The sequence below is a fragment of the Oxyura jamaicensis genome, chromosome 20 (assembly GCF_011077185.1).
Source record: "Oxyura jamaicensis isolate SHBP4307 breed ruddy duck chromosome 20, BPBGC_Ojam_1.0, whole genome shotgun sequence".
In the NCBI taxonomy this organism is placed as follows: Eukaryota; Metazoa; Chordata; class Aves; order Anseriformes; family Anatidae; genus Oxyura; species Oxyura jamaicensis.
In genome coordinates, this window is record NC_048912.1 from 2,726,568 (window position 1) to 2,798,656 (window position 72,089).

Here is a 72,089-nt window from a genome sequence, read left to right on the forward strand (position 1 = left end):
ATGCGACTAAAAACAAACTTCCTAGGTTCTTAAAACCAATCTGCTCTTATGCAGATCTTTAGACCTGAAATCCCCTTGTTTATTTTGATCAGACACCACACCACGTGAGGGAACCAGGGAACTCCATGTTTCTTCCCCCTGGGAAGCCACTCAAGAATCCTGTTGCTGTTCTGGTTAAAAAATTTCATTTAATCTCCAGCCTGAATTTATTTATAGCTAATTAATACCCATTTGTTCTTGTGCCAAAATATTCCTTTATCTTTAATAAGTAGTCTGTCTAGCTCTGAGAAAGCTATATACTTGGATTGCTACAGAACCTAGGAATTTCCTCTTCCACAAGCTGTAGGAAAAAGTGTTAACACAAGAACATGCTGTAATACCCCAAATTTTTCAGGAGCCCATCCAGGTATGTGTAAAAATCTATGTACTAATTTCAAAACCATTTCCAATACCATTTTTCCCAGCTAGAAGTCTTTTCCCATCTTTTAAAAACAAAGGAGAGACAGCAAGCTGAAATTTGACCTTTTCCTGAGAACTGTTTTCCAAATAGTATAAGTTGTAACGTCTCATCCTCTCCAAAACCCACCAGACACCAAGAAGCATCTCATCTACAAATGTAAGGATTAATACCCTGCACATTTTTTTGAACAACCACCACTTTGGAACCCAGGTTTTGTTTCTTTTCAGACACAGGTTTCCTTTTGCACATGAACCATTTATACATTTGCAAAACCAAGTGAGTGAAAGTTAGAAAATGTCAGAACAAAAGCAAACCATAAAACCTTATACATCTGCATTATGATTCACCCTTTAAGTATAGGCTCATGTCTTATTTTCCACCAGATTCTACCTCAGGATGGACAGTGCTCACTTAATAGGCAGATATTCTGTATCTTGTTACAATGTCATTATACAGCATGTGGCTTGAGGCCTTATTTACCACATAGTATTCAAAACCTACTTGGAAGACACAGTTGCTAATTTTCTCATGAGTTCTTCTAGAGCTCTTATCAGTATGGCATATGAGTGCTTCAGAAATGTTAATTTCTTTTAACAACATCCCATAAGACGAGAAGATATTATTATTCCCGTTTAACAGATGGGAAACAAACACAAAGAGATTCAGGTCAAAACATTCTGCTAGCATTGAGTACCCAAACTGAGATGTCTGAAAACTGATTTCTCAGAATGCTCAACGTACAGCATCATATGCCAGGAGAAATACTACTAGCAATGTACTCTGCACATGGAAACACAGAAAAGAAAGGAAATTAACAGCCAATTGTGAAGTTTAGTTTAAATTGTCTTCTCTCACACTGGAGAAGCGTTTTACACTCTTCAGATGCCTTGCCCATGAAACTATCAATTTTTTAATTCTTTGCCTTTTGCTGCACATCTCCCAGCTCTTGTACCAAAACCAGACAGAGTCCATCAGACACCAACTTCTCCCTGTACCCAGCTGTCACTCATCTCCTGCTCAGCTTCACCTTCTACACGGAATGAGACCGGGGTCCTGCACTAAATAGAGCACCTGCTCAAAGACTATACAAAACGTGTACAAGGGAAGCCAAATAAACATTACACATGAAAGCCTACTTTCATAATTTCCTGACATCCTTTTCTAAATAATAAGTTATTCAAGAACACTATCTCCATTATATACACATATATATTAAAATGCATATACACATACCATATATAGTTATATATACATATGTATGATATAAACATTATTAAATATATGTAATAATATAAATTTAGATATACTCTAGATCCTTATTCATATTGTCTGAAATGTTCCAAAAACTGAAAAAGGGTTGGGAAATAAAATATGTAACATGGCATATAATAATATACCCAAAAACTAAATGTAAGTTTTCAAGATGAAATTAGAGGTGATCACAATCTGCCCACAGGTTTCAGTTTAGCCTTTTGCCTGTGTCTTTCTGTTTCAGGGAATCAGGATATATGTACTCAGCTGAATCAGGTCCACAGTAATTTTGTAAAGTTCAGTGCTGAAGGAATACATAGAGGCAGAACTCCGAATTTCCAGTGTGTAGGAAATTCAGTTATTTCATAATTTCATTCTGTTCTGAATTGGGAGAACACCTATTCCTCTCTTGCCTCAAACTTTCAAATTTCCTTTGAAATTGTATTTGTGTGAGGTTTAAATTATTCTAAATAAATCAACTAGAGCTAATGCCAACATGGAAAATTTCAGTCTGAGTGTTTATAGTCTGACAGAGTTACAAGGAAGTAAAAAAGCCTGGAAAGTTTCAAGCAACCTTAGATATAGGTACAGCCACATCACCAGCCACTTATAAAATATTACTGTAGTGGAATATATATATGTATTAATGTAATGTATATATAATTATGTATTAACAAACCAAGCAAATACGTACTGTGTTTTATTTCAATACGGTGACTCCAAATAGCCTTCAGCAGAAGGTTTCCCTTTTCCCACTTTTACTGTCTCCCATTTGCACGTAGCAGAGTGAGGAGGGGAACCCTGTTCTACTATCCACATCCCTGCCATGTTTCATATATTTATGAAAAGAGACGCAAAACCCTTTGACCTAAAGGAAACAAGACTAACCTGTGAAACAAGAAGTACCAATTTGGAGTTTTCTGTTCAGATGCAGTGACTGCAGCATGCAGAGTGGTGCCAAACCAGCATCCAGCTGCTCCCAGCGCTGGTAACAGCACTTGTGGGCAGACAGAGCACTTTCAAGAGGTGAAACCAGAGTTGGGCTAACCAGGCATTTATCTGTGATGGAAAGCCAGACAGTATGGCTGTTTCAGTGGTTGATATATATATATATTTTTTAATATATATATATATTTTTTATTTTCATAAAGGGGATGAGCAGAGTGCAAAGCGTAACTTGACTCAGATGCCTTTGCAGGATACTTTGGGGCTTGCTGTGAACCTGCGATTCTCTTGTTCACAAAGAATCAGACACAAGAACTGGATGAGAACTGTTTGATCAAAAAAAAATATATTAAAAACATCAGGATCTTCTATTTTGAAGGGAGATGAGAAATGAATTGAACGTTCAGCTGAGAATGGCTCTTTCCATAACACTTGAGCAGTGAAAACCGCTCAGCCCCAACATCGCTGCCAGCAGCCAGAGAGGAATTCCCCTGTCATGAGGGCCATGACTCACGCCTGCCCCTGCTGCTTCTCTCCCTCAGATGTAGGGGCCATACTTGTGGTCTGGGATGTGTCAGGAGAAAGGAGCTGGCAGAGCCAGGCTCTGTTGCACAAGCCCTTGGTTGCTGCCCAGAGGCACGCTCCTGCTGGGGCAGGCAGCCATGCAGGTGGCACCAGCTTGAAGGTCGTTTTGCACAGAATCCCTTCTCTCCCTTCATTTCTCTTTTCCTTACTCTCCTGCCCCTAGCGAATAACCAGAGTAACTCTGTCAGCTCCCAGGCAGTCCTAAGACCTCCTGTTACAAAAGTATATGGGGTTTTAGCATCGGTTTCATCAGTGTAAAACGAGGCTCCGCACGCAGCAGTGCTAAAACCGGTATTGAGGGCTCTCATCAGCTGTACTCAATAAATTAGTGATAGAGCTGCTGCCACAGCAGTGTGAGCAGTTTGCAACATTTGTATTTGCACTCTGAGTATTTATTGCTATGTTTTTCACAGGCCCTTTTAATGCCTCCAGGAGTAATTTATGGGGACAGAATAGCATGAAAGGAGCAGATCCCACTTATTTAAATCTCTGGATGATGAAAATCACATGAGAAGAGCAGATCTCACATTGCTTCCTCTCCCTAAATGGATTTCTGAGGCAGTAAAAGCAAAGGAAAAGCAAACATAAACACTGTACAAACACCAAGATATGTATGTTTGTTTGGGCTTACCCAAACACTGCACAAAGATATTCAGGTTTATTCAGGTTTGGACACTGTTTTGCTAACACATTCCATAAAAACCTTGCAGGTTTTAGTAATTGTTAACATAACTAACTAGATACGCATCATAAAATTTCTTTTAATTAATTTTTACTACAGTAGAGGATTACTTTATAAAAACATAGTTCTTAGTATTAATCTTGGTACTTTTCAGATTGATGAGTAATGCGTGTGACTGCGGTGGCTTTTTTTTTTTTTGGCAGCTCTTACTGCTCCTGCTCCAGAGCATGAAGCAGACTCATCTTGGACCCAGGATGGTCCAAGTTTCCAGCAGCTGACATACTGGCTATTTATTTTATAAAATAAGCAAAATAGTGAATTATGACTAATGAACTTTTTGATCCAAAGAACACTCAACTGTGCAGTCTCATTCAGAATCATGCCCTTTTGGTGCTATATGCTGCCTGCAATACCAGTAGCCCGGGACATTTCACCAAATTTCCCTTCTAGTGCTGGGCAGTGTAGTTTTGGAGGTATCTATCATAAGCAAAAGCTTTACGTTCCTCAAAGTGCAATGTGACATTTAAGTAGAATTTGTCTTTATAATGCAAATTAAAGAGGTTTCTTTGCCTTCTCTTTTCCCATTAATTAATACTCTGACTTCTCAATTTCCAGATAAAGTCATAGACCGTAAGATATAATGTTTGTCTACTTCAGCTCTACTATATTTCATACTTTGCCTCATGAGACCCAATTTATTACAGTGATGGATGTAACGTAAGAGTATATTTTAAACAACCATGAGTGTACCTGCTTGGCTGCTCATTTTTCACAAAAGCATTCCAGGAAACATTTAAAGTCAGAAGACTGCCCCAGAATTTGTTTGAATAATCCAGGCTTCATGACTCTGCAAGACAGGATAGAAAGTTAACTTGAGAGGTTTCCTGTGCTTCCAGTCCCATCAAACCACCATCAAGGCAGCCTGATGCTTTAACACAGTTTTCACGCAGTGTTGTGAAGTGAGAGGTAGCTCAAACGATCTCTCTTCAAGTCTCTGTCAAGCTTTCCATCCAGCAAACATCCTGCACACATACTTAGCTTCCTTTACTGTTACCTCAATGTAATTGGAGGAAATCGTCTGCAGCATATGAAGCTGCAAACCTGTGCAAGTCTTTGCAAAATCAGAGCCACTACAGACCTGAGCTTTGGAAAGCTGTGAGATTATTCATAATTTCACCAGCTTGATTCAGCAAAAGGAATGTGGAACCATTTTGAGTCACATTTCAAGCTGCTCACAGTTTTTGGGAAAAGTTGTGTCCTCTGAACAAAATGTAGCTTTCACTCAGTTTCTCTATCCTGTGTTTAGGGAGAATTAAACCTTCCTGAAACTTGCTGGAAAAGGAGGGACAGGGAGATAGAAAAGGACAATTCATCTCTAAATTACATTGCTCTTCAGAGTAAACCACAGAGAGCTGTAATGGGACAAGTAATTTTTTTACATGGCATAATTAATTAGAACCCATAAAACCCAATTAAACAGCACTTTTGAGACTATCAAGTAGTGCACGTTTGAAACAGCAAATATGACAGCATAAGTACAATTTTATAGCTGGGCACACTCCTCAGGATTATTTTCAGTGCTCTGCTAAAATGGGAAATGGCACCAGTTTGGCCCCTGCTAATAAATTGCTTGCAAACAGGTTATATTAATAAACTTTATGGGGGTAGGATGGAAGCCAGATGGGGCAGGGAGGGGAGCATGGAGGTGGCATAATATATTGGCCTGGAAAACATAATCCAGGCCAAAGCAGACATTTAATCTCTGTGTACATCTGAGAAGGCTCGAAATATAAAAGGAGAGGTGGTGGGCCAACAGGGGAATCCCCCGAGAGACCACAGAGGATATTTCCAAGGCAAAAACTGAAGTAATACCCAACCAGGTAAGCACTTGGCTTTCTATATGGAAGGAAACAAATGAAAGAGCCATGCTCAAACAGATTTAGCAGCCTATAGCAAGGCAGGGGCCTTGCCCCCTTTGCCTGTAAATGACAAATGGTGCTGGGGTGCCACCTCAGCCCTGCCTCTCACGTTGGTAATACTCGGTCCTTTCTCACTGCCCTAGCAGGGAGTTATTGTGTGTGCATGCACACGATGGGCTCTATGCATGTGTACAAGCTTGATATACAATCTAGCGCGAGTAAAAGCTCACTTTGCCCTTGTTTATTTACATGAGGCCCCACTTATGTTTAACTTGGCAGCCAAGAGGTCTGAGGCTTGTGCCAAGCACTAATTCCTTGACTGCCCTGACAGGCCCTGGCGTGCACACCTGAAAGTCATTAGCGCTCGGACCCATTTTGTTCTCACATTTCGAGGCAGTGACCCGCAGCCACGTACAGCTTCAGCAGACACTTTATCATCTCCCCTGTCATCAGCTTTGCGCTCGGCGGCCTGGGTACTGCCACACCACGACAAGCAATGAACTAACGGGAGAAGAAATCTATCTGAGAGGACCGAGGCCTGTGCGGAATCGCAACTTCCCTCTTGTGCATGGAAAGCAAGCGATGCTCAGCGCAGGCCTTCTTTCTTCTGAAGTTACAAGTTTGTTTGTTTGGGGCATGTTTTATCCTTCAGAAAATAGCAACGCAATGTGGTAAGTAAACAACCTGCGAGAGCTGAGCTTTGGTGGCAGAATCAGACAGATTAAATTCTAGCAGCCCTGTTCAGCTGTACAATGCTCTTCACGCAAGCTGTTCCCCAAAAGGGCACCTTTATCTTATCAGTCACTCAGAAAATTCCTCCAAAGTCACTTACCAACACAGGAAGAATATTTAATCTAGAAAATGCAGAAAAATATACTTTCAAATGAGATAGGGAAACAGAAGCAAAGTGAACAGCTGGTCTGGATAGGAAGCATTGCAGTGCAGATGCACACCACCGATGGGAAGAATAAAGCAGACACGTAAGAGGAGAGAGGAGATGGAGCTTTCTGCAGAAAAGCTGTTGCACTGTGTGTTATGCTCTCTGAAAGTTTGCAGGGTGACATCACATTGTTATCCATGGAGATGCTATTCATCTAGTTTTTGAGAGTCCATTTACAAAATAACAGGATTTTATAACTGTTTGCATTTCGTAAGTCATAGGCCATTTCACCTGCTTTTAGACCTTTAGGCTTCCTCCCATACATGTTATTTTAAGCTCCCAGTCTCCTTAACAGCTCCAAACACTGCCGTTTTAGTTTGCTAGAGACAATTTTATCCCTTCTGTTCTCTCCATGTTTAATATTCTGTATTTAAAATTGATAAGGACTGAGACTCTGACAAGCTAAGAGTCAGTCCTAAACCACAAGCAGGTTTTGGACTATGTTCTCACGACCTTAAAAAGGAAGGAATGGGAAGCTTAAGCCCCGGAGAGCTCCAGATTTCCACGGGGGGGAAACAGAATTACTTTTTTTTTCTATGGCAATCTCAAGGCTATGCACTTTGAAGTTATCACTTACTATATATTTATTTAAAAACAAAACAAAAGGTCTGAACAACAATAAAAAAGAACATTTTTGGATTTGTCTCGAGGGTTTTTTATGGCTCTTCTGAGCCTCACATTGTTGGATATGTGGTTAACGTAGCACAAGACCTTACAGAAAGAAACAAACATGAAACTAATAAAATGTTTATAAATGCTTTTGGACAGTACAAAAGCAGCATTTTCTCTGAAATATATTAAGTGCATGCTGATATTGACATTTTTTTTCAGAAGTGTATATGGTTTACATGTGACTTCTCTACAAGCTTTGTACTTCAGGTCCCTCACTATTGGGATTTTGAACGTTCTTCATTCTTGTAGCACCCCTGTAAGATTAGCCATGGCAATACTTCCCATTTGAAAGATCAGGCACTGGTACACAAGACTTTAATGGCCAGAAATGCAAATAGATCTTAAAATGTAAAAGCTGAGATGATTTAATATAAAGTATGTGAGGTCTTTGCTCCAAGAGCCCATATAAAGGGTTTTCTCCCAAGAGATTTTCTCACTGAGGAAAAGAAAAGAGTATTCTGCATTGAGCAAGACATACTGAGATGGAAGACCTTCCTCTCCAGCTGTAGCAACATATGTGGTAAGAATAATCTGGCTGTGCATTGTGGAACTGGGCCTTTAGTACAGATTTATGCAGATACACATAAGGTCATCACACAGTGGGAAAAGGGCGGAAAATTTACTTTAACCTTAAATTCTGGTTTGGATGTTTCATGTAGAGAGCACATTTTAAGGAGATTGGAAGCTGGGACTGGTGGTTTAGTTGGTTAGGGGGTAGAGGCAAGAAGAATATCAGCAACCATCTCAAGGATAACAAATGCAGTTTGTATAGACATGTGTCATTCCTGTACTGCAGCCAAGTGAAACTACAAACACTTATTAAAAGTATAAGGAGGCTTTAATTTACATTCCTGTTAAGGCATCTTTATGTTGCCAGAATATTGCAAGTGGGCTTAGCATAAACGAGAACCTGGCCTTAATATTCTCAGACAGAAAACTGAAATACACAAACATACTGACTTAGATTCTTTTTCTCTCTTCTGCTAATGCAATTTACATATGTGGATCAAAACTAGGAGAAAGAATATGATTCCTCATACACCTCCATTGCAAAATGGCATGAATGAGCACAAATGATCAGAAGACTCATTTCATGTGTCAGCGAAACCAGCCCTGTACAGCATCACATCACCTAACAGCACAGCACCCTGCAGCTAGAGACACCTCCCAGACCACTGTGCCCCTGCCATCACAGCAATCACAACGCTAAACTCCGAAGTTCAGCTCCATCATATGCCTCACCACGAGACATCCAAAAAACTCCACTACCTTATAGCAAACCTCATACTTTTAGCACAAAAGACCAAAAGCCTTGTGTACCACACCAGTGCCTTAGTAGAGAACTCTGTACTTTGCTAGACAGAAGAAAAACAGTAACACAAATTACAGCGATCCTAGAAAACGTGACCAGGGGCAACACATATCAGCCAGGAGCTTGAGAAGTTTCTCGCTACCACCAGAAGCATCTGTGCACCCTGCCCAATAGCCCATTTCTAGCTGTGGCCAGTTCCTGATGCTTCAGAGGAAAATGGAAGAACAAACAAACCCAGAGGCCAAGTTATGCATGAAAGGAAGGAAAAAAAAAAATCTTTTATGGCCCTGAAGAAGCCCTGGAGCAAAGAGATGAGACGCGGGTTTCAGAGCATGCTGTGAGGAGAGCATTCCATCAAAAATAAAACATCATCATATAAAAGACACATGAGAGAGAAGGTAACTAAATACACTTAAACAAAATGGGTAAAATTCTAAGGCCTCTGGAATCGATAACAGATCTTAGGAACTTTATTTGGGCCAAGACTTCAAAGTCAACATATCTAAGTAGTTTCCTACATTTTCTTCTAAATAAGAGAGCTGTAGTTCTTGGAATGTCTTCTTGGAACATGTTAATTTTGATAGGAAAATGAAAGGTGCTAATCTGTCCCTGTCCCTGTGTAATATTAAACAGTTAAATGTAGTCTGAGTTTGGAAACAGTATATGGCAGACATCCTTGAAAATTCATTCAAAATATATTGAAAGAACAATCTTTTCCAAATCTGTCAACAGGATCCTAGCCACTGTTCCTGGCAAGACAGCTAGCTTAATTTGGTAAAATAATCACTTTTGCTCTCACAAACATTTTAAAAGAAATGAGGTCACAGTAAGAAAAACAGGGACATGAAGATGACCCTTGATAGATCCTCAGCAGCAAGCTGCCGTGTTACAGTAGGCTATTTCCAAGGGACTGCACAGGTTTTAAAAGTGCAAGTAAAGCTGTGGGGTGGGAGGGAGCTTAGTCTCCAAGCAAGGGCTGAGGCACTGCAAATTCGATTCACCGCGTGGTTTTGCTGTGAATGCTTTTCCAGGTCTCACACCATTACATAGGATGTAACATCATAATGATGTCAACTCTTGGACCAGGGAGCAAGCTGATTTAAGTTTTACGAGGGGAAGGATGAATACTTTCAAAGGAATGGTGAGTCGAATAATGCAGAACTGGTAGGATCACAGTTCAGGGAACTCACAGTTACACTTTGAACTATTTTTAGCAAGGTACTGTGAGTTCAAGGATAGAAAGGGCCTATACAGCTCAAATGAAGCACAGCCTCTCCAAGCATTGACAGTTTTCTATCAATTTTGCAGAGAGGGAATCAAAAACCTCTCTTGCCTTTCACTGAAGGTGACTGCTGTAGCAAGGCTGCTGCTTGCAAAAGACCAAGTGTGTGTATGAGTGTCTGCATGTGTGCAAGAAGCCTTCCTCCCCTGTGCTCTGCGTAGGGATGAAGGACAAACACTGGCCTTATTCTTGAAGTAGCACAAGCACCACTCTGCTTCCTATAGGATGCAACAGGCCACAGCGTGGGGGCAACGGGGCTGCAGCAGGATACAGACTTGCTCCAGCCCTGGCCTCTTCTCCTGGTCCTGTCCACAGCTCCTCACCACATGCCATTGCGCTCCTGAGGGTGCTGTGACTTTGTTCTGCCAAGGAGGTCCTTCACCACCTTGACTTTAGCCCCAACACTTTTAACCTCTATGGGAAAAAACAAAAACAAAGACACCAGAACTTCAGATATTTAAAAATAAACAAACATCAACAAAAAATGCACAAGCAGGTACATTTTCCATCCAGGGTTCAAAGGTGCTGCTGTTCCTGCAGTCAGAGCACGTTAATAAGGATCTCCCCCACCTCAACTTTGGAGTCAGTGCAGATGCTTGTTTCTGCCAGCTCTTGTTAGATTTTTTTTCCCCCTTCTTTAAATGCATACTTAAGAGTATTGCAGATCACCAGGAACACAGAAGGAATGGGTTGCTTTATAAGCTTTACTACAATTATGGATAATGTTGGAAACACATACTGTACATTTCCTGTATGGTGGGACCACTACAAGCGGAGAAAATCCACATTGAAGGGGATTTCTATGCAAGTTACGCAGCAGATGAAGATTGTATTACAAGCTTGGATTACTGATTTAAGCCTCTTCTCTTCTCCCCACCCATTTCTCTGATAGCTTTTAAACTTAAATAGCCATATAAGTTCAAATGTTCTTTTATAGGGTGAAATAAACAGCTTTTATGGTTCAGAAACTGCAAGCTTAGAGATCAACACTTCACCACTAATTCATGCAGGTTCAAGCTAAAGAAATGGCTCATTTTCCACTCTCCAGTTGAGTTATTTTTTTCAAAAAAATTCTAGATGCTCTTTAAATTAGATGTTATGAAAATTGTGGATGCAGACAATGCTTTCTCTTGACGCAGTGCATCCAGCGTGCCGCTTTCCAGGTCCCAGCTCCCATGAAATCAGGGGGAAATTACTGCTGAAAACCTCAGAAAACTTGGAAGTTGGTACAAAACATTACAACACATTATTCATATTATTGACATGCCTTTTTAAATACTTTTTTAATGCAGGAAAGCTTTAATGTACCTCTAAAAAAGTCTTATGAGTGCAAGTGTAATTTATATTGGTTTAGGCTTCTTTTAAACTGGCAAAGTAGTGGAAAGAGCATTTAGCTCAGCCTGTTGGGCACGATCCTTTCCAGGGGGGTTGCAAGAAACCCCAGTTCCAGCTGTCACAAGGACCCTGAAGAGGAGCAGTACTGCCAACTACCTTATGACGACAGATTTCCATCAGAATAAAGCATCCATACACTTCACAGTCACCCCGGCATTTCAGTGAGCTGGGGTAAAAACCACGGGCCAGGGATGTGAATTCCCTTCATACAGAAGTAATAAGAGGGTATAAAACCCAAGGAAGATGCAGCTTGAAAGGGTTGTTACAATCTGAATGCACAGAAAGCTATTTTCAAACCCAGGTAGAGCAAGAGCTGTATTCTGCTGGGCAGTGGAGATTCTCTGCCCCAGATGCTCTAGTCAAAAATAGTCGTGCCCTAATATTTTTATCCTAAAATCTACAGCATGTATTTTATTTATCCATCTATCTGGCTGTTTATTCCATCCTCACCACTATGCCTTCTGAGCATCTGATACATCTAGTAAAAGGAGTTTTTTTTGTTTGTTTTTTGTTTTTGTTTTTTTCCCCCCGCCCACGTATTAGACACATTTACCAGCATTTAAGTGGTTAAAGCAGCAGCTTTTTTTCCAAGCAGAGATAATCCTGTTCCTGAGGACACCAGTAATGGTGGTATATGACAACATAATCAGCAGCACAAGGATATAAACAACTCCCAATTATCCCAAACCAAAATTTTTGAACATCTTGTTACATTTTTTCCTTAGGCCTTAAAATTACTGAGTTGTTATGGTTGGATGCTTTGTGGTGAATAAATCTAGAATAATTCCCTGGAAAGACTGAATTGCCGCCGAAGCGCTGTTAGTGCAAAAGACCACAGTACCAAGTTTGCCCTGGCTTTCCCATCCAAGGCGAAAAACCATACAATGTTCTCATCATGTGGGGACAGGAAAGAAATGGGGAGGTGATTTGATTTCGAGGAAGTGGGAAGCAGTTGCACACCCTGCATGGAAAACGGGCAGCTGGAGAGCACCATCAGAGCAGCACACAACACTGGGGTTTCTCCCACCCTTCTTCATGTCAAAATGCTAAATCCTGCAGGCCTCCAGGTACATAACAAACAAACAGCCATGGAAGAAACCCACTGCATATGAAAACCATCTGCATGAAGTTTGAGAGGAGCGGTAGATGTCGTTTCCCACACAACAGGCACCGAGGTACTAATCAAGGCTGAGATAGGAACACAAGATCTTGTGCTAGAAGCAGAGATGGGACAGGACACAGTATTCGTATTTGAAGCCAGATCAAAGTAACCATGTTTAGAGCCAAATCCAGGCACAGGCATTGAATATACCTCCCAAAACATGGATGGTTTTGGATCTAGTTAGGGTTCTGTCATCCATCTAATCTTGAAATGGGTGGATCAAAGACGCTCAGACTGAGACTGAGCGAAGTGCTAACAGATAGCTTTGAATAGAAACGATTCAGTACGGTGCTTCAAGCAAGGAATAAATCTGTTGGTGGACAAGTTGTGAACCGAAAGAGAAGTGAAACTGGCCAAGGAAATTACTACCTACCTATCGATTGCTTTGGTATGTTACCTCGCAAGGTTGGCTTTATTTATAAAAGCAGGGAAAAAGAGGCACAATGTGGTTGAAGAATTGGCCCAGAAAGTTGGTAGCAGTGCCAGAAGAGCCTGAAAATTAAGAAGGATGTCCAGTGGTTTGAATGCTGGCTTGGAAATCAGAAGCAATCATATGTTTGGTACTCCATCCCAGATTTCGTGTATGAACTTGGCCAAATCATTTAGTGTTTTGGTGTCGTCTCAGCTTCCAACTTGTCAAACAGAAGTAATAAACCTTGTTAAAAATAAAAATAAATCATTGGGGGTGGAGAGGTGGACCAAAAAACCTCTTTCACTGTTTGCAGCCTCATGACTTGTAAGTGGCCTGATACACTGATCAAATAAAGGAGATCAGATGGCCTCCTGAATTATTCAGAACAGAAACACTACTATAGGAAAGTACTGTTCACAAAACACTTAAAGCTATAGGGGCAAGCCTGCTGATAGATTTTCTGACATTTCTGTTCTTTAAGCAAGCCATAGGAAATAACACAGGCATGAAAAACATTGCTCTGTTCAGGCTGACACTGGTATTTGTTCTGTAGATGGCACAGATGCTAACCTTCTTCTCTTCATTGTTTATGCCAACATAAAGTGGTAATAACTGCAGGCCACCAAGGAATTACTGCTGGCATATACTTGTGTGAGATCTGGCCACACCAAACATATCATTTACTTCAGCATATGCATTTTCTTGGTCACCATTTTTCAGGCTCCCGTAGTCAACTGCAGTAATACTTTTAGCCAATATCAACTTTTGACCTGATGTCTATGCAGATCTGAAAGGAATTTCCCCTTCCATACACATGATCTTCCATCAGGCACAGCCAGTTCCACGATTCCTGGAAGAATTAAGAGGTACAGATTTCCTGTAACTCTGGATCCTTGCAGATGATGTTGTGGTCTCCAGGTAGGGTATAAGAAGAGAATTCTTTCACACCTAGTGCAGCCTGGTCATTCAGGGATGGACCCAGTGAATAAAGGCAGATTCCTGAATTATTCAAATTTAAAACCTCTGGTGGTGTTCACCGATCTGCACCAGGTGACCAAATGCTATGCAAAATTTGGAGTGGAAAAATATGCAGTCAGCCTTGCAAAAAGAATTACACTTCAGACAGGTTGTTGTATTCTGGAGAAAACAAAGGATAAGAATCTAAGATCTTATCTACAATCCTTTCAGGTTTACCAGTCATGGAGAACTACAACACTTCTGCAACTGTTATATATTCATTTCATCAACAGTGATAATTACAGAGGGCCAAGCATTTCTACCACTGTGTCATCCTAACTCTGCTCATAGCACCTGCTGGTGAAAGATTTTTCTTGAGGCATTGCGGTCTTTAATAGAACAGTAGTCATGAACAACTGTTCTAGTACAAAAAGGAAGCAACCATTTAAATACCAACACAGTTAGGTGTTGAATTTCCATTGAAAGCCAATTGAATGCAGTTACCAAAGATCAAGCTTTATAAAGATATTTAGGTAATAAAAGCAGCAAAAATAATGAAACCAAACAGTAAAATCAGAAGAGCAAAGAACAATTCACCATCAGAGACACACCCTACATGCTCCTTCAATACCCCACTGCTCTGCTTGGAGATGATATAGCTGTTGCATTCTTGCTTGAGATGCTAAGACAAAATGTGGAAAACAAGGGTTATGTCCCAAAACTCTCTCATTTGTGGGTTTAGAATTTTCTCCTTATGTTACAGGAATGCAGCTCCCCTTTAGACACATGAACTCTTTCCCCCAAGGAGCCCCACCAGAGAGTGCCCTCACAAGCTGTAGGAGAACACAGAAGGGCCTTACGTTTCTTATGCTGAAGCTGAGAGTCCTCCATGGTATAAGGCAAAAAACCCCTCCTCTTCCTCTAGTTAGCTTTCCTCCTGACTCAGCATTACCTTTGGGCTTCCCAGGTGCTCAGGTCGGGTGATTTCTCAGAGCAGTTATGTCTGCTATGGACACAATCAGCCTCTGAGATCTGCTGCATTAGAGCATGCACATCCTTTGACGTGCTACTTCTGAGTTCCCACATAGTGTGCGAATGGGAATGGAATGCCTTTGGGAATACCGCCAAAGACCTTTTGTACTTAAGTCTTTGGGAGAGATACTGCTCCTAGAGTCCACCTGGGAGCTTTGGATTAAAGCAACTCCTCCTAGCTTCCTCAGAGCACACTTTGGGTCTCCTTGAAATTGGTGCATATAGTCTGGGAGAACACCTTTGGGTATAAAATGCTATTTCCAGCCTCCCGCAGGAAGGTCACTTGGCGAAAGCATGCGATGCCATGCGTATATCGAGTTGGGTGCAGACGTGGTGCTTCCCTTTTCCAAGAAACGTCCCGTGGACACCACTAAAAGCACAGTAACAGTCTCAAGTGTTGCTAATCTCTTTAGCCACAGTCACATAAAAGATCCATCAGAGAACAGCCTCACAAATTACATGCATCTTTATGCAAAAGCAAGCAAAACCAAAGTTAGCTGTTTTTCCCCTCTAGTGTAGATATTACTGTGCAGATTACACATTTTATTAATTCTAGACCAGTGAACTTTCCTCCTAGCTTAGAACAAAGTGTCACATTATTAGTCAGGTTTTCCAGCATCTTTTGATAAAAATGGTGTTTTTATTGCCACATAAAAAATACAAGGCGAGTTAAATGTTCAGTATTTTCTTATAAAATATTTAGGTTTATAAACTGTTGCAAACAGGCTAGTGTTTATATAATATTCACAGACATCTGTAATGCCTCTCATGAAAGCTAATGTATAAGCTCTTAGCTACTGCAAAAGGGTTCCAAAGATGCTCTGCCCATCTTAAAGTGCAATTCTAAATAGTACAAAGAGCAACTTTGGTAACAGATTGTTTTGAGATTAATGTTTATTCCTCTCACAGCTGTCTAGGTTGAAATTTGCGTATTTTATGAGTGAAGGCCCCGGAGCCTTTAAAATTTAAAAACCTAACTAGGACACCCTTACTCAACAAAACATAAACACATGCCTGATTTCAGGTACATGTTTACATCCTTTAAGTCCCAAGGCTCAAATCATATATCCACATAATTTCTTTTAAAAGACAGAAAAGTAGTCAAGAATACAGGCATTTTTGAGGCAGAAGACTGTAGCTCACAAAGGTAAGAAGCTCTAATGACTTGTTTTCCAGGTATTGCCCAAGCATCTACTACTACTAATAAACAACTGTTGTTTCAGTTTCTGATTTCTTTTGTTTGTTTTTATAACAGGGAAGATGTCATGTAGAGATTTTACCTTTTTTTTTTTTTTTTCTTTCTCACTGTTTTCCTTGATATAAAATGAACTAAAATAAAAGCTGCTCACACAACTACACAATTGACCCCAAATCCAATAAAACCCAAAGCAGAGGTATGATTCTGCTTCTCCTATCACTGGTAGGCTACAGGATGTCATATTTGCACCTTGCGTCATTTAATGTCAAACAACAGGTAGAATTGACAATTTTTATCATTGAGTGTGTTGTTTGAAACAGCACAGTGTCAGAGAGACTCTGCTTGGATTTCTCCTTCAGCTAATTTAGAGGCAGAACAACTGATGCAAGAAGATTGTAAGTCTCAACCACACAAACTCAATGCCAACAGCTGAACAGCACAATCTAAAGAGAGTTATGGCATTCCCCTCAAACCTATTTCCACCACGCATCAAGTGTAAACATCGATCAAGTGTGGTTCTGAATCAAAAGGCTTACAATGAGGGTCTCAGATTACCTTCATCTGGCTCCATTCAACGTCTTCAGAACAGCCCTGCCAATCAATGGCTTTATGGCTTCTGCAGATGGAGCATTTGCAGCATTTCGTATTTTAAGAGACTAAGTGGTTGGTGAAGCATACCAAACCATCAGCCCCACAGAACGACAAGCTTTCAGCTTCCTCACACACATCTAACAGCCTTGAAAACAGCAAGGCAAGATGCCACAGCAGTGCATCCCTACTATTAAGGGGTGATTTCTTTCTCTACCTCTATCTTTCCATATCTATCTTTTTTAAGTTTCAGCACGCAATAGGCAATGGTCTTATCTTGATCTCAGATCGGGGCAGACACCACACTGCAGTTGTATATACATGGATTGGAGCAAGTGAGGGCAGCCACATGCTGGATGGCAATTCCAGACCTAAGCAAGCTGCAGCCTGGGGACCCTCAAGTAGGAATGCAGCAGATGAACTGTAAGCAGGCACAAGAACCTGAAATGGGGACAGAGAAGTGCAACTCAATAAATAAATAGCTCTGAAATCCTAACCATGAGATCTCAGAGAAGTTCCAGGCTTAGATGCAAGGATGTGACCTTCAGCATACATGTCAAGCTACTATGTCTCAGACTGGTGTACCAGCCTTAATGATGGTTATATTGGCATTTTTTAACCATAATCTGTACACAAAGGTGCATACTAACCATATCTTTCCTCATCCTCACCCTGGAAGTGCTGGATCTTTGACCATTCAAATGTAATCACAGACTAATATGGTGGGAATCAGTAATGTGCTATGAAGATGTTTTAAAACTCAACTCTCCCAGCCAAAAGACTGAGTAAGCTGATACCCGATGTGGCACCAGACTATTCTTCTGGGCAGCCATAACCCTAAATAAAAACACGTGAAAACACAGGGGCAAGGGCAGATGTAGGATTCTTTGGGGTTTGGCCCCCCCCCCCCCCCCCATGCACACAGATGGTTCCAATCTGAGAGCTTTCTCTATTTATTTATGGTGACTGATACGTACTTTGTACTTGATTTTAAGGCAAGTTACGAGGAGGAGTAGCTTAACGTGCTGTTTCCCATGAAACATATGGCAGAACTGGTATTCGTCACCGTGGAGCACACGTAACACGGCATTTGCCTTATGCTAGGGGAAAACCTGCACTCAACACAAAATGAAGTCAGGACAGACTTATAAAAAAGGAACTAGATGATCTTGTATCACACTTTCTTACTTACACAGTTCACAAATGCAATTCTAGATTCACAGCAGTAGCCTTTCTTTCAAGGGTGTGAGGAAGTATTTGGCACCTTCTGTTGTCTACATCACAATCTTACAGATAATCTGGGAATTTTCTGGTTTAACCATGTCACTTATGATAGCCAAAAGCGTACGGACTGAACTGATCTCAGTGTTCTTCCCCAGCGTTTCTTTCCTGCAAAGAAAATCAGGTTCTTGCTTTGTTCCCCGTGTGCAATTTCTAGGACCTGTGGTCATGGAAATGAAGTTCCATAGTACTAAAAAGCCTACAGGAATCCCAAACCAGGAGATATTATCCTGAGGAAAGCTTTTCAAGAGGCCTGAATTTTTATTTTGTGTTGTTGTTGTTCGTTTTGTTTTTTATGTAGTTTCAACCCTTGTGTTAAAGAGGATGCAAACTCTTTTTTCCCATCACTGAACACGATCTGTCACCTTATAGGTCTGTGCCACCTTACAGGTCTGTGTCCTCATGAAAACTCATTCTCTATAGCAAATGCAGAAACCTGTGCCTGAATTTTTAACTAGATTTGCAGAATGAGGGACAAAACAAGCCCAGATGATCATGTTTCTAACTAAACTCCCCAAAGGGGTATTTCCTTCAAATATCCACCCGTTCTTGAGCTCCTTCTCCACCCACATCTAATTGGCCTTTTTCACAGATTTGCAAGCCAGGACTGATGAAAATGACCACACCCTTCTGATACTTTCATATTTTAATCTACAGGAAATTCATCTCTGGTATGCAGACCCAGAGGGTAGAAAGACGCCTGCTGTTTTGGTAGATAAATGGCATCTGGTACATAGAGCAACACAGGGCCACAGAAGTACGTGCACAGGCAAACAGCTATTCTCAAAGGTCCTCTGCATAATACTAACGGCACTGAATATGACCTGCAAAAAAATCTTTGCATAGTAAGTTAACTGTCCTCAAAGCATGCATTTAGAGAAAAAAGGAAAATCAAACAAACAAAAATTATATTTTCAGGAAAAACAACAACAAAAAAGACTAAAGAATTTATATTTTCTGGACAAGAGCAGTCTAATAAATACATTTATGCTTTGAAATAATTTTAAATAATTATAGGCTGGGAAACACCTTGAAATATTCACCTCCCTGCTCTCTTTAATTTCATGAGGGACACCAGGTAACAGTGCCAGTAACGGACTGTTGTGGTAACTCATCACGGCCACTACAACCCAGCTCTAATCAGACACAGTATCAAAGATTTGCCGGTGCAATCATTTTAAGATTGATATTATTAAAAAGAAAAAGACAAAAAAGGGGGGGGGGGGGGGGAGAAGGGGAAGGCAAGAGATTTAGGAGGACTTTTGTTTATTTGATTAACTCCTTGACACCTGCGTTAATTCTTTCCTCTTTTACATGTAGCCATTTTTCACTCATCTCTCCTACTTTCTCTGCTTACTTTGCTTAACAATGCATGTCTTGCCAACACATGAAAACTATTCCTATGGTATCAATCACGCACACTCTAGAAAGGCAGGCTTACCCTAAAAAGCACTCGGAGTCAGAAAAAGATGCACGACAAGTGGATCCAACAAATGAATAGGAGGCATCACAGTGAGACAATTGTGATGAATATACATAAGCTGGCGAGAAGAAACATCATTTCACTGAAAAATGCAATTTTACTGAAGCCAAAATCCATTCTTAGAGAAAAATCAGTCTTCAAAGGGCTTATCCAAGGTTGGATCAGTTCTGACCAAAGACAGCAACATCCCAGATATTTTGACTGACCCTCCCTGCGTTTTGTAAAGCCAAGTTTTGAATGTAAGAATTGCCATTATCTGACCATCTCACAGCCCAGCGGTACTAAGAGCCTCCTTCAGGAAAGGGAACGTTCACAAAGCCTGTTAGCCCAAACCCCCTCCTGCTTTTGCTAGAAGCCACAGTGCAATGCTATGCAGAAACACCCAAGCTAATGCTGAATGAGCTGGCTCGAGTACCGAGAGCAGTGCTGACATGACGCCCCATGGCAGGGGGCTTGGAATTTGATGATCTGTAAGGTTTCTTTCAAGCCAAATCATTCTATGATTTTCTGATAACCTGGCAAATTGCCCAAGTTAACCAGGAAAGATCCACACCATAGAACTGCAGATACTACGCTGGGAGCAGCTGGCTCAGGTACCTCTATGCAGTACTCCCCAGACTCCTGTAGACACCATATATCTGTCTGCCTTACCCTGAACAAAGACATAAAAGATCACCCGAACATGCACATTTCTGACATGGTGGACTCATCAGACAAGTCAGAACCCAGCCCTCACTGTTTTGAGCTGGTCACCCAAACACTGCCGGTAAATCTCATCAGCTGTGATCTACAGGATGAAAAACATCCAGCAAACTACAGCAGTTTTGTTTTGAGGTTTTTATTGTGGGCTGTTGCTTTTTTTTTTTTCCCTTTGTTTTTCTTTTTCCTTTATTTTTTATTTTTGTTTTCTTGCTAGGGAATTACTAATTGTTCCAAACTGCCGTTAATTGGCTTGCAGTTCCACTTACCCTGTCAAACTGCTGGTCAGCTGGCGAGCACGCTGTGCTTTCCCAATAGATTTATTTCACAGCTGGAATCTGCAGTCTGGAAGGTCCTGCCCATTTCCAGATCTGCAGTCCTTCCAGGCAGAAGGGAAGGGAGGAAGAAACAGATGCTTTTCCATGGAGATGTAACAGTGTTAGCAGGTTCTCAGCATGTCAATAACAATCTAATCAGGCTGCATTATATTGAGGGGAAAATGAGATTTCTGACTTTGCCAGAACACTTCACACATCCGCATGTTCTTACAGACACATACAACGCACTTCAGTTTCCAGATGCAGATAAGGATAACCACACAGCGGGGAAAACAATCCAAGAACTAGTCTAGCCAATTCCTAGCTGGACCTCAGCCTCTTTCCATCTCCTCTCCTTGCTCTGGAATAACGATTGCTGCCTGTAACTTTAATGAAATTTCATAGACAACTCCTGTGAGTTTATGGTGCAGACGGTGCCCTGCTGCTCTGAGGATACGAAGGAAGGATGACTCAACAAGCTGTCTCACCTTGCCTCTTCTCAGCCTTGGTCTAATCACAGGGAAACCTGCAAATCTAGCAGTGCGCAGGGATCAAGAACTGGTCCTTGGAGAGACCTGATGGCACTGCAGAAGAAAGGGTAGCTGCAGGAACCTTTCCTCCCCACGTGGCCAGCCAACTCTCAGAAATGTCACACAGCTCACCCAAAATCTAATGAACCAGGCTTTTCTTCTGCTTGGTGTAATTCCTGCCAGAGCTCCCTCCTCACGCAGGGCTGGTTAAAGTAGACCTCACACCTCGACCGTAAAACGAGGGAGCATCATCCCCAGGTGACAAAACTTAAACTAACCACTGGCCTGTGAATTGGTGAGCAACGAGCCACCCCCGCAGCAGGGCTGCAGTCTGGCTCCGTGTTCTGCAGACTCTGAGACAAGGATTCAAGCCCAGTAGCGATCTGACCTTAGTGGAAAAAAAAAAGACAAAAAAAAAAAAAAAAGAATGATAAAATAACACAACAGAATTCTGATTCCAGATTCATTGCTTGGAGGAAGGAGAAGGATATTTTATTTCTTTCCTGGCTGATTACCTAACGAAAAAAAAATAAATAAAAAAAATACTAGCTCCAGTGAATGAAAAAGAACCTTTGAGTCCAAACGCCTCAGAGTCAGGTCATCCAAATTCCCGGTTGCCTTGATCTCTTTTCCAGCCAATGAGCTTCTCTTAAACTCTGAGTGATGGTGTCATATATTTTAAAATGTGTTTATTCTGACAATTTGCTATGCTTTTATGTAAGAGGACAGGCAAGCAACCCATCCCCAAAACCTCAAGGAAACAGCATAAGTCCTGGCTGCTAGACTGGTTGGCTCCCTGTGGACTGTTGATTCTTGGACAAGCTGTTATTCCATCCTTAAAATATGTACTTACCCTGAAAAAGAAAATGCACACACAAACATACAACTAGGTATTAAGAGCTTTGGTAGATCTGTGACTCTGATCTTGTGACTAAGGTGTCAGCTGCTTCTGCAGAAACAGACATGGTAGTGGAAAAAAATAAAATTCAATAAAGTACAAGAGTGAGCACTGAACTGCCCACAGCTGGACTGAGCTGAACTTCCACTGCTGAGCTGCTAACGCTACGTTTTCCCCATTGCTCCCGTGTCATTGAGGTTATGGAAACCAGAGAGGCAAACAAATGGGAATTTCTAAACACATCAAGGGCTAAAGGAAGCGAAAAAGGGTGTGGGGGAGAATACTTGGAGAATATCCGTTCTGTGGATAATGGTGTGTTTCTCAGGGTACCCAAGAGAAGGGGAGATATGCCTATACAAGAGAGGTCATCTGGTATCAGATCACATCACCCCTTTCCTCTTTCCCTTGGCTGCCTTTTCACATTCCCTTTTGAGCACATTTCCCTTTGGTTGTGGGAAACACATAATCCACCAGCACTCTCAAAAAAAATATGTCGCAGTGGCTCTGCCTGAAATAGAAACCAGATTTCTGCCTCCAAGCCCCCTGCTCTACCACCTACAAATCAGACCTAGCCTTAATCTGAGTAGAAAAGCCAGGCAAAAGCCTACTGTACACCAACAGAGCACGTGCATTACATCAAACACCATGGCAGGGCTGCTTGGTCCTCCTCACTCCCTTTCCCTGAGGAATTCACTCCTGGTTTTAACCCAAATGCCTGCATGGCCGCTGTGGAAATGCACTCCCAGCTCCGCATATGCATCTACGTGCTCAGGGGTCAGCAGCCCTGAAAGCGATGCCCAGACAGCAACATGATGAATGGAGCACTGGGACTAGATTAAAATAGACTTTCAAATGCAGTTCAATTTAAATAAATCCCCCTATTTTTGTTGCCATTGACTGGCTAAAACTACATTTAGTCTCTGCCATTTGTCTTCTATGTACAATGTACTTGTGGTTAGCAGAGAGAGCCTTTACAAGTAACAACAGAGGCCCACCAGCTCACCACCTCCTCGGCCCCACACCGCATGCTGTCTCATTCTCGTGGGCTGCCCCAGTGAAGGTCCCAGACCACAAGCCCTGGGGATGCCCTCCTACAGCCCCACACTGCACAGCCTCCCCTCGCAGCCCCTTGCCTCTTCCTCCCCGGGTGCCGGGACCCAGCCCCACATGGCTGTGGAGCTCACCCCACAGCTGCGGCCTCCACACCTGGGCCAGGCCCCGCGTCCCCACCCTACCACAGCTCGATGCCCAGCTGACAGACCAGGGCAGAGAGGGAGCTGAAGGCTGCCCACGGGAAGAGACAGAACACACATCGTGTGGCATGGGAATCCGTGCGCATCAGCAGGGCCATGGGAAGCACGAGCCAGGTTCAGGCACAGCCGAGCTGCCGGAGGACCCCTCGACCATGCTCACACCTCGTACAGGCCACAGTTCCCTTGGACCCACTGGCAGGACCCCACCGACCTTCTGCGTGAGGTGCCCCGTAACAGCCCGCTAATAGCCGGGTGGGAAAGAGCAGTAAGCTCATGCCCAGTGTTTTCGGACGGCATTGACTCTAGAGGGCAGCCAGGCCATGCCAGAAATGATTGGGCATCACCAAGTAGCCTCTGGTCAACATTTTTGGCTGCACAACATTTTTAGCTGTTTGGCACAGCAATTTAACATCAAACTCTCCGTTACCATAATCACACCAATGGGAAGCACCACCATCACTACCACAGATGTCCAGAAGCAGAGGAATGCATTTAAGAAACACGACGTTCCCATATGTGGCGCTGCCGTAGATGAACACACTTTTCCAACCACTATGACTGGAATTGTCCCTGGATTATCGCCAGTCCACAGAGTGCCCTGCAATAACACCCCAGGTTCCTGTTGTTCACCTGGGACAATGTACAAACGCATCAGCGATACAGCCCCGTGGCTGGTGCCTGTATGTCTCAGGGGTCCTCTACGCACACTTTAGATGGGCAGGCAGCTCCTTTCCTCCACACAAGAGAATACACAACACCCATCTGTACTGCCAATGAAATTTACTTCTCAGGTAGCTGCAGCCCCATAGGGCCGACCTGCGGGGACTGCAGGTAACCCTGAGTTTCTGATGTTCTCAGGAATGTAATCACTGAACAGTTATAGCTATTGTAAAGTGCAAAAAGGCACTGATGTCAACATGTAAAACCTTTGCCTGCTATCAGATAAAAGAACAATAAATTGGCCACAAGAAGAAACTGCTAGCAAAGAGAAACCCCAGAAACCCAGCCCCTGCTTAACATCACTCAAGGGGACTGCCTGCTTCATCGTGAGTCTAAGAAGACAAGAAAATCATTTACTTGCAAAAACTGGAAAACAGTAGTCAAACATTTTTTTGTTTGTTTTTGTTTTGTTTTTTCCTCTTTTTATTTTGTTCATTTACTTGGACCTCTGTAATAGTTCCATGTCTAGTTGAATAAAGACCAGTCCTCTGCCCCAGCCCACCAGTACTGTTTGCTGTATGGATTCCCTGTAGGCCATTTCATATTAAAGAACACACAGATGTAGCATTAGATATCTAGTTTTGGTAACTCCGAAAAATAAGTGAATTCTCTAGTCTCGGGATCCCGGGTGCACGCAAAATCCCAGCTGTGCAGTCAGCTCCTGGGTGCCTGGAGACAAAGCGGGGAGATGCATGGCCACCGTGGGACAGCAGTGCCAGACATTCTTCTGCAGCTGGAGGTCAGCGACACACGCCGTTGGCTCCCCTCACTTCTAGCGCTAGTACCTGTCTTCACACCACTTCACTTACCAAGCCACAGCTGCTGGTTAAAATCACATTTTGCCTACTTTCTTTCTTTTTGCTTGGTGTAAATCATTATGGGCTCACTGTGCAGCCAAATGGCCCTATAAATCCCAGGGGTGGCACACTGCCGGCAGGATGTCCTCACTTAGAGCTGTACATGATCATAGGCTACACACCAGCTTCCTTGCCAAAATTTTCCTGCCAAATCTTCTACCTGAGGCAGTCCTGCATTTCCCACCCACATGATTTTCCCTGACCCTCTCCAGATGGGACAGATGCAGACAGCGCTGGAAGGGCTCAGCAGTCTGGCTGCTGGCTGCAGGCTGGGAACATAACCTTGAGGGTGCTGGACCAGGACTGCACAGATCCCTTTCATCTCCCCTTCAACCTGGTGGAAAGCTGAAGTTCTCAAAAGCCATACTCTTTAACCCCTGTGAAGAAGGAGTACAGTCAGGGATTTTTGTGCGCACATGATCTTAGCACTGCAATAGGAGGTGGAGGAACTTGTTTGAACTGATCAACGAAGTGTGGCTCAGGGGAGCACGTCAGAAAATGTCAAAGATCAATGCTGAAGAAGATGGTTCTGTTTTTCAACAAGCTCCACTGCTAAAAACACCAGGGAGCAGGGGATAGGAGGGAGGGAAAGGGTGTACGGTGACACCGAGGGAGAGAAAGCCTTAGCCAGCATCATGAGCATCCTGAGTCACTCTGCTGGGGAGGTAGGGGTGCTTTGCCAAGGAAAGGATGACAAAGCCAGTCAGATGCCTGGAGAAGCTCCATAGCATTACAAAAAAAAATAAAAAGTGTTGGTGGGCTGGGTTACTTTTTTGGCAACGAAGGGTTAGTACAAAACCTAGCCACAACTAGAGCACAAAACATCACTGCTATGAGCCCCACCGCTGCTCCCATTCATGTGTACAAGGAAAGAGGGTCCATGAACGTGTTCCCTGCCCAGCAGCTGGGCTAGCTGCAGTCCCGGGCTTGTGTGCAGAGCAGCTCGCCATGAACTGGTGCTGAGCTGCCGGCAGTGACACCTGTGCATACGGCAGAGTGCTCCCTCCGCACTGCCATGGCCACGGCTGGCAGCCAGGGCGGCCACCGGCTGCCAAGAGCGAGCTGAGTCTCGCCCGCGTGCCAGCCAGGCCTCGCAGGGGATGGGAAATGCAGAAGCTGTGATCTTCTCCAAGGGGAACATTTGTGGATGAGAGCGAGTCCTGTTTTGCTGACTCATAGATGTGACTGTCATAAAGCAGTAGTGAATTTGTTGAACTCTGATTTTGCTTTGCCCAGATCTCCAAAGCTACTTTCTGCAGCTACAATCCATGTTATTAACCCTTCCTAAAAATTCATTTCTATAAAACCTTCCACATTTGACTGACCTTTTAATTAGAGATGGAAAAATGAAAATCTGATTTTTTTCATATATAACAAAAGCACCACATTACACACCAAGGCCTTTGAAAACATGTCTTAGCTTACTAGCAAATAGCCTTTTTTTTTTAAGACAAGCTAAAGAGTGGATACAAAAAGAAGAGGAAAATAACTTGTTTCCATCATCATCGGAGCAATACAGAGAACTACATTTCACAGCACTCTGAGAACTGGGGTTCTCAGAAGTGTTGAGACAAACAACAGGAAGAAACCATATTTCAATTTCATCTCACAAATATTTTTCTTGCAACACATTGCTTCAGCACTGAGGGGTCTGAGGACCTAGGCACAACAATGTTTTCAGGCAGAAATAAGATCTTTCATTACACCAACTGCAATAGCTGGAAAAATTAGATAAGTTTCTGGGCACTTCCTAACCAGTCTCAGACAGTCACCAAGACAAGTCTATTAAATCCTTTGAGTTGGAGGAGTCCATGGGCTCTGCTTGGTTTCCTTTCAGCACGTTGTTTCCAAAAACTTAAGCACTTTTTGCAGTTCACTTGAAGGAACAGCAAGGATTAGGTCTCTCCGGTTTCAGAGAAGTGCCCACCCCTCTCTTAAACTAGCCAGAAGCTCTCAGAAGCACTCCCTTTGCTTTAGTAGCTTGTTTTTTCCCCAGGCTCCTTTCTTTCATGAAATGGCCCAGAAGAGTGACTTACAGAGACAAAAAACACAAATAAAAAATGTTAAATCCTCCTTTTATGATGCATCAAATCTATTCTCCTTAGTCCCTTCTTGAGCCAAACTCTCACCAAAAGCCCCATCAGACGAACTCTGACTGCCCCCCGTGCACTGGCTCTGGGGGAGTGAAGGAGCCCCCGCGGCATTTCACAGGGCAGCGACAGAGCCAGCAGCTCAGTGCCAACTCCACAGACCTGATAGAGAGACAGGCACCAGGTACTATCTATTTGGTGAACTCAGCAGATGTGAATGGAAATCACAGATTAAAAAAGAAAGAAAGAAAAAAGAACATTGGAGAACGCAGAGCCCTCTCTGTGATCTTTATCAGTTCCGTGGTGCGTGGGACTTCTGCACACAGACACTGCAGTCGTGGCTGAGGAACAATGGCACGTGATGATGATCTTGTTTTACCTTTGAAAATAGAAGTAATGTTTATGAAAGAAGTGACAAGGTTGTTCTGGATATTCTAATTGAAAATTGCTGTCATTTTTCTAGCTCTTCTGTATATACGGCTTTGATGAATCCAATTCAATGATAAGTAGCGTCACGGTTGAGAATGGGTTTGGGGTTATTGATGTAAGCTGAAGACAGTCAGCAAAAAATCAGCGAGGGGCTGTGAGGGAGGGACCATGTCTATCTCAGTTCAGGAACATCTCACACGAGTTTGGTATCATCAGAAGCAACCAGCGTGTTCAGAGCCACTAAGCCGTGCCCACAGTCCAGCAGCCGCAGAGCCCTTTCACTGACCAACAGCAGACCTCCACAATGGGCATGGACTCAGATGCTTTATCAATACACAGTGCAGAAAGCCCAGAAGTTAACTGAACCTAGACTGTCTTCTTGGAAGAGGAATGGCAAAATCAGCCAGCCAGGATTTGACTCAGTAGCTGGGACTGATAACTGAACTGCAAGCAACCCCAAAGGCTGCTTTAAAAAGAGAAACAAAATCACAAGATTTGTCAGCAGATTTTCATTACAAGGAAGCTGAGGTCAACCATATTTCTAAATTAATTTTCTAGTACATGTTGGTTAAACTTTAGGTAATTGTCCTTCCTCCCTCCCCCCCTCCTTTTTAATAAGTACAATTTACTAGAGTTGCATAAAAATGAGTAATACGTTAGTTTCACTTAGACCCGATATGAAATGAGTCATTTATTTCCAGCACATGACCAGGCTATTATGTCTTTCCCAAATACACTGGAGAAATATACGTTTTTGCCAATACACAGACACTGCAAACCACCTGAGCCGTTACATGACAGCCAGTTCACCTCCTGAGAAGGTCCATTTGGAGCCCCCGTCTCCCTGCCAAGCCCTGGGAAAGGGGATTGTGCTTTGTTCTCACCCAGACAACCCCTGCCCGCCTGCCTCTGGATGGCAAGAAAAAGAAAAGGCTTTTGACAATGGGAATTAAGAGGGAATAAACCTGGTACCATCATGTGTAGATCCGAGGCTCCATAGTCTGCTCACAAGATGCTCCCTCCCCATCAGGCTCCATATAACCAGTATTTATTATAAAACCAGTATTTATTCTTGCACTGTTCCAGGCTTTTCTGCCCCACTTAACTCTGAAGCCCTCAACATTTCAAACTTTAGGAAGGTGAGATGTCCTCACTAGGACTATGGACTGCCATGTTTGTGTAAATAACATGATTGCTAGTCTCTATTCCCCAGGCTCAGCTCTGCCCTTTGGTTTTATCCCTAATGTCTGAACTAGTAAAGACTGCAGGCCACAGTGCCCTGATCTCATAAATTAGACTCAATTTAAGAAAAGCTGAGCAACTAAACCAAGGAAGTATTCTCTCCTCAAACAGAGAGACTAATACTTAAAACAAAAAATTCAGCAGATTTTTTTTTTTTTAAGAACAATTCATTAAATATAAGGCAATTACAGATTAATTCAGAACTATTTCTCTCTCTCCTGGGTGAGACACCAATGAAGCAGACATTGGGTATTTTGCATCAAAGGGGTTGCTTTGCCATCTGCAATGTTCAGAGAAGCTCAGCAGGGTTTGGGAGCTACCACCCTCTCGGGAGCACAGCACCCATTTGTGTCTGTACCCCAAATCCCTGCCTTGCACACCGTCAAGGTGGGACGGATCAGTGCTGTCTCACACAGTGGTGGCAGCAATGTTTCTGCATAATCTCTATCAGGTTACACTGAAATTAGGGTGGATTCCTTGAACTTTGTTTTTCTTTGCTAAATTCACCTCTGACCAGTCCCTCTGGAATTACTTGGCAAAGTCCTAACTGTACCTAAGTAGAAATCAGAGGTAGGATTAATGGCAAAATACAAACCAGTCATTAACCTATTTACGTTAACATGGCCTGACAGGAACAGGTTATTGCATCCAGAAACTGACCTGAGGGAGATGCTCCCGTACTCCTTTCTTGTCCTTTACATCTTTGCTGGCCTACTTCGCATCTCAATTCACGGAGCTTGTTTCACACACCCAGGTGAACGTTTCTCATTGTCACTCTTCCTGCCTGCTCCAGTCACTGTCAGCAAACTTGCCCTGGAAAACACCCCTGCTATGGTCTAGCCTAGCCTTGCCCTTCAGTGCCATCCAGAAACCAGCCCTGAACTTGCCAGCATCTTTTTTTCTGTTCAAGGAAATCTCTTTCCTAAACCAACTGATACAGCAGAAAGGGATAAAATACATTTCATGCTCCCAAGCCTGGACTCAAGGTCAGGAATGGGCACAGGCGATGTTTCCTTCACGTTACAGAATTAGTTTGTTCACTGGCATCCTATGACTGCATTTGCCATACTTCTAAACGCATGTGCCACTTCCAGCGCTCTCAAAGCTGGAACTGTTGCATTAATTCAAGCATTTTCTGTGCAGGAACATCCACCTGGAGGTGAACATCCAGCGGCACTGACAGTCATCAAGCAGTGTTCACTGCCTGTGTGCATACACCCTACTTTGTCCCACTGAGGGACAAAAGTGCCTTACTGCGAACAGAGATTTTAACTCCTTCCTCCTTGATCTTAGTTTTAAGAAGATAGAAAACAACCAAAAAAAAAAAACCAAAAAAACATCACCATCAACAACAAAACCCAAACCCTTCCTGTCACTTTGTGTCAGAGGCGGGCAGAAGGGGATCTCTTTTCACTTTTTTGGTTTGTTCTACAATTTAGGAAGAAAACATTGATTTACACAGGACAGTGTTATTCCCTGGATTTACACAAACATGACCAAGACCACAGCGCTGGTCAAAACTCAGAAGAGCTGCTCTCCTTCCTTCACACGTGTGAAACATCTCCACGACACTTCTGAATTCAACTCCCACCCACTTAGCTCCATCCATGCAGCTACAAATAGGTGATCTGAAGCTCCTTGGGTCACAAGCACAGGGACTTTTTTTGTGTTGTTCAAAGTATGAGTAGGAATACTGAAAACCCATTTTTCCTTTGTCTTTAGACATGGACTGTGTATCAGCCTCTTTCTCACTTGCAGTCTGAGCCAACTTTTAATCCATTGCCTTCCAGTTCCCCAGCCCTCAGGGTACACTGAGGTCACGTTTCGTACATTTTCTTCGTAATCACAAAACTTACTGAGAAGTGTGGGGGGATTTATTTTAAGATCTTCCATAACTCAAGAGCTGGAGCTGTAAGAAAGGACTATGCATTGTGGCACTGATGATCAAACCATGAGTTGGCAAGACTGGGCTTTCGTTCAACTGAACCACAAACTCACTTGAAACAGTGACTTGCTTTTCTCCTTTTGTTTCAGATCAGCCCAGCATCTTTTCTGACATAAAATGATCCAGATCATTTCTGCTCTGAATCATCAGCAAAGGAGGGAAAGGAAGAAAAGTGAAGATATCTCTCTCCACATCTTCATCCCACAGCATATTCCAGAGGGCACAACTTGACCATAACTTCTCTCACTTTCCCATGACCTCTTGCAAAACAATCCCTCCTCATGCCTAAATTACAAAGCAAAGCAGTTCCTTTCACACTTAAAGTGCATGCTGCCTGCGATGGCAAGATAAAAATCATCCAACAACACACAGAATTTCAGCTTATCAGGAGAAAAATGATGCTTCATACACAAATGGCAAGGACCATGCAGTGAGTGCAACCCGCCCAAGGTTATGGGAGATCCACGTTAAGAACTCACAGCTCACCCCCGCACTTCTTCAGCACACGAGCAGGGCAAACAGACCATTGCCCTAAAACTGGGGATACTGAGGCTCCACCACAGCCAAACCATACAACAGCACTCATCCAGGGGAGCTGTCTTCCCCTTCCCAAACCCCAGGAAGGGGTGGAAGGGCATGGCTACAGCTATCCGCAGACCAGTATCCAGATGATGCATCCACATCAGAAAGCCTAACATGTGTCCTGAAGCAGTGTGACTATGCTATTAGTTCAGGCTTGAGGCTGCTTCTTAGTGAAGCCTGTACAGAAGAGACCCTACCTGTTCGGGACCATCCTTCCACCTGTTTTCAGCGCCATGGACATGGCACATGGAGGTAGGAGCTACAGCAGCCATGACCATACCCTCCTACCCTCAGCCCCAGGACACGCAGGCACAGGATCATTTCCCAGCCATGTTCCCCTTCATCACCCACCTTTCCCTCCAAAGGCTCCCATCCATTTCATTGCACGGCAAAGCACCGGGGAAGCACCAAGCTGCAGATCACGAGCAGCATTTCAGGTTCCTTTATCCAACAACAGCAACACCTGAGCCCAATCCGGTGCAGGTTTAGGCTCCCTTTGGTTGCAGTGCACACAAGGACAAAGTACATCTTGATCTTCTACCAAAGACCCCTGCTAGCCCTCAGACTGGTGCGGATTACAGCTACAGAGGGAATAAGTTACATTTCTTTTCATTAGACAACATTTAAGGATTCCTGTGTTTGACTACAGAAAACACAAACGATGTGGTTGTTTTAACTGATTGCCCTGGCAGTAATTTAAAAAGAAATAAAACAGAGCCAGGAAAACCCAGGTTTATGGAGCTGCAGCCTAATAGCATGAAGAAGAAAACCTGCCTGTGCACACAGGCTTTGCCAGCCCCCACATTTGTCATCTGTACTGGTTTTACATCCAGGGGTCCTTCTCCAAAATCCCTCCAGGTAAGCTGGAGCATAACCACAGCCCTGTCTGGTGCAAGGCAGATGGCACTAGGGCAGCCAAAGCCGCAGGCCTGCCCTGCTTTGCTCTGAGTGACAAACATTAAGGCCACTGGGCAGAAGAAACACCTCCTCAGGAAACCCCAGATGCATTTCCACACAGCAAATTATACAGGTATAAAGACTTGGCAAAGGCATGAGGCCAGCTCTGTTGCTGTTACCTTCCCCGCAGCCTTAATCCATTCATTTTCATCACGAGCCGCTTTACTGCGTAATCATGCCTCCACAAAAGTGCATCGCCTTCTCCTGATAAGATCGCCCTTGGGAAGCCAAAACACTTCAAATGCAATAGTTGGCATTAAACAAGGAGAGTTATTGTAATGCTTCTTGCCCCTACTTAAGCTTGATTTGGGTGTAGATGGGAAGCACAAACTGGACAGACAACTGCTGAACTGAACGCAGGCCTCTTGTCCGAGGCAGAAGAGGTGGAGGGAAACAGGCTGAGGGGGGGTGTTCCTTAGCCAGCCTTTGCTAATCTAAGTGAGCCATCCCCATCAATATCACTTTGCTTTGGCAGCTTTTCAATAAAAAAATAAAAACAAAATCATACCTCCCTCGTGCAACATGCCACAATTGCCAGGTGTATCAGATACCACAGAGGAAATCCAGAGGGGTCGCGGTACTGTGAAATGCTGCATCGCCTTTAATGCTTTGAAGAAAAACCCATGCAGTTGGGAGTGAGGAGGGGAAGATGCTCCCCTCTGACCTGCGGAGCACTTCTCTGCCACTCATTCTGCCACCCCCAGCTGCTAAATCCTCTGTCACCAGCACAAGGTGAGTGCAGAGCAAAGCACACTGCTAACACATGAAAGGAAACCACTTTGGTTTGTTGCCTCCTCACAAGCCCGCTCTGCCCACCCCCTTCCTTCCCTTCCTCTCTGACACGTTTAAAGCATCTGAATGCCAAGGTATGGAGATATCATGGAGCCTGCTTCCCTTCCCCATCCTGTTCAGATGGCTCTTGTCAGCAGTGCCCTCTGGGCCCCCTGTTTTCCACCAGGGCTTCCCTCCCTCTCCTCCCCTCCTGCTCTGGAGCCACCGCTCTGGAGCTCGCATTATTTCCCTTCTTGGAGCCTACAGTCTGGAGCCAGCAAGGTTTGTCTGCTTCCCTGGGTTCAGCTAATAAATTGGGATCAGGGGGTCACACAGCAGGGGACTTGGAAGCCTGAGAGCCTCTGACACCATTTTTATTAGTTTTTACTATACATACCATTTCAGGAGCCGGGATGCCATCCCAGTGGGGCCCTACCCATTGCTTAGTAACTAAGATTTTGTAATCTAAGTTTTGACAAGGTCATTTTTTACCTTGGGAGAGGGTGGGGGAGGGAGAACCCCCACGTACATTAATTACACAAACACTGTGGGGACAATGCAAATAGGAACCCATTTCCCCTTTGCATCAGGGCCAAAGAAAGAAAAATCTTTTTTACTATAGGGCTATTTCCTAACAGGCTGGGATATTTAAGACAAATGGATACAGTCCCATCCCGTGCTTGCAGTTTGGACGTGTGCATTTCAGTCCTTCACCTGCCCATCCCTAATGAAACATGCTAGCAACAAAAGCCACCAAACCTGGGGGCAGCCACAGAGCCCTCATACCTAGGTTATGGGAAATGCCCACCAGCCTCTGCTGGTAGCATAGGGGTGATCCTGATCAACCCAAAGTTAAGAAACAAAACATCCACCAGCATCACAGAGCTGATTAACCCTGTGTTTAGGTAATCATTGCTGACACACACGGCAAAAATCACCTTTTGGCAAGCTCTTGTGACAGTGGACAGAGGTGTGAAAAGCCCAAACATTTCTGGCCCTTCAGGTCAACCAGAGACACTACTTGTTTCCTGATAATAATGTTTCTTAGGCTAATAAGCAGGACATTTAGAAAGCACTGGAAATGAGAAAACACTAACAAGTCAGCACCAGGACAATCTCACAGGAGCAGGTACAGATTGAACCACACACACCAAGAGACTCATTGCCCACAGGCTAGGCCTTGCTGTTGCTTTAGGGAATTGGTGCTGGTCTGGGGAAGCGAACTGCCCAGCTGTCCCAGCTGAAGCAAGGTGAAAGTCATTTGGACCCAAAATCACAGGAGACCGTACAGAGAAGGAGCCAGTCTGCCAAGCTGGACCTTCCTTCTTGCAGTTTCTTCTGCTGTGTTCAACTGCAGATTTGCTGCACCCAATAACGCTAGGCTTTTTTTCCCCCCATTTCTTTTCTCCCCCTCACCAACCCCCATCTGCTGCTCAGCTCTGACAAATTCATTCTAGAAGAAGCAAAAAGGTCCTTTGGTCACTGCTACCTTTGCCTTCCAGCCTCTCCCCTGATCTGGAGCTCTGTGAGGTGTATGCCTCTGATGTGGTTAAAGTAAGACTGAGACTGAGTAATGCTTTGAGGTCCTTTGGTATGCATTTCGCTGGCTGTCACCTCATCGGGCTTCAGCATATGCTTTGAGGTTAAGTCCCAGTGTTTGTGTTTGGGGCCTTTGTTGTGGTTGCTTGATTTGTTCATGATGGCCTTGGCTCTGCCACCCCACAAGCAAATGCAAAATTCACAAAGTGGTGACTCAGTCATTTCATCCACTGGCAGCAGCAGCTGGCAGAGGCTCAAAACAGATCAGAGAACAGGGCAACAAGTGTCTCCAAGATGGATTTCAGACAAACAAGGAAAAATGAAAAACCTGAAAAAGCCTGGAGAGAAAAAGCCTGAAGTTAAGTAGAGAGAGACAGAAAAACGTCTGGAATGTCAAGTGTAGACTGAAGAGATCAAAAGGAAACCGGCTCTGTGATAGACAAGGAACTGTACTATGGCTCTGAACAGCAGCACTTGAATATAATGACAACTTATGGGCTGCCCCCATGGCAGGGGGGTTGGAATTAGATGATCTTTAAGGTCCCTTCCAACCCAAACCATTCTAGTATTCTATGAGCCTACTGGCCCATACAGCTTTTTCCATTGGTTAAAGTCAACTTGCATGTCAAAAGAAGTTGCTTTTTGCTGCCAGCACTGTAAGCTCAAAGCAGAACCTACAGATCAAGCTGTTTCCTTCCTGCTTCAGGCATCAGCCCAAAAAATAAAATGACCCTGGAGGTCTTGAAAGCTGGCTTGCTCTTTTGGCTGTTAGGGTACGAAGCACGATACCAAAGCTTGTGCTTGCTTTTCTAAAATTGCATGGTCTTTTCTAAAATTGCATGGTCTTTGTGGGCTTTCAAATAGCAAAAATATGTCCCCAAACACAAAGGGGGAACTTCATCCTGACTTGTTTTTACATCATGGCAACACCTTTGTCCCAAGAGGTGAAAAGAGAAGAAGTGATCCTTACAATGTATCATCTCCTATCTCCACCACATAGTACAAAAGGCACTTACTGGACATGCAGAACTGTGAATAATATCAATGAGGAATTGCAGTACTGGGCCACTCATTTGAACTGAAGCTGTGAATTTTCCAATAAAAGGACATTACAAATTATGCCCCACATAGTAAGTACACTTCTACATTAACCATGTTTCAGGCTGAACACAGGAGAACGTACCACATATGGAGTTATATGATGAGGTACTCTGTAGTAAAATATCAAGTTCTCAGAGGGAGGAAAGATGGTCTTGTGGTTAAGCACAGCACTACAGTCACAATGCTTGGGCCCTGCCCTTGGCATGACCCATGGTCATCCTGTGAAACCTCAACCAGTCTTGCCTGAGCTGTGTTGTACTTGTGAAATCACTACAGCATGTAGTGGTGGTTTGTTTTTGTTTTTAAACACAGGGCAGAGCAATTTACATTCAGAGAGCTTCATAACTCATTTCTTTCTGTTTGATCTCCAGCCCCAACTTTTCCAGCAAAATAGCAATTAGAGTATAAGTGCTGAGCAGGCTCTTTGTTGCTGTCCATGCCCTATCAGACTCAGAAAATGATTGTGACTCAGTCACCTAAGCTGCATTCTGTTTATTCATGTGTAAACTGGGAATCATTATAATTGCTTTCTAAGCATTAATTGATTATTCCTTATAGCACTACTCTAGAGTTCCTAGAACAGAGAGAAAGAAAACCAACAAGAGGAGCAGACATCAACAAAACTGCAAATTGCTAATAATTTGCTGTTTACTTCTTTTCTTCTTCTGAGCACTGAGTTGCAGGAAGTATTTTTCTTCTAATGCTCTGACTTCACCATTGTGTGCCTTCTGGACCTCTGTGCATCTCCCTACCTGCTAGAGAGAGGCTCAAAAGCAACTGTGACCAGGAATCTACTTTGTATGAAGAGAAATGCATCCCCTTCCTTCCTGGGGCCGAACTTGAGTGCAGTATGGATGGATCAGCACTCAATATCGAACAGCATCAGAGCAGTAGCAGATGTGTTACATGGGCAAATTCACTCCGCACCTCTGCTCACTTCCAAGAATGAAACGACCAAAATAAAACACAAGTCAGATTACAAAACTCAGGACTGATTTGCACTCAGAAAGAAAACAGAAAAAAAAATACAGTCCAAAGAAAGTCGACCTCTGGAAAAGTTTATACGGTAAGAAGCAAATATATACTTTAGCTGGGTAATGCAAACAGTCTTCTTTTCTCTAATGGAGAACATGCTCAGCACGTAAGTACTGCTTTAAAGAGCCACAGATTTAGGTTTGATTTTTATGGTATTAGGCTAAACTGATATTACTATTATAGCTATTTAATCACAGATCAATTAGTCATATGATAGCAACTGGTATCACAGAAGACCAGCTGGAAATACAGTCTGCACATCTAAAAAATCAGTTTCCTCTCATTTCAGGTAACAGCATGGGAACAGACTGAAAGGACACAAAGAACATTCAGACACAGGACTAGCTGGCAAAGATTCAAGCAGATATTCTCAGCTCTTCATAAGACACTCCCAAAGTGTCCCACCTGGAACCCAGAAGTTTCTAATAGCAAAGGGGAAAGTTATTTGGGAAAAATACACAAGTGAAAAATCAGACACTTTTGTCAGCAGGCAGCTCGCTGAGCAGTCATTTCTGTCCTCAGAGAATGTTTTAATGGAAAATCTGACTGATCTGTCAGAGTCTGTTCCAAAGCAGTGATACTGAGTCATAAAGCAAAGCTGTAGCTACCATACAGCCTGATCCAGTACCCCTGAAGTCAATAGGAAGGCTCTGGAACAGGCCCATACAAACTACATAAAGTTTGCAGCATGGCTGTTATTAGCTCAGACCCACTGGAGGAGCTGGCAATGAAAGGCTGCTGCTGCTTTCATGAAGACTCTTCTCTCGCTGCTATCCATGTCATTTCTGTCCAAGGATGTTCTGCAAATTGAGACAGGCATCAAACTGAGAAGTGTTCTTTGGACTTTGTTGTTGGAAAAGAGGGGGAAAAGTTTCACAGCTGTAGGTTGAGCATAAGAAATGTAGCAGGTGACAGAAAGAGGGTCACCACACTGTGAGAGTGTCTCTATTTGACAGTGTATGGGCTTGGCTTTCTGTTATTTTGTGTGAATTTAGTGCTGGTAAAACAGAAAAAAAAAAAAAAAGCTAGTCTATTTAAATCCTGGGATGAGGAGTTGCAGCCAACACTTAATAGGAAAAAATATTCTCCCTCAGTTGAAGAAGGGAACAAAATATATATAAAGGGTAAGCAGTGATAGAAATCAGACATAGAAGTATAAATCAGGATGCAAGAAATAAGAATCTCCAGAAAGTCCACTGAACAAGGCTAATTGATTTCATGATGCAAAGCATATTCCTTGATACCAGCTATTTCTTTCAATATGGGGTAGAGACCGAAACGATGGCACAGCACAGTAATATGCCGATACAGAAGGCCAGGGAAGAGACAGAATTGTATGTTATAGGACAAAATAAAAGCCACAAGGGAGCCCATGACCTCTATCTCTCAGCTTAGATGCAAGACAGGAATAGCACGGGTGGGGGTAGCTTCTCATGCTGCAGCACTCGTTTCCCACCTGGAAGGACCCCAGAGAGGCGAGGAGAGCCCCCAGCCATCATCTACCAACAGCAGCAGCAAACCTGGCCCTTGATGGATTTCCACTGGAGGCTGTGGTCAAGAAGGCACTGAATGCAAAGAGAGGATGGGAATAAATTATTTAATTAACTATACTATAACATACTATACCAATGCCAAAAGCCTGGGTAATAAACAAGAGGAAATAGAATTAGTCATTTATAAGCACTCGTTTGACCTAGCTGCTATTACTGATCCTCACAGAATGATGTGCATGACTGGATGTTTAAATCAATGGCTGTAATCTACTTAGATGGGGCCCAGGACTGGGAAGAAAACGAGGAGTGGAAAAGATGGTATTACCTATAACCAAGTCACCAATTCAGAAAAAAAAAAAAAACTATCCTGAATGCTTCCTACCTGATGAGCCTGACAAAGCAACGAGAGCACTTACTAGCTGACATCCCCCCCTACAATCACCCAGAAAGGAAGGTGACGTATAAAAAGTAGTTGTTTATTAGGGGTAGGATGAAAAGGTAATCTACTAGCCACAAGGTCTCCCATCCGAGAGATCAATGCTAGCAGTTTCATTCTGCTAGTAACTAACTAATGCTTCCCGGCGACCCTCTTAGCACTGCTGAATACCCTCCTTGTAACCGCCGGGGTGGGGAGGAGGCAGCAGCCTCGGGAAGTTACTCCTGACAAAGAGAGGAACTGACCATGCCATAAACTTAGTGGTAGCATAAGTACTGTTAATTATGAGTCAGTCACAATTGCTATAGGCAGTCTAAACTCATGGCGATGTGTACTTGGGGCCTGGAAAAGTTTTCAGCTTTGTGAATCTGTTACCGGCAATTAAGAGAACAGAAAAGTCTCACTGACCAAACGGGGCTGGGCATGGTTGATGGACAGCTTAGCAAAAGGCCCAGATACTACAGTCCAAGGGCCAACAGAAGAGAGGATACTGGTCAAATAATTAATCCACAGAAACCTAGTAAAATAGGAATTGTATAGCCATTAGGATGATGCATAAAATAGAGTAAATAAAAAGTTTCCATGGAATCTGTGCTTAGAACTAACATAGAGATGCAAATACATGAGGACTAAGTATTTCAGGACAACACACCTGAGTAATTCCCATTTTTTTGCTATCCTATCTTGCTCATCTCCAAAATACACTCTGAACGTAGGGCTCTAACAAGCTATAGAGCCAATATCATTTCTATTCGAAGATCTTCCAGAAAGCAAAAGGCTTTTTGTAATGATGCTTAGAGTGCTCTTTACTGAAAATTTTGGAGAGCAAGAAGTGGTAATCATCACTCACTGCCTTCTAACATGCATGGCATGCAACGACCTTGACCTTATTTTTAACCTCTTACATGCCATGTCTTGATGGGACCAGCCCTGCAGGGTTACGCTAGTTAAAGCTTCAGTGATTATTTCTAAGTGACAGATGGAGTGTCAAAGCAAACAGCATCTGTCCAAAGGGCCCCAGTAGGTAATGCTTCACAGAGTATCTCCTGAACATCTGCAGTAATTAAATGCTTAAGCTGAACAAAATTTAATTTTGCAGGCTGTGTTGAATCAGATATAGTTCACTGCACAGAAGCCCTTGATCTGCTCTGCGCTCCTAGAAAATAGTGTTGCTTCTCCCTAAGCCCTCTTCACCCTGAACTTCAGAACTGTGGCAGCTTGTTTGTTCAAAAAATAGGCACTTAGTGGCTAAGTACCCAATTTGGCATCTAATGAAGTTGTTTCCCATGTCTGAAAGGAGGCTGCAGTCGGAGTTTAAAAAGGATGCATCTTTCCTCATTTCTTTTACTGAAGGGAGAGGTTATTTTACTGCAATCGCAGTCTTTTCAGTGTCTTTTGGTGTCTTTTTTTCCTTTTTTTTTTTTTTTTTTTTTTCAGAACTGATCAATGATATCTTAATAAACACGGTATCCCACATAAGCTGAACGATATCAAGAGATGTCACTCAGGAAATGGGGAAGAGCATGAGGATAGTGAGAACTGGGAAAGGCCAGAAACTAACCAAAGTTGGAGATGTTTGAATGTGATGGTCAGCAATCTTAAAGATCCCAGCACATGGATTAAATACACTCCATTCCCTCCCACAGAAGGGAGGCAAAGCTCAGCTCTTCAGCAAGACAAGCTCAGTAACCCCATAAGAGAAAACTTACAGATTTCCAATTTCTTAAAACACTTTGCTGATTCTCCTCCTCCTTCAATGTCAGTACCAGAGATGTAGTAGAGACCATTTTATATGGTGGTATTTACACACCTGGGGTGGGATCCACATTTACTCCCTGCTACTTGCGGCATTCCATGCAGCTTGAACTGACACGCACTGTAGTTCACTTGACATTCTCCTTTTAGAAGTACAAGAGAAGTCTCATTTGGGAGAAAGGTGAAAAAAAATGTTAGCAATTTGAAGAAGAATCAGCAAGCAGTACAAGCTGAAAAAGTCGCCATAGTGTTAAGCCAAGCAGTGAGGAGGCAGACAGGTCTGCAGAGAGGAGATACCACTTCTTAAAACAGATGATGACTGTCAGACTGATATATCAAGCCTCACTGGACCTGATTCTAACCACAGTTTCCTGGCTACAGAAAAAAAAAAACACTGATACGTTCTTCCCAAGACAGCAAGGGACAAGGAAACTAAAACCCTTTCTGCTGCACGTCAGGAAAACGTTATTACAGAGGGACAATTTTCTCAGCATCCCGAATATCAGGTAACCCTGATTGTTCCAAACAGGGAACAGGTCATAAGATAAATGTTCAGCCTTCGGCACTTATTACTCTGAGTACGAGGTTCTCATCTGGAGGTTACCTTATAATATTGGATTATGGTAATATATTACATTGCTGATAGTTTTTTTCACAGGTTTCCACATCCATTGCTTAACTCTCCATAGTTTATATTATTTTCTTATATCTGTCTAATCTATCATAGTTCTCAAGCAGCTATCACTTTGGGATCCTTTTTCTACAAGCAGCAATATATTCCTTACCCATTGGACAGTTTCCCCAGTTACCTGCCAGCACTGCCTCTTTCCCTCTTTCTGTTGGGGATCCCCAAAGAAGATGTGCTGTAGTCTTTAATCCTTTGTCAAAAGCTGAGCCTGTTGGTCTAGAAATGGCACAGATTGGGAAATCTGTTTGTGTTCCCTCTTACTCAATGGCTTTTCCAGCTACAGAACAAAAGTCTGCAGGTCACACCAAAAGAGAGTATTTCGTTATTTTTTAGTTGACAAAGTTGAGGGTGAGTAGGAGAAGAGCTGAAACAATGGAAATGCTGATCTCATTCTAATTCATGAGTTACATTTAGCTCTCTGTTGATGTTTGTTCTTTGCTCACTAAACCTAAACTGTTTGCACATCTAGTAGGGCATGTTCAGAGCCATAAATGTCAGCATAACTGGAGAATGGGCACAACACTGCAAAACACCCAGCAAGTGTGTTCTCCTACGTCTGAGCTCTGACTTACTGGGACCACAATGTCATGGCCAGCTCAATTTGCCTTACCTCTCCCATTCAGAAGTTTTTGATTCCGGACAATTTTTTTCTAACTCTGAACTTAAAAAAAAAAAAAAAAAAGAAAGAAAGAAAGAAGATAGATATCTGTACGTGACAAACCCTGCATCCACTATTATGGGAGGCCTCAACACTCTGATCAAAGTAAATCCTGCTTCAAATACAGCTTTGGACAGCCAGAAAAAGCTCAGGAGAGAAGGAAAGGAAAAAAAAAGGGGGGGGGGGAGGGGAGGAAAGGAAAAGGCTGTGAGATGGAAGGGAAACTCACTACATGTCTGATATGCACATGGGGGATGGGAAAACAAGATGAAATAAAGGCCATGTCAAATGACTCTGCTTTCCCCTCTATTTCGTTTGGAGAGATTAGGTTACTACAGTTCAACAGGACTCGGTTTGCTTATTGCTTTGGGCATTAAGAACTTAATGCAAAAGTAATGAAGTTAAACCTGTGGCATAGATAATGGTCATTAGCAGCCTTCTTTCCCTGTCATAAACCTGACCCTTGTTAACTCCCATTTTATCTTTCCATGCAGATGATTTTGAGTGGGGTAGGCAGTATTCCCTGTTCTGGCCAATTTGGGGAAAAAAGTCAGCTAGTGAGTATGCACGGCTGTTTTCCAAACTGAAACACCTTACCCCCGCTTTACAGTTCAGGCTGCCTTTAGGAGCTAAAGGGAAAAAAATGCAGGGAGGAAAGAGAAGAATTGGATCTCTTGACAGAAAAAAACTAACTTTCAGCAGGGACAAGAGCTCCAGGTCAGTTAGGGCTGAAATTTCGTAAGAGGAGGATGTAAAGGAAGAGGTTAGGATTAAAAAAATATTAAAAAATACCAAGAAACAAAGCATATTTACTGCTTAACCCCTTTCATCTCTGTCCTCCACCTCACAGATAACAGAGCTCTTTTCCCACTCATTAATTAGGCTCTTTTAGAGTTTATTGACCAAGGGCAAAACTGCTTCTGCAAACAGATACTTGATAGCTCTTTGTGGCATTTCTGTGCTGCTGCTCTGACAGGGAAACATACCATCCAGCTCTATTAAGCAACATCTCCCTTGGATTCGAGATGTTTGAACAGACAAATACAACCACATACCCTATTCTTAAGCAGTTATCTGAAATTCAGATTTTATTTCACCAAGAATGCAAAAGGAGCACAAAGTAGCCAAGATTAACCCATTTTTCATGACTGTATGGGGAAAACTGTGTCTCACGATCATCCATGCTTGAAAAGACGTTCTAGCTCATTGGCTTTTTGAAGCAAGATGATAATTACTAACTTCCTGATCTGTCTGCATTAAAAAAAAAAAAAAAAAAAAAAAAAAAAAGGAACTGTTTGTTGTTGTTGTTTTTCCCCTGGGAATTATATGTTGCCATGGAGAAACATAATTTAAGGTTACAGACTGAGGTGACTCTGCCCTTACCTATCTACAAATGGAGAAGGGATAGCAACTCTGGCCTTAAAGATAAATTAATCAATTTGGATGTTTCATTGACAAGTGGATCCAAACACACAAAAAAGACAGTAATAGAGCCCTCAAGCCAATTGCAAAATTGCACTACCTTCAAAGGAAGGATGATCTGTCCCTCAAAGTGAAAATTCTTCTTTATAATATCAGTCATCACAAGAGTTACACCTATATTTGAGTAACAGGGAGTGGATTAGTCATTACTTGATGAGCAAACAAAAAATGAAGTTTTGGGTTATAGTCCCAGAGAATTATCTGTTTTCCTGTAAATTCACTAAAAGGGAGGAAAACCACAAACTAAAATCTCAGCTTGGGGTAATTTTGTATTTCGTGCAGAAAAGGGGTCTGTATAGGACATTGCTGAATAGACAGATAAACCAGGCAAATTTTAAGGTGTAGATGCCAATATGACTGCTTGAATCATCTCCCAATCTCCTGTTCAGCTTCTCATCTACTTTATTTACACAGACATATGTGATTTTGTTGCCAGCTGGTGATTTGGCAATAAAATGAAATCTGAGCCTAATGTGCCTAGAAGATTTGTTTGGAAAAAAATAAACCCAAGATAAAAAAAACCAAACTAAGTAGTACTTGTTTATAGAAACATTACGGTACCTTTGATCCTTTCTTCTGTTCTGCTTCAATATGCTTGAGTTAAAAGAAAATACGCTGTAAATTTCAGAGAGCAGCATGGGGGCTCCTATGTTTGTGTTGCAAAGACAGACTGAAGCCTTTAATCAAGACAAACTCCTGTAGGGCAAATTTCCCAATCCAGCATTAGTGTGGTGGTGTTGCTAGGTGGATCCCCATCCAACCAATCCACAGTTCCTGTAACTTGTCTGACCCATTTCTGCGGCAGGGCAGCCCTGTAAAACCATTTGGGCACAGGAGAAGGGGGGGAGACAAGAAGGTGAAACACAGCTGGTAGCAACAGGAACGAAGACATGAACTAATAAATACATAAGAACACCAAAAAATAATGCAGGATGCTCCTTAAGTAGGGCTGAGACAAACTAGACGTACATAAAGGCATCACCAAAGCAGAGATATAAATATTATGGTAACTATAGCATCCATATGAAGAATGCTTCACATACCCAGGACCCTGAATAAAAACACTTACAGTACGTCCCTTGACCTTTTCTATAAATACACGTCAGACAAACACGTACATGCTTCTCTTTAAAATCTGATATTTATTATATCTCACATCAAAGCCTAACTGCACATGGACAGATTCTCATAGAGTCTGAGCATGCAGTAAGCACAGGGCAGGGGGGAAAGGCATTAAAGCTGCCTGTCTCATACAAGTCTCAGTCAGGTAATGACACCTAAAAGTAGCGGATACTTTTGTATATGAAATTGCTGGCATAATTACATTTAAAAATCAGACATGCAAATGCATCCCTAAGGTCTTTGAGGACACCTTCTTCAAAACCAAGAATTTTCCATTAGGAGTCAAAGTTAATCTGCTTATAGGAGGAACAAAGTATTTTCAAATGCTTGTCCAAAGTACGTAAAGTGCGTAGTACTGTGCTATGCTACTTAACTGATGTACGTTGGGAAATACAATACAGTATTGAAAGAAGAATATATTGAAAAATTACAGAGTATTCCCTTCTAAAAACCCTGTTTTTAAGCAGTGTAATTTACTCCTTTCAGACCAAAATCTTGCCTTTTTTTTTTTTTTTTTTTTTTTTTTTTTTAAGAATAGCTATGAATATATTCAGTCAATTCTGAATTCATTGTGATGAGATAAATACTTGCAATTAAAAACTCTCAGCAACAAACCAGCGAAAACTCCAGAATGGCCAAGGGAAAGCATCATCTGCCTCTTCAACAATCCAGTCCTGTGTATCACTGACAGAAACTCTTTTTTAAAACAGAACTCAGAAATCATTACCAGGCCCCTGAGTTACGAAAAATAAACAGCTGTACTCCAACACAGTACCCAGTATACCCAAGAGCCACGAAAGAAAGTTATACTATGGCAGCTACTGCAGCAGGAAAGGGTTTAATTTAGCCTCCTCCTCACACTGCCACGCTGGAGATGGAGGGGAGGCTCTGGCAGCATGTCAGGAAGTCCCAGGTTGGCCACCTTATGTGGCTATGGGGACATTTCTGAAGTCTTTTCCATGGTTCCACGCTTCCACTAGGCTAAGCCTTTGGATGCAGATGGTCCCCCGTGGCCTGATTTACTTTCTCTTAGTTAAGGGACCACAGTGCGAAAGTGGTTAATTGCTGCCAGTGTAGAGGGAGCAGGGATTTGGGCCTTCTCCAGCTTTCTAACGACAAGTGGAAGCCATATGCAATTTCCTACAGCCATCCAAAGAGAGCAGGAGCTGAAAGATAACTTCCCCACCCATGTGGAGGAGTTTAAAGCCTGCTGAGAACTTCCTTCAGCCAAATGTTAAGGCTTTCTGTGCTGCAGTGATTTCTGCAGCCCTCTATATCTTTGAAACACGAGCAAGTTATTGTTGGCATACAAAGAAGCTGGCAAAGGATCACGCAGTGATTCAGCATATTAAGAAGCTAGATAGCATAATGAATCATTGTGCAAAAGGGTTGCGCAACACCGACTGAAACAGTCCATATAAAAGCACCGTTGTGTTGGAATGGAAATGGCTTCTTCATGGAAGATACCCATCTGCCAAAAAAAATGTTGTATAACTAATGTTTTATGAGCAGAAGATCCAGAGGCAGATAGAGGCACTGATGCTAGGACCGCGCCTGCTGTGACACAGACATTAACATATGAGAAGATACTTCGCTTTCGCTTTGCCAGGATGATTTGTTTACAATTGTAACATCTGGTACAGAAGGTTTTGAAAGAGATTCATGAAATGGAACGAGGGGAAAAGAGGTCCTGCATCTGATTTAAACTGCACTGTGAATTGGAGAAAATCCACTGGAGTCAATGGAGATAACCTGGCACGAAACCATTCTCAATGCATGGAGAATCAGAGCCAAAGAGTGTCAACGTACAGAGCCTTACTGCATTTTCTTGTCCAAACCACAGCAAAGTCTGCCATTGCTCAGCCTACCTCAGCCATTTCCAGCACACAATTGCCTTATCACCCCTACAGCATTGCCCAGCAGCCCCCAGCCCCGTTAATTCCTCCCCTAGTGCTCTGACATGGTCAGACTACCAGAGATCATTTCTTGGTCCTTAATAGCTGGGGGATGCCAACATTACTTCCCATGAGGGACTATACCTTTTGTCTGTTACCCCTCTCCCCATCTGCCTTGGGAATGGAGTCTGCTAACTGGTTCTACGTGCTGAGCTTGTCTTCATCAGAAGAGCACCCTCACACCCTTCTTCCCGTCCTTTCCTCCTTGCAGGCAAAGAGAGAGCATTGTTGCTGGATGAATTCGTAGATAAAAGGCTCCAAAAAACTATCCTGAAGATTTTACAAAACAAACACCTTTTCCATTACAGAGTTTTTCAGCCTGCATTAAGCTTATGGACTACTAAGAAATAAAGCAAATGTGACTAAGAAAAGCAAGTTCATGAATCCTGTAATTTTGGTTGTATGTTTGAGCAACACTGAAACTAGAAAAGATGCAGCAGGTCACACAATACCAAATATTGAAAGTCACTGGTCTTTTTTTGTAGCAGCTTGTGAGCTGATATTGCACAACCACCAAAAAGCTCGCTACTGTCCCGACGCCCGGGCCTTCCCGTGCCAGCGGCTGAGCACCCTGCGGCCTGAGACCATCAATTCACTGCTGCAAAGTCACCAGGCTGTCATCGGTTGGTAACGGAGACTGACCTCAGCCAGGCTTGCCACGATAAGCCAAAGAGAAAAAGCTCTGCAAACCATTACTTGCATCTCTCTGCATCGTTCAGGCACGCAGTCTCCATCCCCTACTCCTTTTAATTTAGATAATTGCTTTCAATGTCCTGTTTAACTTCTGTTCTCCCTGCCTGGGTTCCCTCTTTGCTTCAGCTTCCTCCTCACCGGCTCCCTGCTTGCTTGCCCAACGAGCTGCTTTGTCACCATTTTTCATGCTTTATTTTCCTTTTACATCTGTTGACTGGCTCAGATGCTCCTGATTCTACTTAATAAAGAAGGGAGACACAGGCAGGCAGGGAGGGCACATTGTTAGCAGTCATGTGAATAGATCAGACTTTCACCCTACACACCTCAAATTACGGGAACCCAGAAATAAGGCAGCAGTTAAGAGCCTCAGCCACTTATGTTGGCAAACTCGTCTTTCATAAGTATGCAATTTAGATTTAATAATATGCTTAATGAACAGTAATTAAAAACAAATTGCAATTAAAACACTATTTAATGAGGTTTAACAGTGATGTGATAGATATGTATCTATCACTGAGTTCAACTTCAATAAATATTTTCTTAATAACAAACTGGCATTTAATTAGCATGGGAAAAATGTTGCTGTTAAATCTAAATTAAATTAAAATATACTTAGGGCGCTTACCCACTTAATAGTATGTGTTAATGAAAAATATTTAAAAGGGTTTTTCTTTTTTTTAGTTGTTTTTTTTTAAAGGGTAATGTTTACAAGAATTAAATGAAAACAACTTAATTGATTGCAGAATATGAAGACACAATCCAGTCCTAGACACGAACACTTTGACTTAAAAGCCCACAATATCTACAACATGACAGATGTGAATGAACAAACAACCTGGCTAGAATTTGGAGTTTAAGATTTAATAAATGTGACAATTTACAAAGTCAGATTCTAAATTCCCACAGCACCTTTCCCACTAACCTATCCATGTCATTTTATGATCCTATTATCATAAATACATGAGCACCTGCCAAAAATTTAAAAATAGAAATAATCTGTTTTCTTTCTTCCTGCAGGTATAAAGTTTGAATATTTAATAGATTTTTGTTTGTTTAGTCGGAGAGGGCAGGAGGAGATGTTTAGTATTTGCAGCTTAGCATATGTGAACTATTTTGTTTGAAACCGAGGTTTGTGAACCCTTTATTCTCATAAAAGGTATTTCAGTAGCTTAAGCCCTGATCCTATCTGTCTCTTACGCTCCCAAGACTCCTTATAGTGGCTGATACTTTAATTGCTCCAGTACTCATTATGACTTGGACTAAATTCAAATAAAGCATTTAATAGTGAAAAATAGCTTTTAGGAGAAAACAACATTTCTACAGAAAACATGAATCCTCAAAACATTTAGCATTTCTTATGATATGGTTGTAACTAGGAAGGCTTTAACTTAACTTTGACAGAACTGGTGTAAACACTAAATAAAATCTGTAGTATTTTATGATTCATTTTTTCCACCTTTCTTTACTATTTCAGGACAGAAGCTGTGAAAAAAATGAAAGCAAAACATTGTCCTCACAGATGCAACCAGGACTTTTTCTTCTGTGTCTACGCAGCACCTACCACAAGGGGTCTGGTTTACAAGAAGGACACAAGAGTAACACAGATTTACAATATGAATGTAAACAGTTCCCTGAGGGGGGGGGGGGGGGGGGATAAAAAAATAAATAAATAAATAAATAACTTTTCTATGTTTCACTCTGCAGAAACTTCAGACTTAATGACATTGCTATATAGCAACATATGTCATACACACAGTGTTCAGGTAAGGTTGTCAGGTGGATTTTTTTTGCCTTTTTTTCAAATAATTGCTGACAGTATGTAACATATTTGCAGAGACAGAAACAAGTTTATAAGAAAAAGTGGCGTAACATTAAATGTAATCAAACAGAAAAGGAAAACACATTGGGAAAGTATTTGCCATGAGTTCACTATGGCTTCCTATTCTTCTTTGTGAATAGAAAAGACTTATGGGAATTAGATAGTAAAGATACAGTTTCAGCCCTTAATTCTGTTCCTCTTGAAGACAACATCAAGAACAGGAGATGATAATCATAAACCTGGTCTCTCTGGATAGCTTCCCACTTAATCCCACCAGCAGCTGCTTGGCTTGAACCTCTTCTTTCTCCATACGTAGCACAAATAGACTAGCACGAGGACTACTGGTTTTAAATTTCAGTTTTCTGATGTATTTAAAGTGCCAATCTTGGTTTAAAGTGATTGGTGCAACACTGCATAGTATTATATAAAGCGAAAACACCAGCCATAGAAAATAGGTAACAGATAAGCAATGTGAGAACAAGTTAGTGAATATGGCATATAACATTATGCCACACATAAACAGAGAGAAACAGTGTACATACCCAGCCAATTCGCGATTGATCCTGAAAGCTCAGATAGATTAGTTGCAGAATGTGAAGGATGTTTTTCTGGCATGTTCAAGCTTCAGATATGATGTGGATAACACTTAGCATTAAATAATGCTCCTATGATTCCAGTTTTCGAGCATTTCACAATCCAGGGCTAAATGTGACATCCTGGAGGAAACAAATGACTTGATTAAGGACTTATTAACATTGAAACAGAACTGACTTCATGAATTATGACAGGTCCTACTGTACATGTCACACTGCATCAAAGCTGAAAACAAAAACACTGCCCTTAGTTCAGAAAAGCACAGTTATTTGGTCAGGAAAATACCCACTCCATAGAGGCAGGCACATGGAGGGCCTGGTTCCAACGGGCAGAACAGAAATCCAGATTTTGCAGTCCGGTGCCTCCTTCTGCACAGGGATCTACTGTTGTAGATCTTATTGTGCCACAATAAGATCTACAAGATCTACATGATTGTGCCACAATAAGATCTACATGATGGAACAAAAGCTATTCAACTTGCATAATATCTAGGCATTCTACAAAATGAATAGTTAAACTGATTTTTCTCTTTCAAAGAACAACTTCCTCCAGTCCTGCTATTTAAACTATTTTTTTTCATAGAAGGATCCAACAGGGAGCTTGGAAAGATTATTTATGATACAGATTACTGGATAATGGTGAAAATCCCCTGTGGCTGCACTGGTTTTCACACCAAAACCCCAGCTACGATACAATCCATAGCTCAGCCTGCCACCTTGTCCACAGTGTACCCAGTCGTCTCATGAACGCCCCCAGTTACAAACTACGGAGATTCCCTCTGAAATGTCCCAGGGAAACCCATGAGATTTTGGCTATGTTGGCACCCGCTGCAGTAACTACGGTGGCTCAGATGCAGCTGGAAGTCAATCAGCTTTGTCTTCCCAATCACTGGGAGGCTTTCAAAAACTCCCCTTAAGACGCAAGAAAATAAAAAGGAAATAAGAGAATCAGAAGCTTTGAAAAATAACGTATGTTTAGGGTTAGCTAGACTACCCCAAGCTTACCAGCTAGTCTCAGCTGAGAGAACTTAACCAAAGGAAGGGCAAAGTGCTACTGCTGGTGCCACCCAGGATCTGAACAGTCAGGAACTTCCCTTCTCCTTCAAGTATTTTCCACCACAAATGGCAGAGAGGTGCTGATTAAAGAAAGATGGTGCTTTAACACTCTCTACCCATGGCTAGCAGTCTGGCATCTCTGGTGATGCTCAGCTCAGGCTGAGATAAACAGGAGACTCATGCCAAGTTGTTTTGCAGTCAGTGGCCTGTTGCCAGAGTGTCATTTTTCACAGAAAGGACACAATACCAAGCAATCTGGCTGAGAATGAATAAAAATGTCATCTGTGCTCGCTCCTCTTTGGGGGCTTATGTAGTATTGTTCTGCTCACCTGCGATACGATTTCAGTTGATCCAGCAGACACGGCACCAGAGGCTTCTCGGGGACCTATCGGTCATTCCTTCAAACTCAGCAAGGAACTCACATCAAACTCTTACAGCAGAGATGAAAAAGTTTGTTGTTTTTTTAGTTAGTTTATTATTTGACTACTAGAAATTTGTCTCTTCTCTCACCCAGCAAAAGAGCACAAGAATTAGCCTAGAAAAAAGATATACTTAGCAGAAGTCCCAAACCATCAGATTTACACATTGCTGGAGATACTGAAGGAAAGAGTATTGAGAAAAGGCTGCAAAGCCCAAAAAGCGCTGACAAGATTTATCTGTCATCTGCAAATGAGAAAGGAGAAAATAGACATAAATACAAGCTGGAGGAGAGAGGAATCAACAGTGGCGTATTATCATGTAAGACCTTTCACAGGCTGAAATCCAAAGACTTTACAATACAGAGACCCAGTCTTTGAAAGAGTAGATGTAATTTTTGTCCTCAGTACCTGGGCCTGAATATGCAGAGTAAGAGACTCATCTGGGGCCCCAAGCCAGGACAAAAGGTACCCAAGGAGTGTAAGAATCACACCTAGTTTGTAAGGGTCTACTCCCAGGTATAACATTAGGACTGTGTTTCAGGTGCTAAGCAATTACTGAGAGTTTTACAGTGTCCTCGTCTCCTAAGGATGAGCAATAGATGCTGGAGGTATTGACTAAAATGCAGAAAATCCCAGACAAAAGCTCTGTACTAGCCGGTACTAATGGGAAAGGGTGGTAAGGAGCTGGGGAAAGAGAAAATCTCCCTTTGCCATCTGAGAGCATTCCTGCCAACAGCTGCTGATGGGATCTGATTTTAAACACAACCCTCAAGACTAGATTTTCGTGCTTGGAGAGAGATGAGGAACAGCTTATGACAAGTCTCTGTGAACCATCATAATGAAGAAACTGAGTATCAGATAGAGCAAACCACAAGCCGAGCACGCATCCCTCACCTACTGCTGCACAAGGAACAGAGGCACAGGGTATTTGAAATTAGGATCTTTTTTTTTCTGATTTCCCATAAGAGGGTTCCGCATCCTCACTGGCGACTCACACTCTGATGGACAACTCCAAGATGTGTTTTGGGGTGAGGTGGGGAGGGGTAGTGGGAGGGTGGGGAATAATAATAAAAAGAGTGAATCCCATAGAAGACTTCTGTATTTTGAAAGCTGAAGAGTGAAAACAAACAACGCTGGAAGATGTCCTGCCTTTTTTTTGTCCCATACCTAACGCCAGGATCTCCTCTCCAACATGGTTTTAAGCCCTGAATACATTTTTTAAAAATTTCCAGTAGAGATTCCCCTACGTGTCTTATCCATCAGCATCAGAAGCTGTGTAAATGGAGCTGCAGGAAGATATCCCCAGCCATAACTATTCAGCACCAGCTTTCTCCCGGATCTGAAGATTCGCTTAGCTCCAACCTGTAGCAGAAGGCCATGGCTTCGTGCAGCCTGGTCTGCCACCCTGCTGCCACAACCAGGCGTGGCACTGTGCTGCTGCCTCCTACCCAGCAAAGGGGTAGGATGGCCAACACAGCACAGACTGGATTTGTATGTAAGGTGTACTGCACAGAACATACATGTATACATGTGATACATCATTTTAAAAGGGGCTGCAGAAAGGGGTTACCATAAAGTTCCCATTCCAAAGCACTAAAAACTTACATTTGCTTATTAAATTTCAGCTGGGGCCCCAGGCACGTGAACAGAACACTGGTCTGGCTAGTGCATTTTGCTTTGCTTACTGCTGCTGATGCGCAGCCATAATGTACATGGAGGAATTGAAAAGCCTAGGACTTTAATCTTGGCTCACCACGCCTTCCACCCCTGCCATTCAGGGTAAAACCAACAACTAACATCACCACATTTCAGTTATTTTTTTAAAAAAATAAATAAATAAATAACAACAACAAAAACAAACAAACAAACAAAAAAAAACACACAAACAAAGCATTACGGGAATGTGGAACAAAAGAAGAATTGCACGTTCCCAGCTAAGAGCCCCCAGTGCAAAGACCAGCTGAGACAATGGCAGGATTCTCATTGATTTTGTAGGCATTTAATAATAACCCACTGAATCCAGGTGGAAAGTCGATGCTGTCAGGGGCCCGCTGGGAAGTCATGCTCCTCTCTCTTGCCAATGCTTTCACATCTCTGCTCACGTGGCATGCCCTTCCATGCTACACCATCCCTACTGTACCGACGCTGTGGCAGCCCCAGAAAGTTCCCCGGAAGCCCAAAGCTTGAAAGCGTGATTTACTCGTGCACACAAGGAGCTGCATGCTGCATTAGGGCTCTGCAAATAAGGCGAATGCTGCAAAGTATGTTATGATTACAAAACTTGTCGCAGTTGTAGTCACTGCAGTATTTTGCAGAAGTCCCATTGGCAATAATTTCAGATGGTCTGGTCTTTAAAGCTCAGACCCTCTCTCATGGGGTGTTGCTACAAGTCTCGGTGCAGCAAGGAAGGATGAATTCCCTAAAAGTGTAATAAATAGCTAATTCCCTCTAAGCTAGGCTTCAGGAGCTCAAGGAATTGCCAATACTCAGTGCTCAAAACCTGTTAGTCAGGCCTCAGAAAGGCTTAAAATTGGCTTGAAAGTCATGAAACAATACTGAGTGTAGGGTACTTATTTGTCTTTGGATTTTGGAGCCCAGGCCATAACAACCACATCACGTTTCAAGTTCTCATCCAGCACACTACGAAGGCTAGACATGTGTGGGTTTGCATCTGTATAAAGACAAAATGTGCTGGGTTTGATTTTTTATTTATATTGAGAGTCCAAAGAAAGAGCAAAGTTACAAGAGCTCAGGCTTTAGAAGAACCCCAAAGCGCTACCTGAAAGCTTCACAACAGCATGACCAGGCCTGACCACAAAGCCACCTCCGGGCTCCCCCTTCAAGGCCACCAGACCCCCCCTACAGCTGGGGGTCTGCTCCCCCTGACACAGCACCATGGAAAAGGGGATAAACACTGGCAAGGAAAGACAAGCAAGCTTGCAAAATACGTAGCAAACAGGCTACCCCCACATAGCTGAGGGTTGTTGCAACCCTCAGAATGGTACTGAGCGATTGGTGTATTAGCAATTCTCCAGCATTTGCTAAATCCAAGTCCAGTCCAAAGCAGAGGTAGCAGCACACCTCAAATAAATGTTGGCAGCAGCACGTGCTGGAATCAAACAGTGGAAGAGCGACGAGCTGAAGCATACACTTAACTGTGCCAGCGTAGGATTTGATGTTTTGCTGGATTGCGACCATGATGAATTCCGCAGCTAGTTTATTGTTATCATTCCTACCAGACAGAGAACAGCCTATGTCAAAGCTGGCTAACCTGTTTCAAAATAACTTTTTCATCCAGTTTATTCAAAATATCCTGGCATTTACAGATACCAAGTTAATGACTCAAGAGAACAGGGTCAGCAACTACCCGATTTGCTCTGACAAAGCTGACCAGGTCTGGCTACTGCGTTGCACCCCAGGCATGTTTTTGACAATTTGGAGTACTTGAAGGAAACGGCGCTGAACACTAAATGACAGAACACAACGTACAACGCGTGACCACAGCAGCAGTATTTGGATATGCAGAGTAGCAGAATCGGAACAGTTTACGCACTCCTACCTTGTTTGCTTTTTAAACACACCGCTCCTGCTGTAAAGAGATGGCTTAAAACAAATGTTGGCATTTGCAATGCCCATTTTTTAGAATTTAAATTACTGGTACTGGAAAATATTAAGAAAGACAAATGGGAAGCCCTCCTTTAAAGAGGTTTATTCTCTGCTTTTCTTAAACTGATGGGTACTTCAGATGTTCAGGAACTGTGACTGTAATACATCTGTATTTTAATGTAATTAGGTTTTTCTGAAACGAGATTACAACATGGCACGCGGTGCCTTTCAAACCAAACACCTGTAGGCAGAATTAGAAGCTCCACAGCTTCCACCACTCAAGTTCCCAGGCACCGGGGAGGTGATGGGGAATTGTTCAAGCTCAGACTCAAGGAAAACTCTGGCAACCTCATCAGCAGCGTTATCAAGGCCTCTCCAGATCTGAATGGCTTTCCTGTCTGCATGTTTCTATGTGTATGTATATGTATTTATTTATTCATTTTATTTTAAGGCTGGTTCCAACAGGAAAAAAGTAATAGAACAGTGAGAATTTCCTGTGACAGTATAACCAGAAAAAGGAAAAAAAAAAAAAAGCCCATAAAATAAAATAAACCTAGACAAAGCCTTATGTGAAACTGAAATAAAGCTGAGATGCCCCAGGTGCAGAATGGGTCAACTGTCCCTCTTACAGCTCAGGGCTGGAAACGTGCCCAGCTTTTGTAAAAGGTCCCAAAGCCACGGTGGAAGGCTCAAGATGTTGACTGCCCTTGGGCTACACACACTGGGCTGCAGCAGACGCAGTGACCTTTGTTCCTGACACAGGGCTGCATTATTTTATTTTATTTTTTGTTTTGTTTTCACCAGAGCTCTTCCTTCTCAGAAGAAGAAAAAAAAAGTTCTCAGCAGTCCGGGTTTGCAGCCTGACATTTTGGCATCTGATTTTTATTTTTATTTTTTTCCATTGGCAAAACTCCATTTAGAAAAAATAAAATAAAATTAAGCCCATTGTTCACACTGGCTTCACGTGGCTGGCAGCTTCAGGAGGCTGTGGGCTGAAGCACTGCTGCAGAGCCTGCTGCAAAGCCCCATCAGCTCGCATTTGGTCCTGCCCCGCACAGAGCAAGACTGGCGAGAGGGCAGCCAGGCATAACTGGAGGTTCCTCCACACGCCAGCAGGAATAAGAAGTGGAATCGGCTGTGGGTGGTGCTCTGTTTCTTCTAGTAACTGGGTTCCAGCTAGCAAATGGTGCGAGCCCCCAGACTATCTTCCATGATTTCTGACCACCACCGGGGTGGACAGGAGACACGGAAGTGGAACTACAGGCATCCCCTTTTTAATCCTTTTGCCATCATTTGAATGGACAATGGAGCAATGAAGGGGCCCTGTGCAAGTGGCACAGAACAGGGAGGAGAATCCATTTCTCCACATTTCTGCAGAAGCACGTAAAAGCTGTCAGCTTTCTGCGGGATCAGTGCTTGTTCGGTGTCACAAGGGTAATGACAGAACGGTGACAAGAAACACATGGTGCTATCTGCTGCTTTTTCTGAAATTTATTTTTAAAAATTTGTATTACTACGATGCCTGTAGATTCCCTTTGTGGGACAGCATCCCACAGCGACAGACACCATGCAAAGCCAGAACAAGCAGATGGTTCTCAAACCAGGCAGTCTCCAAGCCAAAAAACGACAGATGATGTTACAGACAAGGGGAGTCCATGGAAACCACCAAAGTTAGCATAGACATCACTGCTCGCAGCACAACAGCATCACTGCTGTAAAGGTTTCACAGGCATCTGAGAAAAGGAATTGAAAAGGAATTTGTAAAGAAAAACTGGAAAGAGGATAATGAAGCTGCCCTGACAGCACGGGGAAACACGTGAGGGTGCTTTGAGAGTTTAAAAACTGGGCAATAGAGAGTGGCTTAGTGAATTGGTCAGAGGCTGTAACTGACATCTTAACCAGAAAAGGGAAGTATTATATTGGGTGGAGAAAGGCCATGAGGGAAATATTATATTGGGTGGAGAAAGGCCATGAAAGATGCTGGGAGTGAAGACAAGCAGATTATGCTCGATGTGATCAATAGCAGAGACTTGCAGGAGAGCTGCAGAGCAGGGTGGCAGGATGATCTGTGCAACATAAGGCACACGTGTGAGCAGGGGGAGATTGGATTTGTCAAGGCCAGAATTTGCCATGTTGTAACAGGAATTGAGGTGCAGGGTAATGACAGCCTGAACAAGCGTGCGAGCCACGAGGGGGGACAGAAGTGGCAGTGCTTTAGAGAGGTTATGCAGAAACAAGGGGCGAGAGTTAGACAGCCTGGAGGCATGAACCAAAGGTCTGAGCCAGAGGTACTGCCCACGGCTCTGAGTGACAGGCAGGACCGTGCTGTTGTCCATGGTGTTTAAGAAAGAGCAAGCCTATGGGAAGTGATTAAGAGCCCTGGTTTAGCTGTGGTGAGGATAAGCTGACAGCCAGTCACCTGCACGGGGACACCGGGGAGATGGTCCCACACCTGGCATTGGACACCTGGTGCAAGCAGGGAGGTCTCTGCAGTGACAACATGGGGTCAGAAGCTGAATTTGTGTTTGCAGAGAAAGTAATTGAGATACAATAGAGCAACATAAGGGACAGTGACTTAAAGTGAGTCTTTTTGAGCCTCAGATGAGAGCTGAGAATGCTGAGTGCCTGCTCCTACCTCTACTTTCTTTAAATGCTGCTCAATTGCTCCCACCTGAGAGGGCTGGTGACCAGTGTTCCTAAAAACACATCCCAGAAATTAGCCACATTCCCCCCAGCCTTCATGCTTTCCCTTTCAGCTGAAATTAAGCAATGGAAAACAGGACAACCTTTCCAGCCAACAACTTCACAGTACAAGCCTTGCCGCTCCTCCTTCTCTTATAATGACAGTGTTTTTGTTTGTTTAAATGGGAAAAACAAATGAATACATTCCACTACACGCACCCTTCTCCTCACCCACAAAAACTACTAAAACATGAGGTTTATAGCTTACTACTCAAGAACTCTTTTCTTTCAGAAGCCACGTTAAAACATCGGCAGGGCAAAGCGCCTGAACCAGTGCCCGCTCGCAGCCATCACCCCGAGCTCCTGCCTCTCCCCGTTCCGAAATCCTGCCTCACCCTCTCAGAAGGGCCCCCCATGAAGAAACCAAAGCTCAGCTTCAGCTTTACATAAATTACACAACACAGCACTTGCACGATCCCTCACCCACAATCAAGCTGCTCCTTTAGCCGGTTGCAGAAGCCCCGCTGACGCGCGCGGTGCCATGACAGGGCTGCCACGGAAGGCCGATGTTGGGTGTCCCAGACCGGACGGGTTCTCCTAGGTACAATTACCAGTTACCTGCTGCACAATGCTCCTGGCTCTCACAATGCTTTGGCAGCAGTCGCTGTGTTCAGGGCCACTTCAAAGCTACCTCTGTGCCTTCAGAATCGTGTAAGTGCTCTAATTACTACGTGTTTCCACTATGTTTTTAATCACCATCATTAAGGGATTGAGCATAACCCACTGAGATACAGAAGTGTAAACACGGGCAATAATTATTCCAACCTCTTCACTGGTTTCAGGTAATGATCACACTACATATTGAAGGCTCTTGCATGGTTTATTTATGACGGTCTGTTTTCAAATCGCGTTATCCTGCATGCTTCTGGTTACAGCCAACTAAAGGTTAAGGTCTGTCAGGGGGAATAAGCATGTTTAAAAATCATTTTAAAGGCTTTCAGTTATTTAAAGTCAATGTCCATGACCTGTTAAGAATCAGCCAAGATGAAGACATCTGCCTTTTGCTATTCCCAAGTAAACAGGCTGCAGAACCATAAGACAACTTAAAGTTGGAATTTCAGCTTAATTTATGGTAGTTGTGCAACTGGCATTGCTCAGCGTAGAGATGGACCCAGGAGTTTTAACCAAGCTAACAGGGGCTCTGGAAGCATTCTGAACACAGCAGCCCAGCACTCACAGGTGTGCTAATATTTGCCAAGTTTTCGAGAAATAAGTGGGAGAGGAAGGGAGAGCTTGTCATTTTTTTTCCATATGATGCCATATAATTTTGTATTTACTGGTTACTGTTCTGGCCACGCAGCCAACACTGTTCATGCAGATAAATAATACATGCTCCGAGCACCTCTAGCTCGTCTGAGTGCCCGACTGTGGCTACAGCAGAGCGTGCAGTCACTCAGCACATGTGCACAAGACTTCTCATTCTGGGACTGTCCCAAATTTAACCATTTCAAATCTGACTCATCTACCATGTAACAGGAGCCTACAGTTTGCCAAATCCTTAAAATAAACCTGGGGACTTAAACATAAAAACGGGCTACCAAACATCTGGTGATGTCCATAAACATCACTTAATGCCCAGCAAATATGTAAGTTAAGTTCGTTTAGTTGTTCTTCCATGAAAGTTAAAGTAACATAAAAGACCTCCCATTTGCTACGGATGGAAACCATGAATGCCTGATTTAGTGTGTCTAAGCCTAAGCTGTGATTTTTCCTGAGCAAAATTGTTTGGATTGTTTTCATCAGGAAGTATGTTTTGTTTGGGGTTTCGTTCTTTGGCTACTATCTTGTTTGTGTTTTAAAACATAATCTTCCCTTATTTTTCAGTGAAATACCAGCAATGGAAAGTTTTGGTTGACACGATTTAAAACCCTCATGGCTTTTTTATTTTTCTTGGTAAAATATAAAGGAGCTGGACGGCCACCAAAAAGTGCAAAATAAATATAACATTTGCAAAGTATCTTCTGCAAACTTGTTGGTGTCTTTCCACCAGGCCTGCTCCAGTCCATCCTTGGCTCTGATGGGGAAAGTTCTTAGGTGACCCTGTGACACGATTTTTCTGCACCACCATTCTCTGTTTGCAGAGATAACAGGAATTGTAGTCTCCAAATAAGTGATTTCTCATCAGAAAAATGACAGCTCATTAGATTGAAGGTTACTGCAGAAATATACTGGCTTTGAATAATCACAGCTTTTATGGGAAATATCCCTCCAGGTCAAGATGGAGATTTTAGTGAAAAACAAACAAAAAGAACACCCAATCATCATAATGATAGCAGCAACAACAATAAAAACTCCCAAACTGGCTATTTCAAGCTATACTGAGGCTTTGTTTTTTCGCAAGCTATCTGGTGTAAATAACAGGCCAAGCTTTGATCACGACCGCGAAGGTGGATTTTCATTGAGAGCATGCTAACACCACCCACCATTCATGCCTGAGCAGCTAATATGTAAATGAAAATCATTAGGCATGTGCTCAAAACAGGCTGACACCCACTTTCATGGGTGCAATCCAAGGCATGTCCCAGACTGCTGCGCAAAGTTGGCAGGAGCACAGAGGGCTCCTATCAGCCCTGCTGCCCATCAGCCATCTGTGCCCACAGGTGGATATGGGAAGAAAGAAAGGCTCCACCCTGTTCCCAGAGGATGGGTTGAACCTCTTCCCCCAAGTGAAAAGAGCTAAGCCCAGCTCAGTCTTCAATTCACAAGTGTTCATCTATGAAATCGGATTCCCACCCCTCTCCACTAAGAATCTGCTATTTCAACGGAGCACAAGATGTCAGGATTTTTGCCAACACGAGCACAGCTGTCAAAATCTCATCCTTGGACAGAATCCCAGATAGACACATGTTTTACCCCTGCCAAAATGGTCAAACTTTGCAGAGAAACATTCAGAGAGGAAAAAGGTTCCATATTGTCACTGCAATATCTTGGGACTGCTCACAGCCAGACAACTGGGATGCAGGGTTTTAATAGCCGAGCCATTAAAAGCAACAGGCATCTTGCTATTGACAGCAGTACGAGCAGATTCAGTGCCTTTAGCATAAGATTATCAAAAGCAGCATTACAGGAAAGGAAATAAGCTTGTTTGGATTTGGGAGACAACAAATAAAAGGGAAAATATGCCTGCAATTTTCTATTTCTACACTATGTTTTTGTAAATACCTTCAGCACTTTTGCCTGGCATTTCCGACGAAAAGTCTGAGCAGTGTCCTGTTTATGCTGTCCTTGGGCTCATGTTCTTTCAAGCCTAGGAGACCAGGCTGGACCACATCAATGCCATGGGGAGGATGAGGATGGCTTACTCCCTGGGTTGTCTTGGGGGCTAGAGACCAGCACCGCCCCGCAGCACTTCAGGGCACCAACACAGGCAGAGTTGTGTGGAGTGGGCTAGCAGGAGGTGCTGAAGCCATTGCCCAGCTCAGCCCTCTTGTGTCTGGCATCTGGGGAATGGCTCTAGGAGATGAGTCCCTAGCACAGAGTTCTGCAGCTTTCCATTCCCCTCTCATGAAAGCATGCCGTCAAGCCTGAATTGAGCAAGATTCCCAGCCATTTGAGCAGGCAAGCATCAACATATTTCTTCTGATCTGAGGTGAGAAGAGGACAAATGATTTGGCTCACGTTATGTACATAGACAGTGGCAAAACTAGCAGAGATTCAGTAACAACTTGATTCCTCCCAAAACAGGGACCACCATCCCCTTTCATTTTCCCAACACCACAAACGATGCATACAGGACCTATGTATTATGGCCCAATTTGCGTGCAAACAGCAGCAAGCTGCTGGGAGATGGACTTCTACGGCTGAGGGGGTGGGGAGGTGGCATCAGAAACAGCAATCATTATCCTCTTTACTGGAAAACGTGTATCTGAATGGCCAAATTCACTAGCTGTTCCAGATCTTTGGGAGATTTATGAGGCTCAAGAAAAAAATTTACTAGGAAGGCATAAAACTTCAGTGGTTTGAAATGGAAACATTTGCAAGGGACTTGGGATCAGCTGGTTTCAATTGCAGCCCTGTCTGAAGCAGGGAGGGCTTCTCTTCAGAGCTGAGGACCTCAAACTTCTCCTGATCTGACCCTCAAAAGACAGCTAGAAATTAAAGCTGCCTAGAGAGCCAATGCTCCATCACTGGGAGGAGCTACAGTACCCTACATGAAGACAGAACACAGACAATAAAACGATGAGGAGCACGTGGCAGAGATGCTCATGTCACCTTGTGCAAACTAGCCCAGTCCTGCAGGGCTGGTCCTGAGCTGGAGCTACCAATACCTGGTGAAACTCCATTGCTTGAGCTCCAGTGCTCCCGGAGCAGGACAGGCTTCTTGCAGGGGCACAGGAACGTCTCTGTACACAGCTCTTTACTTTCCCCATGTCTGCAGGGAAACCACTCCTGCTTCTGTACAAGAGCATTTTCCCAGACGCAGCCCTCTGCCTTCACAGAGGCAACCCCAACCTCTAAAATTTGTGAAGAAAACTTATCTTCAGGCTGAATTTGACCCTGTGGAAAACAGAAACTGAATTCCCCTCCAAGCGTAACAGAGGGGACAACAAAACACTTGGAAAATGTTGTTTTTCCCATATCAGAAGCCTGCAACCACATTACACACATCTCTTAATGAGGGTAATAAGCTTTAACTTAACAGCCTCTGCACTGAGCTCATCATCCACTTAAGAGTAATATTCCCTTCAGTACCTTGTAGGGCATGTTGGGATAGGTTGGCCAACATTTAACACCTTTGCATTTGCCAGCATTTGTTCCTGGCTCTGAAACAAACACAAAACATGTGAAGATTTCCGAAGGGCATCCGCAGGGTGTGGAAAGGTGCAGCAGAGCTGCTGATGAGCTTCTTGCAGGGCTCACCCCCTCCTCACTTTGCAGGATGCTTAATTACAGCAGGCTGCTAGGGGATTCACACCTAGTAGCTCATAACCAATCTGCCGGCAACTAGGCTGAGGGTGAGCTGAAAACTGTGGGGGGTTCCTTCCGACCCTCTCTCTTCTCCCAACATTACTGGAGGTTTCCTTTCCTATTTTGTATCCTACAAACAAGAGGTTTCAGCTGCACGGCTCACCTAACTGGCAGGCACTGAAAACAGCCCGGCAGCTCGTGATCCTTGTCATTGGGACCATCTTTAATTCTGCTCAACTGAAAATACCAAGCACTGCGTTCTACTAGGTAGGAAACTTCTTTCACATGAAGCCCTACAGCCTATACATGAGCACCGCTGTCAATACGGGGTTTCACGCAACACAGTAGCTCACCTGCCCGGCTCCTGCCTCTGTGCTGGCTCACACTCAGCAGGGCCATGTCACAAAATACACTTGTCAAAACTCTGTTACTGTCTGAAACAGAGTTTTACATGATTCTGCTCCAGCATCCTTTCTGACTCAAAATGTGATTTTTGGCTCCCTTCCTCTAGCTTGCAAGTTACTCACAGCACTTACTTGGGTACCAATGTTGAGAAAATCTTCTTAATCTGTTTTGGACACCCAACTTCATGCCTTGTCCTGATAGCATCTTGCAGGAGGAAAGTCCACAAATTGACCTTGCTCTGCATAAAGACGTATTTGCTCATTAGAATTAACACCAGCATTATCTTTGTAAGATCTCTTACCAGACTAGAATGATTAAGAACCTTTTCTAGCCCAGAAACATGTTCATTCAGGTAGTTTCACTTAGTAATTAGGTTTTGAAACCCAGAAACAAACTTCTTAGTCTCCCTACGTTCATGAACCACCAGCAGAAATTCCCATCTCATGGGCCAGCCAGTGCTTCCATCAAGATTTCAAGAGACCTGACCACGCCTACTGCCTTAAAATCTGTGAGCGCTGACTTGTGGGGTTTGATGAAGAAATGCAAATTTGGCTCTGGCTTGGAATACACTGGATTACGTTTTCTTCAGCAGCAGCATCAACGCCAACTATTGTCTGGAAGGAAAGACAATTCTAGCCTTTATCCACCAGCTCATTGCGTGAATCTAAGCTTACGGGCTGACTCCCAAGCAATGCAGCTCAGCCTACATTAGCTGTAGCTACAGTCCTGCTGCAGTTTCTCCAGCAAAGTAAATGACTGAGGGGAGCTTGCCAAGCCTCGATCTCTCAAGATTCCCTTCCCCTAGGACTCTCATTCCCTTCTCATTGGCCGTAATTTCAGAGAGAAAGTTCACTGTTACTGACATAGTATTGCGATTAGCTAAATCATCTGCAATACAGCGAACTGTTAACTGCTCTTCATTGGATTAAGCCCCAAAGCGATCAAGATCTCTCGTCTTCAGTGCATAACAGGGACATCCCACGGGCTGAGAAACTGATGACTGAATTTTTTAATTCCTCAGTCCTTTGTAAGCAGGCTTTGATTTTGTTTCTCCAAATTCTTAGATAAATGTTTCACATGAACACATTTCAGCCAGCAGATTGCTTTCAAACTCTTCATATTGATTATTGACCAAAGCGCCAGTCATGATCCATGATCTGTGCTGTGCAACTGCTCACTGAAGTTGCACAGAGCTTTTCCAGTTCCTGACTTGCAGAAACGATTTTATAGTGAAAAGAAGGGTTTCAGCAGTGCACAGGCAAATATTAGTTTTCTTTCCCCAAAAAGAAAACTAATGGTTACATGAACAAACTGCAAAAAGGAATAAATGTAATTATCGAAGTTTTTGTCTTTAACATCGTTAATATTTTCTAGTAGGATCACATTCTTTTCACTGGCACTCCTCATTAGTTAAAGTACAGTCCAGCATAAAAGACAGCTGAAAGTGCATTTCCATTTGTTTCCCAAATGTTTTTATTTATATTGTTTCTCCATTTAAAAATTAGAGAGCTATTCTCTGACAAAGCTTTTATGCATCCTTATATTTACCTGACTATAAAGTACTGATAACCTCTTTGTCAAATATAGCATTCATAAATGGGGATGTATTCAGCTGTATGAAAGACCTTAGATTTTAGAGTTATACATTGAATGCACTCCTATAATCGAGTTTAGCCTGTTAAACAGAATGTTTACCCACATATTTTTCAGAACATTAACTAAACCTCCACGTATTAACCAACTAGTTAATGAGAAATGTTAATAGGAAAGAAAGACATTTTTTTCCAGAAACCTGAGAAATTGTGAACAATGAAATAGCAAATCAATCAACCAACTTCAACTCTGCTCTCCCAGTATTTGTTAATACACAGGACTGTAGATATTTTCTCCAGTATTTATCTTTCTCTCTTCATTTCCAACTCAAAGGGATTTGTAGCTTGGGTGACTGTAATATACTGCACGCTAACACATTTGGCCTGAAATTTCCAGTAAGGCAGGCAAGTCTTTTTGGCTTTCTACAGGCATCAGCTACAAAGTCTTCTAGGCCCTTCTGTAAATCTCAGTCTTTAATACTGGCGGATATCAAAGCATGTATATAAATGTACTGTTGTAGCTTTCTTTCATCAAGCAAAAATAAGCATGACAATACGACGTTGCCACTGCAGGAAATGGGCTGCTACAAAGAAGACGTGTACTTGGCCTTGAAATTAATCACTGATTTTTTCCAATTTTTTCCAGTTCACAAGGACTTACCTAAAGAGGAAAAAGCCAACGGGGGTAGAAAGAAGGTCAGTTTGTAAATGGAGACAGACCCTACTTCAGATGTCATTCAGGAGATATCTGGGTTCACATTGGTCAGGTACAGTTTGTCTAATCCAACTTCAAAATCATTGTTTGCCCCTTAAAATAGCTTGGTTGCACAAGACAAGATATGAGTCTTTAAGAGGCAGGCAGAGCGAAGAGAGGAAGAGAAAGAGGAAGAGAGAAAGTCAACAAATCAATAAAAACACTTTAGGATAACGGCTCTACCTGGAGCAGACCAGGTCGGGATTCCAGGCCAGCCCTGGCACTGCCAGAAACTGTGCATTTGCATGAATTAAATGTTCAATCTGCCGCATCACAGCAGAAGGCTGAGGCTCCGCTTGTGTCCTCATCCTGCTCCAGAAGTGTACTTCCCTTCCAGCTTGTCCTTGGTCACAGCCGGTGTCCTGACCGCGGTCACCAATACCAGAGACAAAGGGTACCCGGAGAGAGTGAAGACTGGGGTCTTCTAAATGTAAAGAGGGACAGTAAAGGAAAGCGTTCGGACAGCTTACAAAAATGCTTTAAACCTCCACATCAGTATTTGTTAGGCACGCGTTTGGAGCATCACTTTAGCTACATGCCTTAGCCAAAGAAGGATGGTAGAAGACTGCTGAGACTCCTAGGAGGAGAGACAGGCAGCAAAAATTCAGACAAGTCTGTTAGTTTTAAGTCATTACAGGTTTTTATTGGAAACGTGTTGTGCATTGCTGCACAATACAGTCTGTGAGGGCTGCATCTTTGCTCTTTCCATTGCATTCGGTGCTTTCCAACCACTGCGCGGTGTCAGCCAGTACAGCAGCTTCTTGCTGGTTTGGAAGCCTTCGAGTATTTCTTTGATTCCTGTGGATTTCATTGATAATCTTAAGACTGGAAGCTGCAGAATTGATTTTCCTTTTAGGCTGGCGCAATGGCTCCCTCCTCTGTGGCTCCTGACCCTTAGGGAGCACCTGGTCCACAGAGAATTCACTTCTTAGGCGCTTCTGCATCTGTGCACTCGCTCCAAGGTGACACGGACATCTTACAGCATGTTGCTGATTCTTGATGACTGCATTAATAGCTTTGATTTTGGAAGCCGCTGAAGGCATTCCATTTTTGGGCTGGCATAGCACTTCCATTTTCCGTGCCCCTAGAAGTGGCTGGTCCATGCAGCCTTCAAATTTTTGATGCTTATTTTCATTTCTCCAGCGGACAGATTCTGTGCATCTGAGAAACTGATGACAGAAAATACACACATTTAGGGAATGAAAACAAGGAAAGGAGAGATTGCCTTCAGCAGAGAAGGAAAGGAAAAGCAGAAGTGTTTATCAACTTCTTCCTCAGTTGTGTTTGTCACACAGTAGAAGTACTTGCTGAATTACAGACTGTACTAAATATTACTTGATGTGCCCCTGATTGCTAAGCTCCGTTTATTTCCACCACTTTCATGGCTCACGTGTTAAATGGCAACTGCAGAGTGAAAACAGAATTCGTACTGTATTAGATGAACCAATGTCTACGCATTCCTACTTTACACAGGAAGATACCTCTAACTAAAAGCACAGACCTTTCCATCTTGCACAGATGTTGCAGCCTCCCTGTCATTGTCAAGAGCCTTTTCCGTATTACAAATCTGTGCAGAAGTCTTTGGGAATTCCCCGTTCATAGTTGCATTGACAACTGTAAAGGAAAAAAATACAAAAGAATACCAAAAAAAAAAAAAAAAGAAAGAAAAAAAAAAAGAACAGAATGAACAAAGTGAAATCAGTTGTTGAGCGACATTGGATATGGTATTGCCTGCTGTTTTACCATACCTGCATTGCCCGGGCTCAGAGTTGACTGAGGTCTTTATCTAACTAACCTTTCCCTAGGTCTCCACCTAATAAACCTAACATGAATTCAGATACCAGGATTAAACTGCAGAAGCAGCACCTCTACACCGTGCTCATGGTCTCCAGGCCTATTCTGCTTGGCTATAAATCGAGCCTTTATCATCTACAATTTTGTCCATACAGGGGCAAACATTTGCATGTTTTCAGACAACTCTTAAAATGCCCAGTTCTTTCCAGCAGCTCCACACGTATTTGAAGCTACCTTTTTATCCCAAACTCCTCTCTGTGTACCAACATACCAACCTGTTTCTTAAGTCCCATTGAGATCAATAAATGTGCTTAGCTGCAAAAGGAGGCAATGAATAACTTGGAGCAATGTCCCAGATCTGTATCCTAAGAGCAGTCCCACATCTGGGGGAGTGAAGACAGTTGCCAAGAACTTGGTCCATTGTGCTCCTCTGTGAGCCTTTACTCTCAAGCCACTTCTTACCTGTTTCATCAGTGTGCTGCACCACTGTAGAAGCCTTGTCTCCATTTGTCTCCGGAGTAACCTTTTCCTTGTGAGAAACCTGTGCACAAAACCTTCGCTTTAATGGGGGATTTAGTGCAACACGTAAGAATTCTCCATATTTCTGCCACTGTCTTTGAAACATTGCAGAGAAGCATGAATGGGAAACCCCATTCATTACCACATTCAAACAACAGTGTATAGGACACCATTCTAAAACCAGGGTTATGCACTGCCAGATGAGGATGGCTATCGGCAGAACATCATTATCTCGCTGTACCAAATAGTGTTGAAGGAAGATGCAAAGCAGATAAAGATCCGCATCTTGGTATACTTGCCAAATGACAGAATTATTAATTGGTAAAAGTTACCTCTTCTGTTTGAAAGGCTCCCACGGGGCTTTCTTTGGAAGCCACTCCACTGCAGCCAGCTTCCCTGGTGCTGGTTGATACCAGGGGCTCAGTGGTAACTGAGGTTTCCTGAAGACAAATACAAAGAATTGCATAATTAACAGTAATCTGGATTTTTGTTTCTGCCTCTGAAGGGCTGTCACAAATCCTTTCTACGTTAAGTGGTGTAACCCCAAACGGTTTTTTTATGGCAGTGTACTGTGATGATTTAGTGGGTCACAAGCACCCCTATGTACCAAGAAGTTTGAACTCACAAGGTTAGGTGAGGCTCGAGGAGGGCAAGTCAGAGCGTGACATACGCATGCAAGCTGTGTCTGCCTAACAGCTGAGAGAGCCACACAACATGAGGAGCTATAGAGTTAACACCCTAGCCAGTTGAAAGCAGGGTGCAAGTTTTTCCACGTCTTCTCTGTTTAATGAGGGTGCGTGTACTAGTTCTGGAATAAAGCAAATAATGGTATTTTTCCCTCAAGCTCTTTAGCATGGAAGACCTCATTTGTTAGGATTAAAAATGGCATTGTTACCTGTGCAGATTTCTGCTGGTGCTGGGAACGAGCAACGGAGATCCTTGAGGAAGTGGTCTGCCCGTTCTCAAACTGTCTCCTCACTGCTGCCAGGCCACCAGGCGCAGTGCAGGACTTGATTTCCTCTGAGATCTAGAGTGATTAAATAAGGCCAGGTGTTTTCCATTTGTGGTAAGAACGTACTGGCCATTTCAACAAGAAGGGGCAAGGCGTTCTAGAGCGTAAATGAAGCAGGTCATACGTTCTCAACACAGTTCAATTGGGCCAGGCTTCCTACAGTTCTTCCTTTTGGGGAGAGAGAGCTAACTGCAGCATTGTTTGCGGGGTCAAGAGGAGGGAATTTGAACCTTCTCTGCCCAAGGAACCACAGGAAACTGCTCCGAATACGCAAAAGCCATTAGGAAATAAAGAAGCCAGTGGGCAGGAATTTTGTGGTTTGAAAACACCTGGACTCTTCCTGTAGCTTATTTTAAACAGCCACTATTTTATAAAGCAGCAATTTCAAATTCTTCACTTTAAGCAGCGAGAGCTCTAAACTCACTGTGCTTCTGAATAGGATTTTATTCTTTGTCGATAAAGACTATTTGTTGTGAAACTGCCGTTTTTCGTTATCATGAGCAAATAGGATAACCGTGTTGCTGATCTCTCATGCCTATAGCTCTCATAAATGAAATTCAGGCAAAGATGGACTAAAAAGAAGAGTAATTCCATGAATTAAAGGGGACTGTCCAAAAGACCAAAGGCACATAGCATGAAAAATCTCATTTGGTAGAGACAGAGACTGAAGGATGACTATGTTCGCTATGTAAGTTTACTAATTTCGGATTTAAATTTTGATCCATCCCATGATGCAGCCGATAGCTTGCTTGCAGAAATAAAGACAGTTAGGATCTGACCCTGTGCAAAGCAAATGTAGAAGTAAGAAGATAACGAGACATTGGTATCTTGCATTAGCAAAGCAGGTGCTGTTCTCCACCTTGGATGCTGCAGCCTGATAATAGAAATAGAAATTCAAATTCTCTCTGAGAGCTAACCAGCAGAAGTGTTTGTGGCCAGCTCTGGCACACCGTGGTTGGTTTTCTTTCATTGTCGCATGTTGGCAGTTGTGTGTGTGTTTGGTTGGTTTTGATAATTAAAGAGAAATATCAAAATGTCAGGTGATTTACCCTTGGGGATGTTCTCTCTTCCTGTAGTATGACAGAGACTTCTGACTTTCAGGCTACAGCTCTTTGGCCAACAAAACTATTGAAGGACTCTCTGATGGACCAACCCATTCTTTCTGAATGGGGAATTAAGGGAGAAATCCGACATGGACATTTTTGGACCTAGAGAGAGAAAACCAGCAAGTGAACTCACAAGTCTGTAGTTGCAATGCCATACCTGGAATTCAGGAAGCAACTCTGCGCTCAGAGTCGGGCTGAAAGGTGACGCAGAAGAATCTGCTGCCCGTCTGTGTTGGGGTACCCTCTGTTGGGCGTTTGCGTTCAGCTGACAGTTCCTAAATGTCCTTAGGAATATGCTGCAGGGGGAGAGAACAGAAAGAGCTTCCCCTGTTGTTTCAACCAAAGCCCTGTTGATTGAGTTTAAATAATAATTTCATAGTTAGGCGCTGGAGCTCTGTAGATGTGCTAAGTTAGACATATTACATTAATAATTGTTCCTGATTCAGCTGGTGGGTTTCAGAATGCATTTCTGAGCAAGCGAAACAGAGCCACGAGGAGGATTCATCGCCTTATGAGGAAGAACTTCTTCACGGTTCAGACACAGCACTGCAACAGGCTGCTCAGAGAGGTTGTGGAGTCTCCTTCTTTGGAGATACTCAAAACCCATCTCGATGTGATCCCATGTAATATGCTCGAGGTGACCCTGCTTGAACAGGGGGGTCGGACCAGATAATCTCTGGAGGTCCCTTCCAACCTGTGACACATTCTGTGATTCTGTGACAGACAGGAGTGAAAGGAGTGGGTACAGAGGTACATATATTGCTTTCCTTGTTTTGTTTTTTTCCTTTTTCATGCTGAGCAGTTACACGGAAACAACAAAGTGCCTGTGTCAAGTCAGAGCTGATCTTCAGGAGGCAGCGCCGATATACTGCATCTGGGCACCATCTCCCAAAGGCTTCCCAGCTCCACAGAATTTTATTACAGTAAGGGCCCCATCTACTGCCAAAAATCTGCAGTGAAACAAACCACGTGTTTAAATGTCATCTTTTGTTTCATTAAAACACATTCATTGAATAACTCCCAACCATTCCATCCCACTTTCCATCTCTCATCCTCATAGCCACACATAAGAAAACGCTGCTGAGTGAGAGCCAGCTTCACTACGCATGCCCACGATGCACAAGTCAGATAAAGGTTCCCTGCTTTTTATATCACTTCAGAGGGTCCACCATCATGGTGACCCACATTAAGAAGTGGTGCCTTCATGACTTCCACCCATGCTGGAGACCTGCATTTAAAAAGGTCATAGCCTGCTGCCAGATATCCCAAAGCTTTGGTCTTAACAAATGCTCCTGAGGAATCCACATTTGTAATCTATACTCTTAGGGCTGTGACACAAAATGAAGCAATGGAGGCAGAAGAAGTGGTACCCGAGTACACAAAATAGTTCATTCAAAAGGAGAACCATTTATACTAAAATGAGGTGGTTAATTATGGGGTAGGAGTTATTCTGAAGGTTTAACTTAAACATTTGAAGTTACTCTTGGGGGAGGTATTTTTGAAGCTATCCATAGTTGTAAGGGGATTTGGGTTTTGCTCCCATTATCTCAATAAAAATTGTCATACAAGTGGATGGTCCTACAGCATGATTGCTAGAAGCTCTAAGAGGTGCCAGCTGAGCTCCTCGCAAGGTGTGAGAGCCCTGCGGGAAGCAGGGATGAATTCCTGCTACAGCGCTGCCCCCGCGCTGCCCTCCTGAAAAGAAAGCAGGGGCTTTGTTTTTCAAGACAGAGTAAGGGGAGCACAAGAAAACGAGGAGAAACTGTAATAAGACAAACACCAAAGATTGTTTCTCTTTAATTACCCTCTCAGGATCTTTGCTCATCAGCTGGAACTCCCCGTTGCTTTTTCAATGTAAACAAAACTGGGAGTTTTTAATATTGTCCCACCTCACTTCTTTGGTCTGACTAATTACTGAAACTAGCCATAAATTGTTCATTTTATGACACCATGAATAGCATCATTTATTCTGGACAGCACACATCTGTTTTCGTGCGCACACACACTCACACGCTTACACAAACACGCCTGAGCTCGCCGCAGGGACAGCCGGGGCCGGACAGCGTACAATTTCAGCCCCACACTGAGTTTTGGCTGGTGCTGAGGTCCCTGAGGCTGAAGAGAAATAAAGCTCTCAGAGGGAAAATGGCATGTAAACATGGCTCTTATGTTCCCCTGTGTGGAAAATGTTCCCTTCAGATGAAGCTGGTGAATGAATCATGTGAGAAAGGGTCTGCTGCCATGTAGGTTGGAAGCAACCTAGCTTGCAAGCAGGTAGAGGGAAATTTTGCAAACTGCACCCCTACTTTCTCCTCTCTGAGCAAACAGAGGCAGTGGCCCACCACCCTGAGCAAGCAGCAAAGCGCAGCCGGCCAGGGAAGCACGTGCTGCTGACCCACACGATCGCATCTCAGACCTTTAATCATGTCAACATGAAATAAATCTCACTTCACGCGTATGAACTGGACATAAGGCTAAATTAAGATCTAAGTAGCCAATCTAGCTTCTTTTCTTCCTCTCACAACTGGGTAACATGCAAGAAGTACTTGCCTTGTGGTTACCATGCTTGCTTTAGATGTAACATTCAATAAGTAGGCTGTTTATCCCATACGCATAGCTCCCAACTGGTTGCTCATTTTAATTAAATAAAATAGCATAGATGTTATTTATTTTTAATCAAATTCTGCTATTTTTCATCAACGCTTTGATGACATAGATGGAAGAGGGGGAGTAATTCCTCTCTTGCCTGCATAGCATGCACATTTCTGATGAATGCCAGGACAAGAAGCATTTGTCTGAAGTGACAGCCTTTGCTCCCTGGCTTGGTCATTGTATTAGGAACCTAAACCCATTTTCCAGCCATTTGTGCCCACCCTAAACAAATTCAGAGCCTCTTCCTCAACTCCAGCCACCCACCCTCACCCTGTCTTGCTCCCGCAGAAGGTGGCTGTGCAGACAAAA

At 43.1% G+C, this 72,089-nt stretch overlaps 1 long non-coding RNA gene across 1 annotated transcript; it reads right to left on the reverse strand.

Moving 5' to 3' along the window:
- Nucleotides 1–10,236: 10,236 nt before the first annotated feature.
- LOC118176514 lies at nucleotides 10,237–43,826 on the reverse strand. The gene is made up of 3 exons (XR_004755446.1): nucleotides 43,595–43,826; nucleotides 17,094–17,233; nucleotides 10,237–10,462 (listed from the first exon to the last, which is right to left on the reverse strand). It is a non-coding gene; the product is annotated as an uncharacterized LOC118176514 (long non-coding RNA).
- Nucleotides 43,827–72,089: the final 28,263 nt, after the last annotated feature.